Source organism: Amphiura filiformis, chromosome 15, assembly GCF_039555335.1.
Source record: "Amphiura filiformis chromosome 15, Afil_fr2py, whole genome shotgun sequence".
NCBI lineage: Eukaryota > Metazoa > Echinodermata > Ophiuroidea > Amphilepidida > Amphiuridae > Amphiura > Amphiura filiformis.
Genome location: NC_092642.1, coordinates 52,058,565 through 52,119,512, shown reverse-complemented (window position 1 = coordinate 52,119,512; position 60,948 = coordinate 52,058,565). Strand labels below are relative to the sequence as shown.

Sequence of the window (60,948 nt, the reverse complement as noted above, 5' to 3'; positions counted from 1 at the left end):
TTAATTTTGAGTTTCTGTGATGAATGCATTTTTTTGAGGCGAATTTGAAATACTCGATCACCCGAAAGTGTCAGCGAAAACAACTTGAAACCCTAGACTTTCTTGCTATACATTGATGCAATTTCATATAATCATTATTTTAAAGACCAAATGGTTTTCCGGATCGTTTTAATGCCTAAATCCGCCCAATTTTGTCAACTTTAATCAGAGTTAGTGGCTGTGCGGGAATTTGACCAGTTTTACCAGTTATTGGACCGGCAGTGTGAGAAATGTACGCGCCAGCTACCGCGAACACCACGTTGGGTAAACGCAATCACTACGCGTGCGTTCCTCCTGACATTACGCACTCATCTGAGCTGGGTACTTTTTGGTACCCAGCTGCCACGGACGTTTTTATGTCAACAGGGCGTAACTGACAGTTTGACCAAAATTTTGTTTCTTGCCAATTTTATGTTAAAACCATAACGATGTGCCTAAAAATACGTCATATCTGTAAGAATAATATCCCACCACCGAGGAAATGCCTTTGGAGTTTGGATTGAGACACAAAAACCTATGAAAAACCGTCATAAATGTGGAGAAAACAATTGAAAATCGACGGCACTTTGGACCCTTTTCAGGGAGAGAGATATCACGACGCGCAGTAGTGCGCCTGACTTCATTCGAAACTGCGAGTTTCTCATCTACGCTTACGCTTTATATCATTGGGCCTAAGCAGTGAATCGCGCGGGTCAAGTTAATCACGCAAAGTGTACACTCACGCGCACAAGAGTGATTTAACGGCACGCTTGCGGCGCAATCGCGAAAAAGCATTGACGTCACTACCGAACTTGAAGCGAACCAAATTATAGATGTAATTGGCTATTCCATTTAAAATCAACAGCCCCTCTGCAAAATTTGACAGTGCTATCTTAATTCCAGGCAATCCAGATTGAATTTGTTTTGTTTCTAGTTTCTAGGAAATTTCAAAACCTTCCATGCCTTTTTTCACTGCTTTTGGGTGAAACCAGTTAAGGTTTTACCGTCGTTACTAAACCTATCGACCAAATTTTTTTAAATTGACATATTTTGTACATTGATATGTGTAGATAATAAATCTGTAAAAAAAACAGGGGGTGCCGGACCTCACTTTTGAGCTACGGCCGTTTTAAAAGAGGTGTACATTTCCAAAAATCTCTGTACACTTCAATGGCAAAATCAGCAATTTGTCCAAAATATTCCACCTTTTGCGTTGTATAAAAAAATTGTCGAGACAAAATTTTTTTAATTTTATATATGTTATGAAAAACAAGAAGCTCTTTAAAATCGCGCAAAAAAAATTGGGGGTACCGGACCTCGTTTTCGCGTAAATTGACCAAAATAGGTCAAAAATGCACTTTTTCTGCGACACCATGCGTATTTAATTGCGTACATGGATATTTTGGTGCGTACCAACGCTCTGGTATACACGCGCGATCTGATGCCGGATCAGCGTTCGTTTACGCATATGGCCACAAAAAAGGAATTGTCTGTTTACGCAGGAAAATTTTCACTGTAAAAAAAAAGTTACCTAAGAAGTGTCCAGAATAGGAACAATTATAATAATATCGACTATAAAAGACTTAAATGAAGCCTTAAAATTCTTAGCCTAATCCTAATTTGGTGTATTTTGGTCATAAACGGGTGTAAGAAAGACTCCTATTCTGCAAAGATATTAACCAAAGAGTTATCAAGTTTCACAAAGTGAGAAATTTTCAGCTTTCACCATGTTCACCTGACTCGAATGATCAAAAGAGGACTTATTAAACATGTTAAAGCGAAGCGTTTGACACCATGGGCGGAAGTGTTTGACTATAAGAGGCCTACAATTATTATAGGCATATGCCTACTTAGTATGCTTAGTGCCGTTTGCCGAGAGGAAATTTTTTGGTCACAAACACTATAATACGGAATTATCTCGAGGTGGATTCATGTCATCAATAGCAGTTCAATTAAAGCAAAGTTAAACAATGGGTTGCCTATAGCTGTAGAAAAACGTTTGGCCAATTATGATATCATGTCATTTTTGTAAATGTAGGCCTATGACACATGTTGAAACTGAATAGTTTTGATGGTGTTGTCTATCGCATGCATTTTGAATTCAGTGCATGTAGCTTAGTAGGCTTAGGTCTTTACCCAATATAAACCATGATTAAACACAAATGCTTTAAACATTTAGCCTAAATGTTGGATTATAAACTTTTAAAAGTTACTGTGTAGTGCGTTTCATTATGAAACGTTCTACAAACGTATAACCTTTAATATGCCTATAGGCCTAGTGGTTAGCCAACATTTAGGCCAAAATATGATTATTAAAACGAATTAACCAATTTAACCAACACTCGTTTAGGCCTTAATGTGTTTTTTTTTTAACCTGATTCTGTGTTTGTTGGGTAGGCCTATAACTGTGATTGGACCCTACTGTCGTAGGCCTACTTTGGGGGAGGACAGGTTCGTTATCAGTGGAAGCGCGCTGGCAAGATTTGGTTTGTGTACATATTGTATTTAATAAAACAGCAAACATTGTTTTCTTTATTTTGTGGCCCTATTTATCGCCGGTGCGCAAAAATAGCATTGACACGCACAACACGCATCGTTCTCTGCGATGTCTGCAACGCAACGCCGAGCACGACGCAGCCTACGCACGCGTTGAAAACAGGCGCAATAGTCAAGTCGAATCGGGTGACGACGGTAAAACCTTAAGATCAGAAATGCAAAATCTGTTGAATTTGGATGGAATCTTACTCCAGGCTCAACATGGGGTATGGTGTTCGAATGAAATAGCCCAATGTCACAAGGTGATGATAAGATTGCGTAATCATGCAACATGAGTCAATTGGTGCCGTTGTAAAACCCCAGAAGAAGTGTCCGAGTCATATTTCTCATGTGTTTTAATTGTGACGCGATCTGTTCCATTGGTCTTTTGGAAGCATGGCGTACACAATAGGAGGGCAGTATTCAATTTGGGTAAAACCCGCCAAGCCTTTAGCCATTTCGTGCAGCGCCATCCTATTGTGTTTCCTTCACTCTCACATATTGTATTTTTTAAATTTATATTATGTATTCTATTATTGTTATTTTGATGAGTAAAAATAAAAATGAATGAATGAACGAATGAATGAATGAATGAATGAATGAATGAATGAATGAATGAATGAATGAATGAATGAATGAATGAATGAATGAATGAACGAACGAACGAATGAATGAATGTGTCTGCCATACCTTTTTGAAAATTGAGTTGCTATAACTATTTCCTTATACAAACCATTATATGCTATCATTATTGAAACCATTGGCGTAGCGTGGGTCATCACAGGGGGCGACCATGATGGCGGGGGGGCACCGGATCTGATTGGGGGCACAAGCCGTTTTTCGGCGATTTTCCTCTTTGATTTTTTAAAATTTCAGATCGATTGGGGGAACGTGCCCCGTGCCCCTATGACGCTACGCCACTGATTGAAAAGATCTAGCATGCTTGGTTCTAAGGTTCTGAACATGTGTGATGTGTATTTTCTTATGTATTACTCCATAATTATCTCAATTTCTCAATTTCAAATTGGCCGGGCCCCCATGGACCAGCTTGTGTCACAATTAGATATTAAAGGTTTCGGTATTCTATCCAAATTGGTTATATAGGTCTTGGGGTCGCCCATATAGTCAAGCCCATAGAGACCATTGAAGATCCAATATAACCATGACGTTGCGTACTAATGGCATTTTTGCTTCAAGTATTAGAGGTGGGTATCCAGAATCTCCCGGGTGCCAAAAGGGCACCCTTGAGCAAATTGAGTTATTGAGGTCAAAGGTCACATGGGCGATAAAAGTTGAAAATGCTTCGATCGAGTTATAAAATATCACAATTTGTTCGACTGGTCCCAAGGAATAAAAACGTCAATGGTCATGTATCTCCAGGATGCATAATTAATGAGGTATAGGTCAAAGGGTACAATAACAATGTCATAGGTCAAATTTTCAAAATGCTCCAAATTGAATGAAAATAGTGTCAAATTATTCGTCTGTACGAATGATTATGATGAATACAAAAAACGTATAATTTGCTTTGTGATAAGTCTTCTTAATTCTAGAATCCACAGCCCAAGTTCAGCAACCCTATAGAGTATATGTAACCTTGACAGTTTATAGGTCATGACATTAAATCTAAACCCCGTAGCAAAATGATATATTTTTTGTTTTCTCTTATCAAAACGAATAGTTTGCGACTATTTTAATTGCAATTGGGTCATTTTGAAAATTGTCCCCCTGTACAATTGAATACAAAAGCCACCTAAGTCCATAGGAAGTGATTTTGAGAGAAAACCCTGTGTACCATTTTAATTCCTTCAGTTAGATTTACCTGGTCAATATGGTAAGTTTTACGTGCAAATTAGTGGATTAACCTGTATTAGGTATGACGATTAGCATTTCAGGGACTTCGTGGGGTTCATTTTAAATTTTGGACTTTTTTTTAATCATATACAAAGACAACAATGTTAGAATGAGATTACCACTAGTAAGATAATACAAAATAAAGCACACAGGTATGTATAATGTTGATAAGCATTCTGCCATGTAATATAAACCACACACTTTCCTTTATTAAACCCATTTTTTGTTCAAAAGTCACTCTCTAGCAATGAATGTGTTACAAGTGGACTTTTTATACATAACTAGGGACACCCGCGCTTCGCGCGGGTCCCCGCTAGATGAGTAAATGGGAGCGTTCACTAAAACAGGATGAATTAATGATCAGGAATAGAATAATTGAAAAGGTAAAAATTGCTGCTATAAAGCTTGCGATTTTCCGTTTTCATGTTTTTTACCAATTCAATCCCGTTCCCGTTATTTTCTAAATCTGTCCTTTCTTACATTTCCCTTTTAGCTTCTTTTTTTATTTGCTGCTTAGCTTGTCATTTCCCGTTTTCATGTTATTTATTTAATTCTGTACTCAGTTTAATAGCTTTTTTATTTAAATTTCCTGATCTTATTTCAGCTTTTTTTCCGTACATGATCAGTTTTTTTCTTTCCTTCTTTAGCCTATTTTATTCCCGTTTTCATTTTCTTACTGTGACTAACTATAACCCACATATCGTACTTTTTTGTCCTCATTTTATTTTATTTTATATTTATAGTAGGCCTAGGCCTTCCCATTCATGTTGTTTGTACTTTTTAACACACATCTTTTTCCCGTATTTATTACTCCCTCCTCTCATAGCGTGTCTACGGTCGTTCACCCGTAATATCATTCATTACCCTGCGTGGTTTACGCGCGCGCCGGCGTAGTGCTGCGTTACCCGCGCGGTACGCTGCGCTACGCGAGCGGCTTGGCATTAGATAAGCCCGTGCGACGCGTATGGCTAGCTTAGTAACTGATTACTTTTTTTGTTTACCTGGGATAGCAACGGACCACATTTTTACTGATTTTGAGGCCAGTTCTTGACCATTTTCAACCAAACTTTCGCATTACCGTCTCGGTAGATTCTTCGATCTCCCGTATGAATTTGGTGACATTTGGATCGAAACTGACGGAGCCTTTATATACATGCAAGATGCAAGATACATAGATACAACATTCCCCTATTTATAGTAAGATGGATGGATTTCAATCAATGTGTTACAAGACTCAAATCATGGAATTGGGTGATTCTTTCATACATGCTATTTTTCACATGCTTAATAGACACAGAGAATGAATTTGAGTTGTTCTTTCATACATATGACAGGCCTATGTATAGCAACAATTTCCCATGCTTAACTCAATTTGGCCAAAGTATGGACTTAGGTGGCTTTTGTATTCATATATTCAATTGTGATTTTACCCTTTGACCTATTTTGACCTATACTTCATTAATCAGGCATTCTAGAGATAAATGACCATTGACTTTTTTTACTCCTTGTGACTAAGGGAAGAACTTGTGGTATTTCATAACTTGATTAAAGCATTTTTAAAATGTAACCCCCTTGTGTGACCTTTGACCTCAATAACTCAACTTGCTCAAGGGTGCCTTTTTGGCACCAGTCGGATTCTGAATCTACATACTCCTGGTTGTTACTTAAAAGAAAAAATACGGGAAGTATTTTTACTACCTAGAATGCTTCGTTACCATGTAAACACATCAATATAATAATGTTGCCCATTGAGACATATATCGGGTGTCCCAAAAAAAGTTACATGTAGATTTTTGAAAATAATCTAAGTTAATGTTAACAAATCATAATATCTTTTTCATGACATAATCTATGTATACCCTCTACTAGTACCCCTGTGAATGTCAAGTTCACAACCTACGTACTTAGCCCGCATTCCAGGCATTCCTGACCAAGCTCTTTAGTGACATAATGAAACACAAGGTTCATTATACCATCACAGCCACCTTGCATTTGGCGGAGGCACTTGAGTAGGCCCAGCCATAGCATGGCAGATGCAGTTTTTTATTCTGATAAACAAAGAATAAAACTTATTCAGTTTCATTTCAAGAGTTCAGTCAGAAATGTACAAACAAACAGCAGCGATTTCGAGTCAACAAAATCCAAGCAAGCCCTAAATGCAAAAGATTGTTATTCACCTCACTATGTTGATAACAGGAGATACAGCGTGCAGAACTGCTTTCACCCAAAAAACCTGTTCTTCTGTAATGACCATCTTCCTTTATTTGTTACCATCAAGAGTCAAGAAGCTCTAAAACCGATTCATTTTCAGTGTACAATATTTAGGTTTTCATATGTTTCTTTTGTGCAATAAGTTCAACAATGAAAATAGAGAAACATAAAAAGTAAAACAGAAACAAATTGTGATTGTGTTCAACTTTCATTGTGATAGTTAGCCACTCTTGACACCAATGTCATCTTGCGCACATAAGTTAAGTTGCTTTTACATAAGATACGGAATTGAAACTTAGCAGACAAAAGGATGAATCAATTATCTGAAAAAATGACATTGTTTTGTTGAACCATCACAAAATGCGGTTCATTTTCTACATGTAACCTTTTTATGGGACACCTTGTAGATGTTGACCTAAATGTAGACAGCAACCCGTTTTAGAAAATGCAATTTGAGACCATTTCATAACTATCAGATCATTCTTTCTGATTAACCCCTGTAGAAACTTCTGGCTAGCAAAAATATCGTGAAATTTGAATTACGTTTTGGTACACCAGAACGAAATTACAACACATTGTCTATGGAACAGTGTAATACACATAATCATGCATACCTCGCAAACGAAGAATTAACTGAAATTTTGTGAATAAGCTTTTTTCGTAGATATCTACTGAAATCTATATAAATAAAAGGAAGTCGCTAAATCTTGTGCGCGAATAGACTCAGAGATGATTTCACTTTCATCTGAGGTTCATTTTTGCAAAAATTGGTGGTAACTAAGAGAATAACATAAAAAACTGTCGTGTTGCTATGCAAAATCGATCGCAGTGGCATTGTGGGTAATAAGGACAGTGTGAACCGCGTAATAATATTTCCATTAAAAAACCATACGCAGAGCAACATTGCCCCGTTTTCTGCCAACTGCGAGGTGGCCAAGAAATGATTCAGGCTATCTAGTTAATTTAATAATGATCTTACGAGCTTTTCGTCCCTACGCAGATCTACGCGCCCCATTTACCGCCACTGCATCAAGGTTGGCAGCCAAGAAATTAAGGCTACGACGCGTGAATCAGGTCTTTGCGTCATCACTAAGGTAACGTAGGAAACAGTGGTCTGGTAGTCTAGAGTGGTAATAGTGCCTGCGTGGAGACCCGGGGTGCAGACAGTCAGTGTACAATTTCATAATTTATTCTAGGCCTATGAATCGTCCGAAGATTGAGGAATATATACGGGAAATGCATTGCACTTTATTTGGTTGAAAACGGTCAACAAATATGGTTAAAACCGGGATTTTTTTACGGGCCTTTTTATTGTCAAAACTCAGTGGTAGCGCGTACCGTAACTAACTGGCAGCGCGTTGGTGTTAGTGCGTTGGCGTACAAGGGATGTGACTCGCACGCACGGGGCGCATATGCATAGGCCAACTTTCCGCGCCAGAGAAATAGAAAAGAAAAAAAAGTAGGACAAAACTGAAAAGGTAGGCCTACTATGGATGGGTTATGGGTACAGGGTTGTGGATTAGAGTAAATAAATAAATAAATCTATATAAATAAAAGGAAGACGCATATGCATAGGCCAACTTTCCGTGCCAGAAAAGAAAAGAAAGTAGGACAAAAAGGGGTACTGGGTTTGGTTAAGAGATTACCAAAATGATAAAAATCGTAAGGATACGGGAGGAAGGAAGGAACCTAAAAATGAAAGAATAAATAAATAAATAAATAATTCATGAAAAAAGGAAGCTAAAATAATGAGAACAGAATTAAATACAAACGGGAAATCACAAGCTATAACTTAATAAGCAGGAAATATGAAAAATGGGAACAAAATAATAGAAAAAAAAACCCTAAAGCTAAAAGGACAAATGTAAGTAAGGGTAGATTTATAAAATAATGCATGGGAACGGGGTTCAATAAATAAATAACATGGGAACGGAAAATCACAAGCTAAGCAGCATATATCTATTGGAACAAAATAGATTTATGTAGAAGAAACTGAAAAGAAAGAAAGAATAAAATGAATAAAAAAGAAAAGAAAGGGAAGACAAAAAAGATACGGGTATTATACGGGTTACTAAATGAAACAGGAGCAAAATAAAGAAGGAAAGAAAGAAACTAATCAGGAAACGTAAGAAAAAAAAGCTAAAATTAAAAACTAATCAGAAAATATAAGAAAAATGAAGCAAAAATAATGAAAACAGAATTAAATAAATAACATGGAAACGGGAAATCACAAGCTAAGCAGCATAAAAAAGAAGCTAAAAGGGAAACGTAAGAAAGGGCAGATTTAGAAAATAATGGGAATGCAGTTAGGCCTAAATAAATAAATAACATGGAAACGGAAAATCCCAAGCTAAATAGCAATTTTTTAATGGGAACAAACTAGACCCATGTAGAAGAAACTGAAAAGAAAGAAAGAAAGAAGCTAAATGGAAATGCAAAAAGGAACAGGTTTAGAAAAATAAAATTTACCTTTTCAATGATTCTACCTTTTCAGTAATTCCTCCTGTTTTAGTGATCGCTCCCATTTACTCATCTAGCGGGGACCCGCGCGAAGCGCGGGTATCCCGCTAGTTTGTCATAAAACAAGGATGCTAGGGTCACGAAATACTCCTTATTAAATGATTATATGTTAATATTGAATTTTATTTTAGATTGTAGGTCAGAAATTGTTAGCCCTATATCTTGACTTATTTGTTTCATCTAGGATCGATATTCACAATCGTTATCAAATATAATTTCCCTGAAAATATATACAACTATTAACAAAATACGTTTAGCCAATGAAGGTGGGTTCGAACCCTGGCGGTGCCTAGTATGCTCTCGTGAAAAAAAATTGAGTTAGCTTGAAATTCCCCTGGACAAGGAACTAACTGCTAATTGTCTCGTTGTAACCCGTACGAAATTCGGGGAGCTGATCCTGGTTGCGATGGTTATTTATGGAATGTCTAGGGTGTGCGCTCTTGAAGCAGCAAAGTCCCTGATTTGTTGTTAAATGGTTTGTGGAATGATGTGGGCCGAAGTGGTCAGCGACAACCTGTAAAGTGTGCTGAGGCTTGTGGATCAACGTCTAGGCGTTGTGCCTGTGCGTAGCGCACTATAAATCATTGCGCTTTTTTTTTTTTTTTTTTTTTTTAATAGAATACGGTTAAACAATCTTCCTACTGACTGCACAAGGCATGCATTATTCCGAGAAAAAATATAAAAGTGAAGAGCTTTCAGCTAATCAGAATACATTATTTCTTCAAATTCCGATCTAATTGGATTGTTTAAAACTCAACTTATTGATATTTCCCTCGCCATTCTAAAGCAATGTCTAACTGTAAGCTCTCAGCCAATGGCAACAGGGTATTAATATTTTGCCACAATGCGTTTCGACCACAGAGGTCCACTATAACAAGAGAAGAAATACTCTACATGTTCACGTAACCTCCTTCAACTCATTTGCATAGTTTTGGAGGTAGCGGATCGTATTCTGATTCGTTGAACTTCAAATTAGCATACTTTTGGGGGTTTCCATATATTTGGTATTACCTAATTAATTATTAATACCGCTACGTTGTTTACATAGTGACGTCATTAGAACTGGTCGTTTCGTCAAAGATTCGACAAACAAACATTTCCACTTTTCTTTCCATTACTGTTATACAGGTAACACAACTTCTAAGTTCCCCCCTAATACTTTTTTAAAATAAGTCTAAAAATATTTTACAAAATGTAAAAATGTAAAAAGATATGTATAGCCCTGTTTGTTTTACCCTGTGGACCAATTTATAGCGTCACACATTATTGCGTTCAGTCACAATGGTTAATTATGTAAGAAAAGAGACCGTTTTAAAAGTGGCACCTGAGCCCATAGCACAAGTTCTAAGTTCCCTCTAAATACTTTTAAAAATAAATCGAAAAATATTTGACAAAAAGCAAACTTGTAAAAAGACATGTGTAGCCTTATTTGTTTTACACCTATGGAACAAATTATAGCGTCACACGTCATTGCGTTCAGTCACAATGGTTCATTATGTAAAAAAGAGACCGCTTTAAACTGTGTTAAAAGTTGCATCTGAGTCCATAGGAGTCAACTCTCAAACAATTGAGCAGGCCAGGCCTATTCATGTGTTTGTTCAACAACTTTGCCTATACCTTTGTACAGGCGCCAATCGTTGTTAATCCGTGATGAATCCACAATTTGCCAGTAGCGTATACGCGAACGCAAGTTAATGGAAGCGCGTATACGCGATACGCGTCAGAAATTTGCCATACCTGGAACTTGTGTGCGCTACATGTTGTTTTCATTATTTTGGAGGAAGCGGCTAAATACTGCTCTTTTATTATGTAGTTCTTTTGCTGCTATCAACAGGAAAGCATCGATCTTCTTGTGTTTAGTGGCTATGACTAAACTGGTCATTCCTCATGAAATAATCGGGTGAATTAGAAGATCTTTAGCTTTGTTTTCATTGTTGAAAGGGATTCGATCATGTTTCGCCGTTGTTCATCATCAATTAACAACGATGCGTCTGCGTCATCTGCGTGGTTTACTTCGCGAGGGCATCAGCTAAAACTAAAGCTGCCCTTGCGAAGTAAACCACGCAGACGACGCAAACGCATCGTTGTTAATCAGTGATGAACAACGGTGAAACACGATTGAATCCCTAATTACAGAAAACCTGACTGCTATGGGCTCAGGTGCAACTTTTAAAACGGCCTCTTTTCTTACATAATTAACCATTGTGACTGAACGCAATGATGTGTGACGCTATAAATTGGTCCACAGGGGTAAAACAAACAGGGCTATACATATCTTTTTATAATTTTACATTTCGTAAAATATTTTTCGACTTATTTTAAAAAGTATTAGGGGGAACTTAGAAGTTGTGTTACCTGTATTGTGAAATACCATATACCTGACGTGTTAGTCCAATATGATAGGAAAATATTTCTGGCGAATGACCCCATGTTCACATTGGCTAAATAAGCTGTATTTTCGCTGGAAAGGGGCCGGGGCATGTCGGCCATTTTGTTTGCAAAAGGCATGTTCTTCCTCCTGCGTTACCCGGAAGTGCAGCACCAGAACAAATGACGTCATTTCTGGATTTCAGCCAGGACGGTTACGTTCAAGGCCATGCATCAGTATACGCATAAGCGTATCTAGGTTTTACTAAAGTAAAACATCTTTGGTTTCGACCCACTGTATCATTATGACTTTTACCCCATTTGGAAAGACATAATTGATAACCAGATGCGTAGGCATACGTACTCGCCTAGTTTACAAAAGAACGAATTTTTTCTCGGTTGATAAAGACCTTCCGTTAAGGTTATTAATTATTTTAAACTGTTGTGATTGGTAGTTCACAGCATCTTACGAATGGTATTGAGCTTTGGCAAAACTCATAGGCGTAGATCCCGGGGGGGATGGGGGGGATTTATCCCCCCCAATATTTTGCCAGGGGGGGATGGTCCATACAATCATCCCCCCAATGTTGACGCCTGATAATGGGTTTCTGACCAAATTAACCTCATATTTGCCCATTTTAGCCCCAAAAGTGCAAATTTTCGCGCGCTTCGCGCGCATTTAATCTACTTTTACACCATATTTCATCAGTTTAGCTTCAAAATAGCAAAAATTTTCGCGCGCTTCGCGCGCAATTTATATTATAAACTAATTCTGTCGCCAAAGGGTGCTGGATTGACTATACTTCAAGATTTGTTTCCAACTTCATACCCCCAATGTCAAAAAGAAATCTACGCCACTGCAAAAACTGCATCGCTCAATTCATAGCGAGCGTGTAGAAGAATTAAAATATCACAGATATACTTTTATAGGTGCTGCGGTTCTTGAGTTACGTTGAAAAGAGGGCTAAAACAACAACACTTGTGTAAAACGTACATAACTCATTAACAACAATAAATTAAGCAAGTTTGCAAAGTATACGATTTGTAGAATGAACTTTTTCAAAACATCAAGGTGTTAATTTTAGGTTGCTTCGACCAACAATACCTCGTCTACCCTTAAAAGTTCTTACGACGTTTATTTGGATTATAGGGCTTAACATCACTACAAAGAGGAGGCGCTTTCGGTTCTGCGGGAGAATACTCGTCACACTCGTCCTCCAGAAGACATCCAATGACTGCCTCTGCCGCCGCTGCACCGTCTCTGACAGATCCTAGAGGAATACCAATGTTCTCAACATCACCGGCGCCTGTTGAGGGTTAAATTAATTTCGTTAAACATTGTTATAATACTTTGTCTTTATTAATTGACTGTAAATGAAGAGAAAATGTGGACGCAAAATATTGTTTTAATCAATTAGTTAAATCTTTTGGTTTATCTTAACAAAATGCTTTGAAGGTTTCATATATTAGTAAGTCGTAATTAATGACCGCTTATTCGAATTCACTTCAAATGAATGATGATACAAGTCATCATTGGAATTACGACTTTTGAATTACGATTAATTACGACTGTACCTGTTTACACTTATGATACGAATTAAGTCGATTACGACTATAATAGTGAATTCGATTACGACTTTCGCCCAATGTAAACGGGGTACAAGTAAAATCGGAACAAAATATGCTCGTCTCCTTTTAAATTGTAATGCTTCCGCCGCCACTGTATTGATCTTTTTTCCTCTATCCCACAAGCACTATTCCAGGGGAGTATGACGTAGTTCATCAACCTCATAGATCGTGTGCATCATGTTTTAATATGGGCATACTGATTCCATATATGCGGATTATTGTAAAGCCCATCGATGTTACTAATTATGCAATTATTGAATACACGAGTGATGCAGTTACGGAGCATATATTCCCCTTGTATCAAGGATGCCACCTACCAAGTTTGGGCCTGATCGGACAAAGTTGACCTTTGACCTTGACCTCCGATGACCTTTCAAACCACCCCATAAACGTGGAATGCCCGATACCTATCTTTATCTGAAATATTGGATCGATGCGTCTAAGTGCGGCGAAACGCATTGCCGGACAGACACACAGAGCTCATTATTATTAGTATATAGATAGCATGAATATAAGTATGAATACAGAAAATATTACCGACCTTCAGGGGCGAAGTAGACTCTGCCAACGTTGGCTCTCAAACGCATCTGGGCATCTTCTGGAATGATACCTATCGGCCAAGTAGGGAATGTACCGTAGAGATCTGGGTCCGTAGCAAACCGGGACATATAGAATTCCACGGGGTCTGATACATTGTCTTCGCCGTATAGGTTTCTCAGTACGTTAAGAATCTGCAAGTATACAGCATTGTAGTCGTAAAAGGTTTCTTGGCACAAGTCTCCATATAGAAAAATGGTGGATTTTTTTGATGAGATAACCAAAACTTATTTTCGGCATTTTATTTGAAAAATGAAAAGGAAAGGTACAGCTTTATGAATAGTATCATGGGAGATGATTTTACCTTTGCAGCATTGGGTAGAGTCAAAGAGTTCACTCCTACATATTCTTTATAAATTATGCCATGTCGAGTGGGGTTACTTTAATAATCTACAAATACACCACTTAAATACTAAAGCATTATCATGCAACAATCGTTTTAATGACGACGAATCAAATGTGCAGACGTATCCTACTTCGGTTCAAAGGTCTAAATACTTCCAAGGACGGAATTCAACGATATATAGTGGACTTGGAAGCCAAGATATAAATGCACAACTATATTATAATTCTCACCTCAGCTTTTACTTCATCGTCTGTCAATAATTCTGCTCGATATGCCTCGTCTCCCGTCAGGAATCCAATCAAAATGTTCGTTCCAGGTGGGTGAAGACCTTCTGCTTCTAAATTCAAGAATGCTGGATAATATCCGTGTCTGTCACTGGCATGCAAAATGAACTCGGTGTCATCCCAAAACTTGGTTTCAAATTTGAGGAAGATTGGATCAATAGTACCCATTTGAAATCGACAAAACTCTTCGGACTTCCACGGTGGTAAAGGAGGGTCAAAGGTTATGCCGCCATTTTGAATAACCCCAACGGTGCTGGTTACAATTGCATAGTTGCCTGTGTATTCGATACCATCCTCTGTGACTGCCCTGACGAATCCTTCAGTTTGGTTCACGACACGAACACGCTAAAAGAGCATGAACATAATGCAAAGTGGTGAAAAGATGTAAAGGTAAAAGGTCAATTATGTTAAGAAACTTATTTAAACGTGGATCGAAAAATATTTAGGCAACTCCAATAAGCAGCATGAAATGTATGGGGATCGTTGTAAGTCGCCAATTGATAATCAGGATTATGGATTATCACCTATGTCACCGATATATTGAATTCACATAATGGAAAAATACTTTCTAAACCAGAATTGGATCATCAAACATGTGTCTATTTCATTCAATTTATAAGGAAACTACGCTCAATAGCTATAATTTGGCCTTCTCGGTGTAGGATGTAACATGTAGGAGGAGAAACATTCTGAAGTTTGATGCCAGACAGAAAGAAAGATAGAAAAATAACAAATCAAGACCTTGCCGCCTCATATCTTTAATCTCATTAATAAAAATCAATTTAAATCAATCAAGATAAAAGTAACCAACTTACCTGGTTCAAGCGAACTTGCTCTTCCGTTAGTATAGATTCTTGAAGATCAAGTATAGCTCTTTTTCCAAGAATGAAATATTCTTCGGGACCGATAAATACACCTTGGCGAATGGCTTGAATTGTTGATATATCTCGAGCCGATCTCCCCTCCGCAAAGTCGAAGTTAAACCATTCCATAACTTTATCAACCGCCGAATTAGCTAGCCATCCACCTCGAGCTAACGTTGCCTTTTGTGACAAATCAGGACGCGCTCCTTCCTCGATGTCTTCTATGATAGCATCGGTAGCGTTATCAAAGGCTTCAAAGAGATTGTTTTCTCTTTTGATGGCAACACGTGTGATATCATCACCTTCATCAGTGTAGACTGTATACGATGAATAATTGGATTCACGAATAGGAATACCCGCATCCCCTGCTGCATCTATACCAGGTGTATATCCCCATAAGCTTCCAGGAGCAAATTCTAATCCCGCAAAGTTGAGTTTCTTCAGATAACCACGTACTTGATTGGTACCTTCTAGTATGATAAAGTCCGTGATGTTGTTTTCATATAGAGTCAAAGCAGCATTAAGAGCATCTGGGCCTCCTCCTATGATCAGGACTTGGGCGTCAACAGAGACACCCTCGGGTTGGGCAAAAGCGCCGTAGAGTAAAAATTGGAAGGTAAACAAGGCAAGGAGAAAGAAGTTACACGACATCTTGGTTGGAATCAAGTAATTATTTGTAAACCGGTATGTAAAGCATACCACACGCGTACACGGTAGTGTCTGTGTACAACCATTACAAATATGACTCTGCGAATGCTGCTCGGTCGTTCGTGTATACTATTGTTCGTAAATTGTATGGACCTGATCACCTGATATGCAAGTTCAATTTGTCAAGGTTCTTCCATTCATTACCCAGCAAACACAAAAACGTTTTTAAAACGTTTTAAATAAGTTATATTTTGGCTTTTGGTTTAGATAAAAACGTTTTAATAACATTAAAATGTTGGGTTATATATAGGTCATGAAAACGTTTTAAAACGGTTTATATGAAAACACACTACAACAATATTTTTACGATGTTTTCAAAATGCTATTGTAAACTATTTTTTCAAACATTTTTTGCCAAATATTTTGTCAACATTATGTTAATTTATTTGCACTCAACAAACACAGAAATGTTCTTAAAATGTTTTATTCATAACGTTTTAAATAACATTTAAATGTCGGGTTATATAAAGATCATGAAAACGTTTTTAAAACGTTATTGCAAATATTTTGGGCAAACGTTTGTCGCAAAATATTTTTTCAACCCCAAAATAACATTCTGTTTAGAATGTTTTGTACCAAGTTTTCAAAAATGGTTTTGGAATGTTATTAAAACGTTTTTATACCCTTTATATAACCCGACATTTAAACGTTTTATGTAAAACATTTTGTGTTTGTTAGGCAGTAGATTATCAAAAAATGTTTTTTATGTTATGAAAAGGTTTTATACCCTTTATATAACCCGACATTTAAACATTTTCTGTCAACCTTTTGCGAATGATGTCGAAAACGTTTTGTCTTTGCTGGGTAGGTAGCCCAACAATAATTAGAGAATAAATGATAGGATTTTGTCTTTTGTCTATCCAATATCGTGTCATAATGGATGGGCTGGCCAATATTTTGAGTAGTGGATGCCGGCACTACGATAAAAATATTGGCCAGCCTATCCATTATGACACGATATTGGATAGGCAAAAGACAAAATCCTATCTTTTATTCTCATTCTTATTCAGTTTTAATGTGATTTTTGCGAGAAAAACTGCCTTTTTTCAGAAAAAAATAAAGTTACTTTTGTGAGGACACCCCGTTGTTTTAAATGAACGAAACCATCACGAACATCTAAGCCGCCGAATCGCGTTCTTAGTTCTCGCACGTGTATTACGCGAACGCATTATCGCGAGATCATTGAGGAGCAACAAGCGTGCCGCCGTTGCGTGGCGGCGCGCGCCCTGACTAATATCACTATCAACTATTGTGAGATAATATAGACCAGAAAACCAATCAAATTACGTGAATTCTTTACAAGACGCACCCATTGAATAAGAATAAATAATAATAAAATTTGCTGTGAAAGAAATATTGAAATGGTTGTGACCTCTACAAGCATTTATCTGTACTTTTTGAAGTGAAACAGTGCGTTTCAAGAAGGTTGCATCAGAGAAAATAAAGGTAGAGAAGCGACACTCCGTACAATTAACGTGCAGACGGCCTATACCGATGTGAGGACAGAAAATGTGACTCTCCTGCTAGTCTCGGGCGCGGGCCAGACTGTATGCGGTATGAACAAAAACATAATTAACTGGTTGTGTAGGAGACTAGCAGGAGAGTCACATTTTTCTGTCCTCTGCTGTCCTCCGGAGTGTCGCGGTCCTGGTTGCATTTCACTGGAAGATAAGGGTATTCTTCACCATTTTATCAATCTATAGCAGAATTCAATACACATTTCCTGTTACGCAGCATACATTTGTGTGATTTCTTAAATTTAACACAATATCGTGCAGGGTTAGCGGTGACCTGCCGAGGCCAGGGGTCCAAATTGGCAAATAAAGGGGTCCAGGCATCTAATTCTACACAGACGCACAAAATTAAGGGGTCCAAATCACAGGGACCTGCCAAATCAAGGAGTCCTGGACCCCAAGACCCCTTAAAACGCTACCCCTGATATCGTGTACGGTACTAATTGTTCTGATGTTGCTGTTTTAATTTATATAGATCTGTAAGGGAATGGTTAGTGCTGGCTTTATTCGTGCCTATATAAGTTCTTGACCTGTATCACTCCTCATGGCATTTTGTTCCACTCTAGCATTTCATGAAAAAAATGTCTCCTGTGAAACATTACAACTATAGGAGAATATGCCTTGTCAGCAACTGACTTGTGTCCGCCCACACCCCTACCAATAAACAAGCACACACCCCTACACGTATTTGCCGGCAAATGGGGACTCAAATTATATACATATAAGGCCAAAAATAATAGCAAGTTTGTTTCCCGCATCTCTCGTCCCTAAATTGACCGTCGTAAGTTCATCGTAGTTATGATGCCTGTTACACATTGGAACTTCGCATTGTACAATGATGCTGAAGAGGTACTTTTATGCGAGTGCTGAAGAGGTACTTTTATGCGCGTGCGATAGGGGAAATTATTTCAAGCTTCGGGTTTTATCGGAATTACTCAGTATGAAAATGGTTTAGTCCTATCATCGCTAACCTGTTCGTGGAACACTTAGAAACATTGGCTTTGTCATCTTTTCTTTCACCGCCCACATGTCACATTTAATGGCCGTATGTTGATGACACCATCATGATCATGGTAATCCTAAAGCGTTCAGTGGTCGAGGATTTTACCAATCACCTCAATTCGGTTCACCTGGCTATTAAGATCACCGTCGAATTTAAGCAAGACAATCAGATTGCCATGTTAGACACTCTCATCAGCAGCAATACTGACGACAGCTTAGCTTTCAGTTTGTACCGAAAAAGCACCCACACTGACCAATAATTGCACTTCGACAGCCATCAACACTTGTAACACAAGTTGGTTGTCATACGAACATTGAAACATCGCGCATACAACATCTCCTCCACCAACGGTTCTCTCAAACAAAAGAGATTGATCACATTCAGCGTGCTCTGTCGAACTGCGGTTATACCAAATGGGACTGCTCCGGCAGCAACAAAATCACTCCCAAACCCAAAACGCAGAATCCCCTTCTCCCCAAGCCTAACATTCAGGGAGTTACTGAAGGACTTAGCCGCAAGATACGTAAAGCGGGAGTTTTGGTACATCCCAAGCCTACCAACACCCCGGGCCAACACCATCAAGAGCATGCTCGTATCACCTAAGGACAAACCACAAAAATGTGATCGTTGTGTTATTTACGGGAGAAAGTGCAGCAATTGTTTATCCCAATACATTGGTGAAACCGACCGCTCTTTACGCAAATGGCTCGCTGAACACAAGAGGGAACCCTTTCCAGTTGGAACTCACCGTAGGCAGAAGGACACAAATTTGATGAGTCTAATGTCAAGATTTTGAACACTGATTCCAAATGGCTACAACGGGGTATTAAGGAGGCATATTACACTGCAGTTATTGAGCCTGACCTCAACCAAGATAAGGGACGACACTACCTGTTTTTTGGCATATTTGTAATACTTACACATGAGCAAACTGTCAAATTCGCTCTATTTGTAGTAAAACGGGATGATTTTCTGTTGGTCCGACATATTATCATAATTTTTAGATTATGATAATATGTCGGAACGATCGTAAATTATAGTCTCCTACGAAACCAATTTGGTTACGATCCCTCCACATGTGTGGAGGGAGCGTAACCAAACTGACTGCGTAGGAGACTAACTCTGAGGTCGCACTCGCCGTTCTAATCCAAAAAGTGCGAGATATTCGAGTGACAGAGGTGAAGTTTATGATGTTGTTTCTGTGTACATTTCCAATGTTTTTCGCGTCCAAATGTACAAAATGATGTATTGGGAACTTTCATAATTATTGCATATTTCATTTTGGAAGAAGAAAATATCCAAAAATTTGAAAAGATCTGCTTTAAATCACTGACTCCTTGAGTCACGTGATTAGCTTTACCGCTCCTGTCAGGTGGTATGCGCCGTGCATTCTCTAAATTCAGTAAATTTCCATCGTCAACCGTGTAATTGAATGGAATTATTTTGAAATTTTAAAACGCTTGAAATATCACAAACAAATAGGCCTATGTTAATAAATAGTATAAATACAAGCTAAAACCGTTGGGGTTCGATAATGAACCCCACAAAACTAACCGAGAGTATGGAAAATGCCATACGGCCGAGCGGATTTGCCATCTCCGACCATCATGCCACTCGCCGTGGGACTTCATCAGAATTGTGACAGGAAGACAGGAGTCACAAGTCTGATGAAGTCCCACGGCTATGGTGATGAAATATAAAGTAAGTCACTATTTTGTTGAGAAAACTGTTTTAAACATTCATTTTACCACAAACAAATACTATTGCAAGACCAATCAATTGGCATATTTACGGCTGTTTAGTATTAATTTAGCTCATCAAAAGCACTCTACATGCTTGTAGACGAGATGTTACGGTATATAAGGAGTATATCTTTAGCAAGAAAATCAATAATAAAAAATGCCACCTATCAACATAAACACGAATTCTGCTTGGTTACACTTCGAGCTTTTCTTGAATCAAGACAAAATCAACAACACCACATTGTTTTGTCTTGTAACTGGTCGAATAAACGTTTGTTATTTTGTTATATTTATTTTGTTAGGTGTGCCCACAAAAAAAGTGGGCACTATTTCTGCATTACGTATAAGGTGTGGGAAACAGTCCGAAAATGCTTCCAACGCTCGCATCACATGATTATTTATGATTCAGAACCCGCACAGGGGAAATGCTTTCCCCCCAAATTATGACGATGATAGATATATAGAAATTATGACTCAGTAAAATGTGACGATTGATCTTTCTTAGTATATGACCTTTTCAGTTTTCACGAAATAAATCCAATTATAGATGATACTTATTTTGATTGAATTTTCCCAAATTATGACGATAATAGCTATATAGAAATTATGGCAAATCAGTAAATAGTGACACTCAATCTTTCTTAGTATATTGATCTTTTCAGTTTTGACAAAAATAAATCCAATAATGGATGGTTCTTATTTTGATTGAAAAGAACCATTCAACCTTGTATGTCCCTGGTCATACACTTGGGGTTATTACAAGTTTAAGTTGAAAGCCATCTTGCCATAATTTCACACAGAAATGTTAAACGTGCAAATAATAACGGGAAAATAAAGCCCTTTGTTATTTCCTTCACCTCGCAGTATTGCTAAATGAAGATATCAACTTTTTTACCTATGGGACGTACAGCTATTGAAAACGGTAACTCGTGCTACGAGTAGATAACTCGTGCTACGAGTAGAGAACTCGTGCTACGAGTAGAGAACTCGTGCTACGAGTAGAGAACTCGTGCTACGAGTAGAGAACTCGTGCTACGAGTAGAGGATGTGCTAAAACATCACTCAGGTTTATTTGGATGGTGTCCTAAAACAAATAATGCAAAGCCTAATTAATTATATGATAAGTAACTAAACGCATCCCAAAAAGAAAGTATCCAGTTTGATTTTGGTCCATAAATCAAAGATGGGGTCTTAAATCAAGACCTACCATAAGTATGTTACAGATGAATTTATTCCGCACAGTTTGTTACCTCATTTGTCCAAATCGATGCAGAATTGATGACACAATGACTTTTTGAATGCAATCACCTCAATTTTAAAAGTTGCAGTAAATTCCTATTGACTTGGTCCTGCTACTCAACATGTGTAGCGATAGATCAAGAGCATGCGCCGCAGATGTCTGGCAGTCATTGATGCAGCAGGAGGACATACCAGATATTGACTGTTAATTGTGAAGGGTAAAACATTGAGGAAGGAGTAAAAAAAGTATCTGTTTTACATAAAACACATGAAGTGAAGTCAAACAGTCTTAGACCATCTCTGTTATTGTGTACCTTTATGAAGAATCTTGAGAAGCAGGAAAACCACAGGTATCAAACTGTGCGGAATAAATTCATCTGTAACATACTTTTGGTAGGTCTTGATTTAAGACCCCATCTTTGATTTATGGACCAAAATCAAGCTGGATACTTTCTTTTGGGATGCGTTTACTATGTTTACTCTAAATACTCCTTTAAATGATTATGTGTGAATATTTAATTTTATTTTAGGCTGTAGGTCAAAAATATTTGGTCCTATATCTTTACTTATTTGCTTCATCAAGGATTGATATTCACAATCGTTATCAAAAGTAATTTCCCTGAAAATATATACAACTATCATATGAACTAAATAACTCTAGTAAGTTTCGCTAATGAAGGTACACCACTAAGGCCCCGTATCCATAGGCTGTTCCCTTGTGGCGTGTGCCCTTGTTCCTTGTTCACTTGTTCCCATGTGACCTGCCACACAGACAACGAACCTTTAGTGGCCGTATCCATAGGTTGTCTGTGTGGCCTATGGATACGGGGCCTATAGTCAAATGCAGCAAACCTTTGACGAGCGCGACTACCGTGATGTTGCAAATTCGGCGCTAACAACGCGTACGGCGCACAGTTCATTCATAAATTTCCACTCAGCAACAGCATATCGCCTTAGCAGCCAATCAGAGACAAGTGCGTGTAACGCAGTAAATACGCGATATATCCTTACAATACGCGCTCGTCAAAGGTTTACTGCATTTTAGTATAATATACGGTTTATAAACAATCGTCCTACTGACTGCACAAGGCATGTACTAATCCGAGTATCGCAAGGCTTAAGGTCATAACGTATTGGAAAAGGTTAACTTATCGAGAAAAAATGGAGAGCTTTTCAGCTAAGTAAAAAAAAACAAGTTTGTTTCCTGTAGCGCGCATTTCGTTTTTGACGGCTTTTTTGCGCATTTAGATTTTTTTTTTTTTTCACTTTTGAAAAATAAAAAAAAATGGAAAAAAAATCTCAAAAATAATATAAAACACTACTGGAGTAAACAGCACACATTTTGTAATACTTTTTTTAATCTGCAGGTTGAAAGGGGGTCATAAATATTCTTCAATATGAAGAAATATTTTTAATTTTTTGTGTCGGAGACACCCACTGTAAATTTCCATTCCAATCTGCAGCAAAAAAGGTGTGGTTTTTTTTTCATTTGAAGACATGGATTATAAAAAAAATAAAAATAAAAAACCGCATTTCGCATTTGACTTTTTGACCTGCTACAGGAAACAAACATGTTTTATTTTGGCCTTAAATCAGAATACATTATTTCTTCAAATTCCGATCTATTTGGATGGTTTAAAAGCTCAACTTATAGATTTTTTCCTCGACGCGTTAAGTTCTAAAATAATGTCTAAGTGTAAGCTTTCAACCATTGGCAACATATTGCTTTTTGCCACAAAGCGTTACTACCAATGTATCATTATAGGACTTTTGCCCCATTTGGAAAGACCAAATTTATAACCAGATGCGTAGGCCTACATATTACAAAATAACGATTTTTTTTCTCGGTTGATAATGACCTCACGTTAAATTAAAAGTTCTTACGACGTTTATTTGGATTATAGGGCTTAACATCACTACAAAGAGGAGGCGCTTTCGGTTCTGCGGGAGAATACTCGTCACACTCGTCCTCCAGAAGACATCCAATGACTGCCTCTGCCGCCGCTGCACCGTCATTGATAGATCCTCGAGGAATACCAATGTATTCAACATCACCGGCGCCTGTTGAGAACAAGATTTATTATTTTAATACTTCCCCTTAATTTGATTGTAAATGAAGAGAAAATGACGAGAAAATGTATAATTATTAAGAAAGAGAATTAGGGCCGGATATACCACTGGCCCGGATAGGCCTGGGCCCAGGGCCCCATAATTTGGGGGCTCCGAAATTGCCATGTGCGTGTCCCTTTTTAGCCCCCAAACACCATGTTTGTAACCAAAATATAGTTTTTGCGCGCGCTGGCCTTTTACCACGGTTGTTTGATGTATATAGAATTGGCTTTATTATTATCTAAATGCAAACTATAGGTGGCGCTATTTATCCTAAATCATATTTCTTTATTTGCAATGGGTAGATGATTAATACTGCCATTAAAACAGCTGGAATAGGTAAAATAAACAAGGAAATTTTATACACATATTTTATCAAACAATAAAAAGAATTATTTGTATTAAAAGCTTGAAAGAGTAATTTCCAGTAACTAAATAGCGCCACCAATTTTGTCATTAATAGATACATTTTATATCCGAACAAGCTTTAAAAATGCTATAAAAGTAAATCATTTTGTAAAAGAGATGAAATTAAAGTTGAGAATGACTCGAAAGCATGCATCTGTATACATTAGCATGATATCACGTTTAGCTGTTTAAACCTAAAATTTGGTTGTACGTGTTTTGTTAGAAAACTAATAAATGATCCCATCAAACAACCGTGTTACATAGCAAAATTCACCTTCATGTTGGACTAAAATAGTCTTCGCACGCAAATGTCCTAATAAAATTGGAACGAAATATGCTCGTCTTCTTCTAAATTGTAATGCTTCTGTCTTCACTATCGCATTAGTCGGAGGCATCAGATTTAGCGTTAGCTTTGATATTTATTTATTTTCTTTATTGTCCACCCGACTTTCACGGGTAAAAATAAATAAAATAATCAAATGTCCAAAGCTAACGTTAAATGGGCAAAATTCACCTTCACTTCGGGCTATTAAAAATAGTCTGAAATTGAAATATTTTCGCGGGCTCCGCAAGCAAACGTCCTAGTACAATCGGAACAAAATATGCTCGTCTCCTTTTAAATTGAAATGCTTCCGCCGCCACTGTATAGTAGCCCCCCCATGTATATCCGGTCCGGAAAAGAACCACTGGAATATTTTTAGAACAGGAGTATGAATATGAGTATGAATACAGAAAATATTACCGACCTTCAGGGGCGAAGTAGACTCTGCCAACGTTGGCTCTCAAACGCATCTGGGCATCCTCTGGAATAATACCTATCGGCCAAGTAGGGAAGGTACCATAGAGATCTGGGTCCGTAGCAAAACGGGACATATAGAATTCCACGGGGTCTGGCACATTGTCTTCGCCGTATAGGTTTCTCAGTACGTTAAGAATCTACAAGTATACAAAAATGATGGGTTTTTTTTTGATGAGATAACCATAACTTATTTTCGGCATTTTATTTGAAAAGGAAAGCTTTTTGAAGAGTATCATGGGAAATGATTTTACCATTTCAGCATTGGGTCAAGTCAAAGAGTTATACATACTTTTTATAATTATGACTTGTCGAGTGGGGTTTCTTTAATAGTCTGCAAATCCACCACTTAAATACTAAAGCATTATCATGCAACAATCGTTTTAATGACGACGAAACAAATGCGCAGACGTATCCTACTCGGTTCAAAATACTTCAACGATATATAGTGGACTTGGAAGCCAAGAAAAAATGCACAACTATATTATAATAATCACCTCAGCTTTTACTTCATCATCTGTCAATAATTCTGCTCGATATGCCTCGTCTCCCGTGAGGAATCCAATCAAGACATTCGTTCCAGGTGGGTGAAGACCTTCGGCTTCTAAATTCAAGAATGCTGGATAGTATCCGTGTCTGTCACTGGCATGCAAAATGAACTCTGTATCATCCCAAAACTTGGCTCCAAATTTGAGGAAGATTGGATCAATAGTACCCATTTGAAATCGACAAAACTCTTCGGACTTCCACGGTGGTAAAGGAGGGTCAAAGGTTATGCCGCCATTTTGAATAACCCCAACGGTGCTGGTTACAATTGCATAGTTGCCTGTGTATTCGATACCATCCTCTGTGACTGCCCTGACGAATCCTTCAGTTTGGTTCACGACACGAACACGCTAAAAGAGCGTGAACACAATGCAAAGTGGTGAAAAGATGTAAAGGTAAAAGGTCAATTATGTAAAGAAACTTATTTAAACGTGGATAGAAAATTAACTGCAATAAGCAGCATGGAATGTATGGGGATAGCGGTAAGTCGCCAATCAAAAATCAGGATTTGGGATTATCACCGATGTCACCGATATATTGAATTCACATAATGGAAAGATACTTCTCTAAACCAGAATTGGATCATCAAACATGTGTCTATTTCATTCAATTTATAAGGAAACTACGCTCAATAGCTATAATTTGGCCTTCTCGGTGTAGGATGTAACATGTAGGAGGAGAAACATTCTGAAGTTTGATGCCAGACAGAAAGAACGATAGCCGCCTCTTATCTTTAATCTCATTAATAAAAATCAATTTAAATCAATCAAGACAAAAGTAACCAATTTACCTGGTTCAAGCGAACTTGCTCTTCCGTTAGTATAGATTCTTGACGATCAAGTATAGATCTGTTTCCAAGAATGAAATATTCTTCGGGACCAATAAATACACCTTGGCGTATGGCTTGAATTGTTGATATATCTCGAGCCGATCTCCCCTCCGCAAAGTCGAAGTTAAACCATTCCATAACTTTATCAACTGCCGAATTAGCTATCCATCCACCACGAGCTAATGTTGCCTTTTGTGACAAATCAGGACGCGTTGCTTCCTCGATGTCTTCTATGATGGTATCAGTAGCGTTATCAAAGGCTTCCAAGAGATTGTTTTCTCTTTTAATAGCAACACGTGTGATATCATCACCTTCATCAGTGTAAACTGTATACGACGAATAATTGGATTCATGAAAAGGAATACCTGTATTTTCCAGTAAATCCATACCAGGTGCATACCCCCATAAGCTTCCAGGAGCAAATTCCAATCCCGCAAAGTCGAGTTTCATAAGATAACTACGTAAATGATCGGACCCTTCTAGTATGATAAAGTCAGTGATGTTGTTTTCATGCAGAGTCAAAGCAGCATTAAGAGCATCTCCTCCTGCTCCAATGATCAGAACTTGGGCGCCGACAGAAACATCCACGGGTTGTGCAAAAGTACCGTCGAGTAAAAATTGGAAGGCGAACAGGGCAAGGGGAAAGAAGTTGTAAGACATGATGGGAATCGCGTTATCAATTGCAAACCGGCAAGTAAAACAGCTTAAAACATATCACACGGGGTAACGAGAAGTGTTGACTGTGTACAACACACTATTACGAATATGACTCGGCGAATACTGTGCGGTTGTACGTTTATATCTTGAGTTTAACTTGAATTAAGATAAAATCAACGAGCTTTGTATTGTCTTGTAAATAGTCGAATAAACGTTCTATTTTCTACTATTGTTCGTAAGTTGTATGGACCTGGTCACGGGCTTTCAATTTGTCACGGTTCTTCCATTCATTAGATAGCCCAACAATTCAATAACAAATTTGATGTAAAAGAACTATCGAAATGGTACTGACCTCTCCAAGCAGTTATCTGTACTTTTTGAAGTGAAACAGTGCGTTTCAAGAAGGTCACATTTCACTGGAAGATAAGGGGAAATTGCAAGTATTCTGCACCATTTTAGCAATCTATGGCAGAATTCAATACACATTTGCTGTTACGCAGCATACATTTGTGTGATTTCTTAGATTAAAATAAAGAAATGGAGCTCAGACAAACTGGCATTATAATAAAGGAGAGAAAAATTCAGAACCGTTTGGATTCGAACCAGCGCGCACTGACGATTACATGTTGTTCAGCTCACCACCACACGCCACAGCAGCTCATGGCGGATTTGCCGGCGAATTGAACATGTAATGATTTTATTCTCTCGTAAATGTGTCATTGGTCGAGTACGGCACTAATTCTTGCGATGTTGCTGTTTTAATTTAGACCTGTAAGGGGATGGTTAGTGCTGGCTTTATTCGTGCATATATAAGTTCTTGACCTGTATCACTCTTCATGGGCTGTTGTTCCACTCTAGCATTTCATGCAAAAATATCTCATGTGAAACACTGGTACTATAGGAGAATATGCCTTGTCAGCAACTGACTTGAGTGCCCGCCCACACCCCTACCAGTAAACAAGCACCCCCTACACGCATTTGCCGGCAAATGAGGACTCTGTGAGTAACTTTGCCCGTTTTACACAAATTATATACACATAAGACCAAAAACAATAGCAAGTTTGTTTCCCGTAGCGCGCATTTCGGTTTTTTTTCACTCTTTCAAAGAAAATAAAACCCCGGAAAAATGGCAAAAAGCCTTGGATGAAAGGAACACTTGGGGTTTCGACAAAAAACAATCAAAGAGGCCCATTTTTCAGCTAGAAGCTCCACAGCTCTTGCATTGCTATGCACTCAACCGTGTAGTGTAATCAAAGAATGTGCGGAGACAATTCACTGCTTGCTTGAGAACTCTTGGACGAAAATGTGTGCTCAGGTGTATCGAGGTGGAAACTGTTCGCATGATGGTTTATAATAGAATCGTTTTTGTATAAAAACTTTTCCATGTGTGTCCCCCTGTCCCCAACCCGGATTGACGCACATGCCTGTATGATTCGCCATAAGGCAGTTTAATAAAAAAAATTATGATACTCTTCAAATTCAACATTTCCATCTTTGTGGTATTAACAGTATCAGCAGCAAGAAGCCCTTAGTATGTCGCAAAATATATAAAAATAGCGATGCCATGCTCAAAATAATTAAAGAAAAAACGATTTAATAAATTTCCTTCATCAGGCGTAGTACTATCGACAGAATCTATGAAGGTTTTGAGGGGCCTAAAGTATTCAAGTTTTGTTGTTGTTGTTGTTGTTGTGTGGTGTTTTTTGGTTTTTTTGTGTTTTTGTTTTGTTTTGTTATTTGTCATTCTTGTTATTGTCATGACTGCGTAATAAAGACAAATGTATAGTAATCTTGGTGATGTTGTGGCGATATATTTTATATCCCGTGCCCTTCTATTTTTATTTATTTATTTAACCAAAATTATGGTGTCATTCACCCCGAGTGAGAAATCACTCTCTCGTATCATTTCGATTAGACTATCGTAAAACGTCTTTTTTAAACGGAGGTCTTGTGGACGACGCAAACTGAGGTTTATTTGTAGCTTGTAGCAGTCACTCAGAGAGGTAACACCTCTCTATAAAATCTCCGTGTGCGTCAAGATTTGGACACAACTTCTTAGTTTAGAGCGAGAACAATTCTCGCTAGTTATTACTTTGATAATGGAGTTTGTTCTACTCCCAGTTCACTTGTTAGTTTTAATAAAGTTTCATACGGAATGAAGAAGATGTAGTAAGGTAATAAATAACTTAAATATCAGTAAATTGTGGTTTTGATTGTCTTGATGTTGGTGTGATAATATTCGTGCTTGGCTGAGTCTGAAAGCCTAAATAAGACCCTGATCGAACCTCTAGTTCTATGGAGAGCTTTTTATTAGCGCCCATACCAATACCAAATCTACGATGAAGAGCCGATGAACAGAGCTACCAATCTGAGGGACTAGCCGAGACGAGTGAACCAAGACGTATCTACCAAGCCGTGTGATTTATCCTGGTACCTACCTCGCCGCCTAAAATATTTAGTGAGTCCTAATCCCAAAGCTCTTTATTAGAGTGTGTAGAAAATTGAAGCTGATATTTTGCAATATTTGTAATGTTTACACACGTCAGTCCCAACTTACACGTAATTGGATTCAACCAAATGCATTGTGTTTTGAGGAAAACAGAGCAAGTTCGAATTTAAGTCATATTATGAGCAAAGAATTTGGCAAAGAATAATCCAATTAAAATTTAACCGAAATCGTGTATTAACACTACTATTATTAAAATGCAAAAGTGTATGGTAAAAGGAGAAAGCACTGTACGTACGAGTTTACGTGTAAACGCATTTTTCCTCATTTCAATGTCAAATATTTTCAATTAATAATTTTTGACAGGGAATGATTAATATGACTGGAATGTATGCATACAATGTTTTTTCAAAGGTTTCCATGACTACTTGATTCAAGAAAAGAAACATGAATAATTTCCATTGTATTTTGCAATTGTCCAATGGACCATGAATTCTGTATAGCGAAGAATTAAGTTCATTAAAGGTAGACATGAGATTATTAAATTTATATAATTATGATGATAAAAATATGGAATGTCTTCCTCTTCCAGTTCTTTGCAGTTATTAAACTTTCAAAATTCATAACATAAATTTGGGCCAAGGATTAGAGACCTGAGCAACCTTGCAAACATATAGATTAATTTTCATAGTTTGCAAAATTAATTCAGACAAAATAGGTACATGTTGAAAATTAAATCATTGGAAATAGATTTTAATAATGATTTTAAAATAACATGCAACCCATGCAGTTTTTCATTGGTTATTTCTAGTCCGGCGTAAAAAGGTGGCATACCCCTGCTTTAGATAGATGAGGATGCCACTGTTATTATCAATGACAGGTGAATAAATACGTTCACATCATTTCCAGTCAAATAAAAACCAACAACAACAGCAAGGATTCAAAATGAACAAATTTCAATCTTTCCCCAGAGGAAAGATTGAAAATGTTTGCTTCTTGTTTCCAGTGTATTACGTAATGTATAGTGTGACTGGCTGTAAAATGTTAATCTATTTAACAGCGGTATTAAAATCCATGTATATTGAAGATAGAATATAGAAAAGTGAGTCAAAAATAGCGTGTTTCTATTAAAGGAGTGTTTCGTGATCCTAGCATCCTCTTTTTATGACATTTTTCAGTACATATCCACGAAAAAAGCCTATTCCCAAAATTTCAGTTGATTCCGATTTTGCATTTGTGAGTTATGCATTATTATGTGTATTACACTGCTCCATAGACAATGCGTTGTAATTTCGTTCTGGTGCACCAGAACGAAATTCAAATTTCACGATATCTTTGCAAAACGAATTAATCTGCAAGAAATATTTTGTACATAAACATTATGTAGCCAGAGGTTTCCAGTGATATACAAATCTCAACTTTTTTGAGAAAAGTGGGGGGATGAGGCTGTGGATCACGAAATGCCCATTTAAGCTAGTCCGGAATTTTTCGAGTGAAATTGTTCACCGGGTAATAGCGGAGAATGACGACTAACAGTACATTTCTATTGAGGGATGTTATCCGGAAAATACTTGGATATTTGATATTTTACACTTAGGTTAGAGGGAGGCGGAGGGGTTTAGTCTCCTATTACGAAAGGACTTTCGTTTTTAGGACTTTATCGAACTTTCGGGTTGTTCCCATGGAGATTAGGCTAATAAAGGCAATGTTAAAAGGGCTCGTATTGCTCCTTGTCCGCCCTGAGGCTCTTGCTACGCCCCTGGGTTTCCCTCAACGCGTTGAGTTCGAAAACAATGTCTACGTGTAAGGTTTCAGCCAATGACAACAAAAAATTGAGTTTTTGCCACAATGCGTTATGACCCATGTATCATTTTAGGGCTTTTACTCCACTGGAATGACCAAATTGAAATATAAAGCATAAGTCTACTCCCATAGTTATTTGTTATTATAGTTATTAGTTATTCAAATTTTTTTTCGGTTGATAATAACCTCACGTTAAAGTTCTTACGACGCTTATTTGGATTATAGGGCTTAACATCCTGACAAAGAGGAGGAGCTCCTGGTTCCACAGGAGAATATTCGTCACACTCGTCCTCCAGAAGACATCCAATGACTGCCTCTGCCGCCGCTGCACCGTCTCTGAAAGATCCTCGAGGAATGCCAATGTACTCAACATTACCGGCGCCTATTGAGGGCAAGATTAATTTCGTTAAAAGATTATATTAATAATTTTGCTTTATCTTAACAATATGCTTTGATGGCTTCATATGATAAGAAACAGAATCACTGCATATTTCTAGAACATAAAATATTATGAACCGACCTTCAGGAGCGAAGTAAACTCTGCCAACGTTGGCTCTCAGGCGCGTTTGGGCATCTTCTGGAATGATACCTATTGGCCAGGTAGGGAAGGTACCATAGAGATCTGGGTCCGTAGCAAAACGGGACATATAGAATTCCACGGGATCTGGTACATTGTCTTCGCCGTATATGTTTCTCAGTACGTTAAGAATCTGCAAGTATTATGTACATCATTAAAACTTGTCATAAAGTAGTCGTAACAAGTTTCATGGTGTTCGCTAATGAGCTTATTTTCAGCATTTTATTTGAAAAAGCTTTTGAGTAATATCATGGGAAATGATTTTACAATTTCAACCCGGGGTCAAGTAAAAGAGCTCACTACTGCATATTACTTTATGAATGATGTCATGTAGCGTGAAGTTACTCTAGTAGCTGGATACACACCACTTAAATACTAAAACATTATCTTGCAAAATCGTTTTAATGACGACGAAGCAAATGCATGTTGGCGAATCCACGGTAACAAGCGTTACGTTTTAGCGCACCCTTCTTTATTCTCCACACTCTGACTGTTAGACTATTATTTGAATTTGGAGTTTATCTTTTGTATTTGAACACCCAATAGTAATCACTGCGAAAATCGCTAACTAACGTTTCATTAAAGCAATATTATAACATTTTCAAACAAAATAGATTAGCATTTCTTTGCCATAAAATGTTAGCTTTTACTGTCAGATATATCCCTTTAATTTTTGAGTCGAACAACTACGGCAAAGCAAAGAAAATTGGAATTTACCATTAGCGCACGTGTCGCCAATACATACCACTCCTTCGGTCATGTTGTGGTACGACCCTTTGTTGTGTATATCACCGTCGCCCACGCCGCGTACATACTGTGTGTTATGAACATCGTGTATGCGTTCGACTAACGATTCCATCGTAATAATAAATGGCTGAATCAGCCTTTTATTCAAAATCTCTGATTTTGACAAAACTACAGCACCTAGAGTCTTGATTTTTGCAGGATATATTGGTTTAATAAAGTACAATTTAATCGTGTAAAAAAATGAATTAAAAAAATTCAGTGAGGGCGTCCTCCTCAGCAAATGTTATAATATGGCTTTAAGTGGAACAGCCAAAAAATTACAAAACTTTATCTCAACTTTGACCTAAAAATAATCAATTTACAACATATTAGTTTTTATTTTAATCAGGTATATATGCCAAGGTTTATAATACAGGAAAAGTAGCAAGGTTTACTTTTGGTAAGCTTTAAAAAAGTTGGTAACACGTGTTACGGTAACACGCGTTACACTTTTTGCGGCCATAAACATAAATAACAAGTCAATGTTGATAGAATAGAAACAAAGTTCATAAAAAGCAATATTATATAACAAAGTTTCATCCCTCAATGTCACTGTGAAACAAAAACAAACAATTATTGAAGGTGTGCAAATGAGATCTAAAGTTTAACATTGTCAAAGTTTTTATACCAAACTTATCATGGCAGTATTGTTATATCATAAGTTACATGCCTTTTTTTTATATTTTTTTCCTTTTTCCTTTTTTTTTTTCGATCCTACTTCGGTTCAAAGGTCGAAATACTTTCAAGGTCGGAATTCAATCCAAAATAGTGGGCTTGGAAGCCAAGATAAAAATACACAACCATATAATACTCACCTCAGCTTTTACTTCATCGTCTGTCAATAATTCTGCTCGATATGCCTCCTCTCCCGTCAGGAATCCAATCAAGATGTTAGTTCCAGGTGGGTAAAGGCCTTCTGCTTCTAAATTCAAGAACGCTGGATAGTATCCGTGTCTGTCGTTGGCATGCAAAATGAACTCTGTGTCATCCCAAAACTTGGTGTCAAATTTGAGGAAGATTGGATCAATAGTACCCATTTGAAACCGACAAAACTCTTCGGACTTCCACGGTGGTAAAGGGGGGTCAAAGGTTATGCCGCCATTTTGAATAACCCCAACGGTGCTGGTTACAATTGTATAGTTGCCTGTGTATTCGATACCATCCTCTGTGACTGCCCTGACGAATCCTTCAGTTTGGTTCACGACACGAACACGCTAAAAGAACATGTACATGTACATAATGCAAAATGGTGAAAATATGTAAAAGGTGAAAGGTCAATTCTGTAAAGTAACTTGTTTAAACGTGGATAGTAAGATTATTAAAACAACTCCAATGTTAAGCAGTCTGGAATGTATGGCGATCGTTGTAAGTCGCGAATTGATAATCAAGATTATGGATTATCACCGATGTCACCGATAATGGAAGCCACGTAATGGAAAAATACTTCCCTATACCAGAGTTGGATCATCCACCATGTATCTCTATTTCATTAACTTTATAAGGAAATTAGTCTCAATAGCTATAATTCCCGCATTTTGTAGGCATTTGGTTAAATACCAGAAATGGCACCTTGAAGACCTTTGACCCCAATTATGTGTTCCCCTATAGGCAATAGCACACGATACATGTGCAAGTGACGCCAGTGTAGGATGTGACATGTAGATAGAGCAATATTTTGAAGTTTGTTGCCAAAAAGAAAGATAGACAATCAAGACATAGTACCTAGCCGACCTAGGTAATTACGGAAAAAGTAACATTAGATGAGTAACCATAGGCTTTAGGAACCGAGGGGCTCACCTATTTTTCGCAAAATTTCCTCAAGTTACATCGAGGGGGAAACTCCCCCCGGCCCCCCCATGATGGGTCACCAACATTTTTGTTGGGTTGCTCAGCCACCCCCCCCATGTTATAAAGCTTCATAAGCCAATGGTTACTGTACAAGTATTGTTATACGACTTGATTATGTTTTATTTTCAGGTATCTCATTTCTTTAATCCAACCATAAAATTTGTACTTTAATAAAAAGTTGTTTGACTTAGTAAGACCAACCTGGTTCAAGCGAACTTGCTCTTCCGTTAGTATAGATGCTAGACGATCAAGCGCAGTCCTGTTACCGAGAAGGAAATATTTTTCGGGACCGATTAGTACATTTTGGCGAAAGGCTTGAATTGTTGATATATCTCGAGCCGATCTCCCCTCATCAAAATCAAAGTTGAACCATTCCATAACTTTATCAACTGCCGAAGTAGCTATCCATCCACCGCGAGCTAACGTTGCCTTTTGTGACAAATCAGGACGCGCCCCTTCCTCGATGTCTCCTATGATAGCTTCAGTAGAGAAATTGAAAGCTGCAACTAGATCGGTTTCTCTTTTGATGGCAACACGTGTGATATCATCACCTTCATCAGTGTAAACTGTGTACGATGAATAATTGGATTCATGAAAATTCTGAATGGTAGCCTTAGCAGGTGAGTTCCCCCATAAGTTTCCAGGAGCAAATTCCAATCCCGCAAAGGTGATTTTCTTCAGATGACTATGTAAATGATCGCTACCTTCTAGTATGATAAAGTCTGTAATGTTGTTTTCATTTAGAGTCGAAGCAGCAATAATAGCATCTACTCCTCCTCCAATGATCAGGACTTGGGCGTCGACAGAGACATCCACGGGTTGCGCAAAAGTACTGCAGAGTAAAGATTGGAAGGTGAACACAGCTAGGAGAAAGAAAGTGTACGACATACTGGTTGGAATCAAGTAATCGATTGTAAACCAGTGAGTAAAGCATGCATATCACAAGGGGTACAACACACTATTACGAATGTCTCTGCGAATGCTGCTCGGTTGGGCGCTTATACATTGAGTTTGACATATCTTAATGGTTGAATACACTTTATTGTTGGTAAGTTGTATGGAACTGATCACCTGATATTCAAGTTCAATTTGTCAAGGTTCTACCATTCATTAGGTAACACAACAATTCAATAACAAATCAAATTTGCTGTGAAAGAAATGTTGAAATAGTATGACCTCTCCAAGCATAGCGAAAAGAAACTGTGCGAATTATTAGCTTGCTGAATTAAGTCTTCAGTCTAAGAAAACTTTATGTTTTAGCGTTTCAAAAAGGTAACATTTCACAGGAATATAAGTGGTAAGCGCAAAAATTTTGCACCATTTTTTCCATTATATGGCAGAATTCAACACCTATTTGCTGTAACGTAGCAGACTCCTGTGCAATATACCACAATAACACAATTGTTGTGTAATGTCCTTTTTCACAATATCTCATTTTTATAACTAATTCTTGGAGGCCCGTTTTTATTCTTGTGTGATATGCTTGTGCGATGTTGCTATTTTAATTAGTTATGTAAGGGGATGGTCAATGCTGGCCTTACAATTTGGTCTTTCGTCTGTCTCCTCCAAAATTTTACTATCAAAATAAAGATTCATTCATTCACAACGGCAATGATGATTATTTATTTTACACAAGTTGATTATTTTTTATTGCAAACACTCACGCCCTACACAACACACATTCATCCACCCACACTGAACCAAACAAAACACACGGTTACCAACTTTTGAGAAAAATATTTTGTGTTATACTATTCCAATAACAAATATTTATACAGTAGCTACAGATACTCGTATATATATGAGATACAGCATTTTATTATGTAGCAAAAGGTAAATGTTAGAAATTTAAAATAATGAGATTCACTAATCTTACATTACCGAATTTACCAACAAGCACCATGGTCACACATTGTCAAAGTCATTAGAGCTCATGTGACTCGTAGTGGGTATTGTTATATTTTGATGTGTTACCAAGGCAATTAAACATCCTACATAGTGCAAACTATTCCGACTTATCATGGAAAGATAAATAATTTGAAATAAGCAAATAGTATATTTTGTTAAACCAAACGCAAAAGCCTACTCGCCTAGTTTACAAAATAATGACCTCCCGTTAAAAGTTCTTACGACGTTTATTTGGATTGACATCACTACAAAGAGGAGGAGGTTTTGGTTTTACAGGAGAAAACTCGTCACACTCGTCCTCCAAAAGACATCCAATGACTGCCTCTGCCACTGCTATACCAGCTCTGAAAGAGCCTCGAGGAATACCAATGTACTCAACATCACCGGCGCCTGTTGAGAGCAAGATTTATTATTTTAATATATTCCCTTGATTTGACTGTAAATGAAGAGAAAATGTGGACGCAGCACAAAATATTTAAATAAGTTGTTAACTTGGTTTTTAAATATTTTAAAGGTTTCAAAGATTTTGCCAATGTTCTCAACATCGTCAGCGCCTATTGAGGGCAAGATTAATTTCGTTAAACATTATTATAATACTTGATTGTTAATCAAGAGAAAATGTTGTCGCATAATATTTGAAACCAATTAATCAAATCCTTTCCTTTATCTTAACAATATGCTTTGAAGGTTTCATATAATAAGAAACAGAATCACTGGAATATTTCTAGAACATAAAATATTATAAACCGACCTTCAAGAGCGAAGTAGATCCTCTCAACGTTTGCACTCAAACGCATCTGGGCATCCTCTGGAATGATACCTATCGGCCAAGTAGGGAATGTACCATAGAGATCTGGGTCCGTAGCAAACCGGGACATGTAGAATTCCACGGGGTCTGGTACATTGTCTTCGCCGTATATGTTTCTCAGTACGTTAAGAATCTGCAAGTATTATGTATACAGTAGGGAAACAGTGGGTTTTTTTTCGACGGGAGTAAGCAAACTATGATGCAATTTTATCAGTTTCGCCGTCGAGCAATGATTAAAGGAGGAAATAGGAAAAGTGATTGCCGGGAATTGAACCCATGACATCTGATTTACTAACCAGATGTCATGGGTTCAATTCCCGGGCGGGATCACTTTTCCTATTTCCTCCTTTAATCATTGCTCGACGGCGAAACTGATAAAATTGCATCATATCATGTACAGTATTAATCATAAAGCTGTCGTAACAAGTGTCATGGTGTTCCCTAACAAATCTTTTATGAGCTTATTTTCAGCATTTTATTTGAAAAGAAAAAGCAGCTTTGTAAATAATATCATGGGGAATCTGGATACAATTTCATCCCTGGGTCAAGTAAAAGAGTTCACTACTGCATATTACTTTATGAATGATGTCATGTAGCGTGAAGTTACTCTAATGAAGTTTTTTGACCAAATTTGCCATGACAGTATTGTTATTTCATAAATTACAGGACTTTTTTCGATTTTTTTTCTTTTTCATTTTTTTTTCGATCCTACTTCGATTCAAATGTCGAAATATTTCCAAGGTCGGAATTGAATGCTATATATTGGGCTTGGAAGCCAAGCTAAAAATTCACATCCATATAATACTCACCTCAGCTTTGACTTCATCGTCTGTCAATAATTTTGCTCGATATGCCTCCTCTCCCGTCAGGAATCCAATCAAGATGTTAGTTCCAGGTGGGTGAAGTCCTTCAGCTTCTAAATTCAAGAATGCTGGATAATATCCGTGTCTGTCACTGGCATGCAAAATGAACTCTGTGTCATCCCAAAACTTGGTTTCAAATTTGAGGAAGATTGGATCAATAGTACCCATTTGAAATCGACAAAACTCTTCGGACTTCCACGGCGGTAAAGGAGGGTCAAAGGTTATGCCGCCATTTTGAATAACCCCAACGGTGCTGGTTACAATTGCATAGTTGCCTGTGTATTCGATACCATCCTCTGTGACTACCGTGACGAATCCTTCAGTTTGGTTCACGACACGAACACGCTAAAAGAGCATGTACATAATGCAAAATGTTGTAAAGATGTAAAGGTAAAAGGTCAATTATGTAAAGTAACTTATTTAAACGTGGATAGTAAAATTATTTAGACAACTCCAATGTTCAGCAGTCTGGAATATATGGCGATCGTTGTAAGTCGTGAATTGCTAATCGGGATTATGGACTATCACCGTTGTCACCGGTGAATGGAAGTCACAACTTCCCCTGTGACATGTGGCCTTACATTAGATGAGTTACCATAGGCTTAGGAACCGCTGAACCTGCGGGGACTCAGCACCCTCAATAATTTTGGTGTGGAGGCTCAGCCCCCCCCCCAAATGTTGAAAAGCTTCCTAAAAAGCTATTGTTATACGACATGATTATGTTTTATTTCTGGTATCTCATTTCTTTAATCACATTTTTCATGTGGTGTGCTCCAGGGTAGCATACTGGGGCCACTCTTATTTTTATGTTACATTAATGATATGATCATTAGTATAGACCCAGACTGTAAATTGATGTTGTATGCAGACAACAGTACAATCCTATTTTCTCATACAGATCCTAGTGTCATATCACAAAAATTAGGCCAAGTTCTTGAGTCTTGCAGCAATTGGCTGGTAGACAACAAATTGTCTTTACATCTCGGCAAGACTGAAAGTATTATCTTCGGATCCAAAAGGAAAATAAAAATTGTTGACAATTTTTCTGTTGAATGCTCTGGCCAGATTATCAAAGGCCAGGAGTCTGTGAAATATCTGGGTATTAACATTGACCAATCTGTGTCTGGGGAAGCAATTGCAAACAATATTATTCAAAAGGCAAATTCCAGGATAAAGTTTATGTATCGCAATGGCAGCTGTCTCAACCAAAACTGTCGCAAAATTCTGTGTTCGGCTTTAATTCAATGCCACTTTGATTATTCATCTTCTTCATGGTATTCCGGACTCAGTCAACGGCTGAATTTTTTAAATGTAGAGTGTCGAGTAAAATTTTTAAAATTATGTCATGTGCACAAAATTTATTATGGGTCAAGTGCCCCTACCTGTGCCAGTTTTTTACCAAAACCTCAGAAATTCACAACTATAATACTAGAAGGCGGCTTTTTAATTTCCATGTGCCTAAAATCAAAAGTTCAGCTGGCACTACTTTTTATTACAGTGCAATTCGGGATTGGAACATGCTTCCAAATGACATCAAAAATATCCCCAATCTTAATCATTTCAAGAGTGCAATCAGGAAACTTTTCAGTAATGGCTAATTTCCAGTGGGGTCTGTTGTCCATTGTGTGCTTTCTTTCTTCTTTTGTTTATACTCTTGCCTTTTTTGCCAAAATCTTTCTTTCAAGGACCCCATTGGAAATAAGCCTGAAACATTGGCTTTATGGGTTATCCCGGTTCCTAGTGTATTTTTATCTTCACATTGTATATCTTTTAATTTCTTACTTTGTCAAGTGTTATATTTATGTAATGTATTTTAAACTGTGCAATATAATATTTTTATGTATTTTGTATTATGGAACCAAATAAAATCAATCAATCAATCAATCAACCATAAACTTGTACTTTAATAAAAGTCGTTTGTTTTAGTAAGCATCTACATCTACAACAATACTTAATAAAGTTGCCATAAAGGCAATATCTGACAAAGAACATGATTGCCGACATCGGTCGTCAAAAGACACGGCTCAGAAAAGGTAATTAAAACAACAAATGTAATATTACAGAGTCCTGCCAGGAATAATAGACAAAGGGATAGGCATCCTAGACTGCTGCCCTCTGTTGAAATATGTATCCTAGGTCTAGACAATAGGCGGATTAGCGGCCATTTTGTCTTCGACATGATTTTATTCACGTGTCCTTATACTTTAGTACACAAATATACAAGTTAACAGGTTTACAATATTAAAATTATATTTTGAATAATCAATTATATTCTGTAGTAAATCGATCAAATGACGGTGATTGTTCAGGTATTATTATGCTTGATAAAATTAAACTGTCTGACCAGCTAGTATTCTCCTCCGCCGTCAGTGTGATTCCAGACATTCCACGTACCGTGTTGCGAAGGTGGAGGAGACTAAAGCTGTATTAACGAACACGCACGTGTTAAAATGATGTAGTCTAAGTCGAACAATAGCGTGACGTAGTTTCCGGCATTGTTCCTATGCACTTTCACCCTCCTGATCCTGCTTCGAAGAAGCTCAACTTTGTGCAATCAAGTTATGAAGAGGGCAGATCATTCTATTCCTGTATTGTGCGAGGGAAAAAGCTGAATTTGTAGGTGTTGGAGGATGTACCCATGACTCGAAATTTAGCAGGATGAAACTGACGAGTTTGAGTGGCAGATTGTCTTTGTATGTAGTTTGGGATTGGAACAGATATTTCTTGCTGCTGAATCGTGTGCATTGTGACGAGTCGTGACGTTTTTCTTCTGTGCTGTAGTGTTGGCCAGTTCAATTTGTTGAGGATATCTGTGACAGTGCCCGGGGTGTTCCTGTAGTTGTTGGTGCATAACCGCGCGCGCGCTGCTCTTCTTTGTATCATTTCCAGTTTCTGTATTATTATCTGTTGCGGTATGAGGATCCCACACTACGCTACTATAGTCTAGGATAGATATACATTTGTTGCTTGATTGATGAAGGGCATCGCCAGAGGTTACGTCTTACAAACCAGACAGCTTTGTTGGCCTTAGTTGCAATATTATTTATGTGTTCAGCCCATTTGAGATTATGAGTCAGTTCGATTCCAAGATATGGGTGGTGTTTTACAGTTTCAAAATAATCTGTAGCCATCGAGTATGTATGAATTACCGGGTTTTTTTGGTGGTGATGCGAAGTGTTTGCATTTATTAGTGTTAAATGACATTTGCCAGTAATACCTAAAGTAAGACCAACTTACCTGGTTCAAGCGAACTTGCTCTTCCGTTAGTGTAGATGCTAGACGATCAAGTACAGATCTGTTACTGAGAAGGAAATATTCTTCAGGACCGAGTAGTTCATCTTGGCGAAAGGCTTGAATTGTTGATGTATCTCGAGCCGATCTCCCCTCCGCAAAGTCAAAGTTAAACCACTCCATAACTTTATCAACTGCCGAATTAGCTATCCATCCACCACGAGCTAACGTTGCCTTGTGTGACAAATCAGGACGCGCTCCTTCCTCGATGTCTTCTATGATAGCATCAGTAGAGAAATTGAAAGCTGCAACTAGATCGGTTTCTCTTTTGATGGCAACACGTGTGATATCATCACCTTCATCAGTGTAAACTGTATACGACGAATAATTGGATTCATGAAAATTCTCAAGTACATCCGTAGCAGGCGAGTAAGCCCATAGGCCTCCAGGAGCAAATTCCAACCCTGCAAAGGTTAGTTTCTTCATAAAACCACGTAAATGATTGGCACCTTCTAGTGTGATAAAGTCAGTAATGTTGTTTTCATGCAGAGTCAAAGCAGCATTAAGAGCATCTCCTCCTGCTCCAATGATCAGAACTTGGGTGTCGACAGAGACATCCACGGGTTGTGCAAAGGTACCGTAGAGTAAACATTGGCAGGTGAACACGGCTACGGGAAAGAGGTTGTACGACATACTGGTTGGAATCAAGTAATCGCTTGTACACCAGTAAAGCATGCATATCACACGGGGTACAACACACTATTACGAATGTCTCTGCGAATGCTGCTCGGGTGGGCGTTAATACATTGAGTTTGACTTGTCTTGTAAATGGTTGAATACACCTCATTGTTGGTAAGTTATATTAAACTGATCACCTGATATTCAAGTTCAATGTCAAGGTTCTACCATTCATTAGGTAACACAACAATGCAATAACAAATCAAATTTGCTGTGAAAGAAATGTTGAAATATTATGCTCTCCAAGCATAGCGAAAAGAAACAGTGCGAATTATTAGCTTGCTGAATCAAGTCTTAGCTTAAAGAACACTTAATATTTTAGCGATTCTAATTTCACAGGAAAATAAGGGGAAATCGCAAGTATTTTGCACCATTTTCATCATTATATGGCGGAATTCAATACACCCTACACAACACACTCGGATATATGAAATACATCCTTTTAATGTAGCAAAAGGTTAATGTTAGAAATTTAAAATAATGAGATTCACTAATCTTACATTACCGAATTTACCAATAGGCACCATGGTCAGACATTGTCAAGGTCAGTAGAACTCATGCGACTCAATGGGTATTGTCATATTTTGATGGGTTACTAGGCTAACTATATATCCTACATAGTGCAAACTATTCTTTTTCTGATTTATCAAGGAAAGATAAATAATTTGAGATAATTTTCAAAACAAAATCTGAGCCTTTTTCTTAATTTGCCCTTGTTGAACAAAAATTAGACATATGACGTAACAGGTAGATAGTTCAAACTATACATTTGCTGAATCTTTGTGACTACCAGATCTGACGACACTGCTACCAAAGCCATTTGTAGTCAGAAGAGCTACCCGCTCCAGCTTGTCCATGGCTTGCCATGCTCTCACAGTACTAGTTTCTAGAACCATATCTACTGGCAGGACATGATGCAGTCATGTCTACAGTAGAATTCATCTCGACCTTTGCAGGACTTAACCCCATTAAAAGCTATTAAACCAAGATAACACTCATTGAAACAGCTCAACTGATTAAATCGGATCTTCTCTGGCTGTGCACATGTGACTGTTTTCATGTGCGATATCGCAATAAAGTTTGTATTATAGCTTCAGTTGGGTAACCGATTATAAAGGAAACGAAAGGAAACAATGGTATGTGTACTTTTGTTCACGAAATGAGACAATGGCGTGCTTTTTGTAAACCAGCATTCTTGAAAATGAGCAACATAATGATTGTTGACTTAACACGGTTTGGAAATAATTTCTTCATATTTTTGGTGTTATCTGTCGTTTACATATCCTTCCTAAAACACAAAAGTACGACCCTCTCCAAACACCTAAATTAGCTAAAAATTTAGGACATGTTACAAAACTATATTGTCTAGAATTTTAGAAGAGTACTTTTAATATTGGCCGGTTATTTTTCACACAGCGACGTTAACTAGGCAATGTACTATTACCTATAACATTAACTAAAACACCAAAGTACGAATAAATTAGCTAAAAATAGCGGTTATTTTTCACACAGCGACGTTAACTAGTCATATCCCCATACTTATAACGTAGGGCTATTTGTAGAGGTCACGCGTCAATGGGAAAGAGCACTGTGTATTGTGTATAGGAAAACGGACAGTAACTGCAGTATGACCTTCATCCACACAACAGTTCACGTTTGGAATAGCCTACCAGATAGAGTAGTTGGAGACATATCTGACAACGGGGCATCATCTTTCAAGAGCAGAGTACATAAGCATCTTATTTCATGTGTTTCAAGCTTTACTGTACCCCCTTCACTCTTGTTGTTCCTAAGCCGATTGTGAACCACTGATTGGCCTATTTGTTTTTCTTTTTTAATAGAGCAGCTGACTTAAGTATCCGCCCACACCCTACAAATAAAAACATTTGCTGGAAATATCTGTGTACTCGGGTGTATCGAGGTGGAAACTGTGCGCAGATGCATTAGAAAATCGTTTTAGTAGTCAAACCTTTTCATATGCATATGCTAAAACAGTAAACAAGTTTCGTTCATTTCAGAAAAAGGGGAGTTTTCATGACGGTAAATTATGTTTTATTAAATAAAACAATGTTAAAAATAATATTTAACTGACTAAGAATGAGAATAAGCAATAGGAATTTTTGTTTTTACTATCCTCTACCGTCTACGAAAGACGACAGGCAGGTCCAATATTTTTATCGTAGCTACTCAAAATATTGGACCTGCCTGTCGTCTATCACACGGTAGAGGATAGAAAACAAAAAATTCCTATCGTTTATTCTCTAAACATTCCATACTTTTTTCAAGTCTGACGGTAGACACAGTCTGGTTTAACTAACATGACTAATTGACAGAACAGTCTTAGCTAGCTGCTCTATTGTAGGCAAATTATAATAACAGTTCGCTTATAACGCAAAACGAATGTGATGAAAAAGGACGATACTGTTGCAAATTGTGATGCGATCAAGCAAAATCAGTCGGAACTCGGAAATGTTAAATCTTCCGTTTCTTATAGGATTGTAAAAAGCATTTACAAATCTAGATTTTGCAGAAAATACCATTGAAATTGAACAACCAGTTCCAACAATATGAGCAATCAAAGAGTTTCCAAAACAATAGGAAACAAAAGGAAATATTTCCTTTGTATGGCTATATCTCAAAATCAATATTTCCGAGTTCCGAGTGATTTTGCTTGATCGTATCACATATAACGAATGTGATGAAAAAGGACGATATTGTTGCAAATTGTTGCATAACATGAAAAACCTGACGAACCTCGGTGAACGAACTAGTCCGTTTTGTGCAAAATGTCTATAGATAAACAAGCAAAGCTTTGTTATCGTTATTGCATTTTAAGGGCGGTTTTGTACTGTCATTTCTGAAAGGAATTTGAATGCTGTAAATCAATCATCCATAATAATTAAATTTAGAATTTTATAAAGAATTATAATAGCATAAAAATTACAAAACACGTCTTTAAGGGCTGGGGTATGAACGTTTGGACAGTATTTATTTTGGGACATCAGAGCACATCAGACATATCGAATTGCATTCTGAATACGAAGAATGTCATTCTGATATCAAATAATTTTGATTTTTGAAATTCGCAATTTAATACACATTTTATGGCAAATCATTAAAATTGATATTTTGATATTTAACAGTACTTGAAGTAAACTTTATAAATCTGATGATTTATACTTAAAGTGTATGTAGGTGGGATGAAAAGCCGACGATCAATTGAAAATTTTGACCTTTCGTATTGAAGATATGGATTTTTTTCCCAAAACACCAAAAAAAATAGGTCTTTTTGGGAAAAAATCCATATCTTCAATATGAAAGGTCAAAATTTTCAATTGACCGTCGGCTTTTCCTCCCTGCTACATACACTTTAAGAATATATCATTAGATTTATATAATTTACTTCGAGGACTGTTATATATCAAAATTTGAAAAATATCAAATTTTTATAATTTGTCATAAAATTTGTATTATATTGTGATTTTCAAAAAACTAAAATTATTTGATATCAGAAAGACATGCTTCGTATTCAGAATGCAATTCGATAGGTCCGAGGTGCTCTCATGTCCCACAAAAAATACTGTCGAAACGCAATAAACGCTCATTCTAGATCCCTTAATATTACATTGTATTTTCCTCAATTCTGTGAATACGCCAGATGAGCAATTTATATCAACATGGTCATTGACGCCCAATTCGTGTCGTATCCATTGGTTTCTGCAGGAAAGACTATACATAACTCGCGACTAAAATAAACGTCAGAAACAATGCGCCCACATTGCATTTTGGATCTCACGCAGCAGAGTCAATTGGATTGGTTCCATCATACCTATCAAGCTTGCATGAGAGTCGATAATTTTCACGTTGCAGTAGCTTGCATAGTTGACAATTTTGATACTTTTTAGCCACACGAAATAATAGTATTTTTTACATTATTTTCTTTGTTTGTATTTGGACATCTTGCAGTCTGTACTGAATCTTAGCACCATCTGAACCTACAAAGGCGAATCATGTTTTATAGACGAATGTTTTCTACTGTTGTTACCATAATCGGTATGTTCATAATTTCATTTATATGTAACAGAGGTTTACATGATATAACATTGTGTTGTAGACTAAAAAGTAATACTTGAATTGTTCGTAAGACGTCAACAGCATAATATTTCACCTTTTAGTTCATTCTGCAGTTGGTAGGATTGGTAAAGTTGGTAAAGATTCACCCAATTGCGAATATGGGATCCCTTGACATTTGAAATTTCAGGCAAAAAACTAAAAGTGCCCTCCCGAACAAATCCCAGCCGGAAATAATTGCACATACCCTTAATTGTGTTGGGATTTTCAGAGAGCTCATTGAACGTAAAATTTATTTTACTTAAGGCAAAGCAGCTCTTGTGCGCCATTAGGCAAACCTTTAAGGTATATGTTTTTAAGGAAGTCTCCGGAAATCACAACATTATGCCTTATATGTTAGAGTAATAATTATTAAGCAGGAATCACGTGGTTTTTATTTAAAACAAACTCATAATTTTATTGAACATAAAACCGAATAAAAACACCCGGATCTCAACACGCGATATTCAAAATTTCCGTACCGAAATTGTCTAGTGCAATGACGTCGTGGTTATCTCTGCTCAATTGTCGTCAGCCTACATTATATTACTTGCGCCAGACAATTTTGGCGCCCGGGTATTTCGAATATCGTGTGTTGACAGACGTCTGTTTTTATTCGTTTTATGGTCACTATGAGTTTGTTTTATATAAATCCATCAAATTCGTGCTTGATAATTCTAACATATAAGGCATAATGTTGTGATTGCCGGAGACTTCCTGTAACGCATGTGCTTAAAAGCATCTGTCGTGGGTGTGGTTTGTAGGTTTTAAATGGACTCAATCGTGTGTTCTTAAAACCAACCTGGAGCAATAAAGTAATGTCAGGAATAAGAATACTTTGATTGGTCCTGTTCCTCCAAGCGTCATTCCTTTAAGGTTGGTCTGAACCCTGGAATTATGAAAACTTTCGGGCCTCATAACTGCTAAAATATTAGTCTAAAGAATATAAAAGTATACATTTTTAGAATGGAAATGACTTGATAAATTCATCTGTGAGGTCCAATTTGGGCCAAAATGCTCATTTTTGGAGAAAATCCCAAAAAACGGGTTTTTTGGCCCAAATTTTTTCGTGCAACGTAACAAAAAAATTGTTTGGCCAAAATTTTTTTTTTTATTAATTTTTAAAAACTAGATAAAAATATCTAGGGACTGTTTTTTCATTTTTTTGAATTTTGACCAACTTCACCAAAAATATTTGAAATTTGGGCGAAAATCAGGCTTTTTATGATTTTTTGACAATTTTGCATTTTTGACCATTTTGGTGCAAATTTCTCAAAGTTGGTCAAAATTCAAAAAAATAAAAAAACGGTCCCCAGATATTTTTATCTAGTTTTTAAAAATTAATAAAAAAAATTTTTTGGCCAAACAATATCTTTGTTACGTTGCACGAAAAATTTGGGCCAAAAAACCCGTTTTTTAGGATTTTCTCCAAAAGTGAGCATTTTGGCCCAAATTGGACCTCATAGATGAATTTAGCAAGTCATTTCCAGTCTAAAAATGTATACTTTTATATTCTTTAGACTAATAATTTAGCAGTTATGAAGCCCGAAAGTTTCCATAATTCCAGGGTTAAGACCACCCTTAATAACAAGATATAATGAAAACTAATATTTAAACAAAATCGTCGCAGTCAGTCGTGAGCACGCTCAAACGCTGCTCTGTGTGAAAGTAAATATGCATAACAACCAGTGCGCGTAATGCTCCGTGGCCAATTATGCATACTAATTAGCTCATGACATTCCCCTGTTTGAAGAGCTCTCATTTCTTTGTTTTAACACGAAAAATTACGAAACTTTCAAATTATCATGCCAACCCAATGAACTTGCACGTTGCCAAAAAAGAAGTAGATCCAAGTTTATTTGGATGAATAAATAGCGTGTGATTTGAACTAGCACATTTCAGTACAAATGTCGGAAAAAAACACAGTATTAAAGTCCATTTTTCTGTGGTAATTGAAATAACACATTCGTATAATTCAAAAATCTGACCAATACAAAGGTTTTGAATACAAATACCTCGAAAAATCCGTACGAATTGGCGTAAATCGACCAGGAGGTAGACACTTTTTGGGAAGGTAAAATGAGGTTCGAGAACAATCAGCCCATGACATTTCCCTGTTTGAAGAGCTCTAATTTCTTTATTTTAACACGAAAAATTATCACTCTCTCAAATTAGCATTCCAAACTAGTAAACTTGCATGTCACAAAAAAGAAGGAAATCAAAGATTATTTAGATGAAAAATAAACGTAAGTTTTGAACTAAACAATTTCAGTAAAAGTTGGGAAAAAAGCATCATACTTAAACTTAATTTTGTATTTGTAATTTAAATAACACAATCGTAAAAATCACAAATATGAAAGATAAAACGGTTTTGTACACAAATGCCACGAAAATGTTGTACAAATTGACGTAAATCACCCGGGAGGTAGACAGTTATCGGCGAAGATGAACTGAGCTTTGAAAATATTCAGGTATTTTAAAACTTTTTGTTTACTTATTTATGCTGTGGCGAATTTAAACGCGTATCACACTGTACACCACTTGCATAGCGCGAGCGTCACGCAAAGTCAACCGCGCGCCGGCGCGGTATTTGTGTTAGGGCGCGTACAACCCGAATGTTGATTGATAGGTGACGCAAAAAATACCACGAGAAAGGCCTGCAATTCGGTAAAATTCGCATTTTTCCATCATTTTTGAAGAACAATTTAGACACTTAATCTAAATAACACATACCTATAAATATACCAAACGAAGCGGAATTATGTGAACTACGTGAAAATGAAGTAAAAAAAGTTCATGATTAGGTAAATCGGATGGGAGGTAGACGAATGTCGCCTAAGGTTTTCAATTTGGAAAAATTGAACAAAAAGTTAGTGTCATTTAAATGATCAAAAAAACAACCAAAATAAAGCAAACTTGGTCTCGTTTTTTGTCACAGAATTAAATGTACATGCCTCCTTAGCAATTTGGAAGCAATTTTGAAATGTTTTCATAAAACAGATGACAGTATATACCTATCCTTTCAGGTCAGCCAGTGCTGAGCGTGTTTTTGTCTAAATTATTGTACACGGATTGCGAGCGAGAAACCATGAGATTCTTCGAGATCCTCATTTCACAACTAGCCGATTCAGCTCATTAGCGACCGTGCTCACGACTGACTGGTCGATGGAGCCCGGATCAAACTGATTACGAATACTCTCTCTTTTTATCCAGCATTTAGTCTGGTGATTTACACATGCAACGCATTTGACTGCTATTTAGGCCAGCAACCAGATCCTAACCATGACAACAAACTACGATGGGTGTTTCCTCATGACAGGTGTAGCTGTACTGCGGTAGGCCTGCTGTTTGGAGGAATTAATGCGAAACCAATGGGGCGAATGGAAGAGTATTTTTATACTGATGAACCATTGCTATATGTCAACAACGATGATCCAGATAGTTTGAAACAATTAATGGGCTGTAATGAGGAAAGCGGTAAGTTGTTGGTGCGGATGTGCTTTTTCTTTACAGTGTACAGTTATACAGTGCACAAAAGAATATCAGGTACCACTTATGTTCACCCCTGTATATCGTAAATAAAGACAAATAATGTAAAAATTAAAACAACTTTTACTCTTTAGCTCTGATTTAAGACTAAGGGGCTGTCATTTTCTTCGGAATGGTGAGGGTCATGAATATACTGGGGGGTCATAGAATTTTTAGACCAAAAGGGCTAATGGCTCAAAAATTTTGCCTGGTGTGTGGGCATTCTTTTAACTTTTTATCAAAATGTGCTCTTAAGTTATAAAATTCTCCGCGCGCATTCTTTACAATTGCGATCAAAATTATAATCCGTTTTACACACTTTCTTCACATATTCATTGCACGTCTTAGTTCCGGCAATGAATAAATCTGTCTTCTGTCTGTTTAAGCGGTAGGGGCGTCTTAAAACTTTTCGACCCCAGATAGGGGGTCATAATAAAATTACCCCAGAAAGGAAATTATATTTTAGCTGCCCTGCATAGTATATAGATATTTCATTAGTAAACAATTTACTACGCATGGGGGTTTCTCGGGACTTAAAATTTGTGTAGAGTAACACGTCATTGTGCATTGACCCAGCAAACACAAAACGTTTTCGACATTATTTGCAAAAGGTTATGAAAAGGTTGTCAGAAAACGTTTAAATGTCGGGTTATATAAAGGGTATAAAACGTTTTCATAACATCGAAAAACATTTTTTTGATAATCTACTGTCCAGCACACACAAAATGTTTTACAGAAAACGTTTAAATGTCGGGTTATATTTGGGTATAAAAACGTTTTAATAACATTCCAAAAACATTTTTGAAAACTAAATACAAAACATTATAAACAGAATGTTATTATGAAATTACAAAAAAATATAACAAAAAATGTTTGCCCAAAATATTTGCAATAACGTTTTAAAAACGTTTTCATGACCTTTATATAACCCGACATTTAAATGTTATTAAAACGTTTTGAAAAAAACATTTTAAGAACATTTTTGTGTTTGCTGGGTGCAAATATTTTAACATAATGTTATTTAAGTGTTGACAAAATATTTGGCAAAACATGTTTACCCAAATAGTTTACAATAACATTTTGAAAACATTTTAAAAATATTGTTGTAGTGTGTTTTCATACAAAACGTTTTAAATCGTTTTCATGACCTTTATATAACCCGACATTTTAATGTTATTAAAACGTTTTTACCTAAACCCAAACCCAACATATAACTTATTTATAACGTTTTAAAAACGTTTTTGTGTTTGCTGGGGATTTATACAAAATGAACGTGTTATTGTTTTAGACGCAACTAGCCCAATGATTACAGAGGAGACATTCGACTCTGTACAAACTGAAGAAACAACTGATATAGAGAACTATACAACCACAGAGGGTGTCGGTGAGTAAATAACACCACGTTTATCATTACTGACAATTAAGTTGCTTTTTATTGTAGAGCTATGAGCTCGAATTCAAAAATTCAAAATTACTGACATAATTTTGTATGATTTGCATTTTGTCAATATATCATGTATTTTTGAAGCTGTGAAATAAATGTTTCTTGAAATTAATTGAATTGAATTGAATTGAATTGAATTGAATTGAATTGAATTGAATGGAATGGAATGGAATGGAATGGAATTGACGGACGCATGAAACGTTGATCAAAACGTCTTTTCTACTATGCTTGAAGATAAGATAGTTGTCGACGTATTGTTACGTGACTGGTGTAGCGTAATATACCATTTTGAATTTATTGTGATAAAATTCCGATTTATTGTTTTAGACGCAACTAGCCCAATGATAACAACGGAGACATTCGACTCTGTACAAACTGAAGAAACAACTGATATAAAGAACTATATAACTATTGGTGAGTATAGATAACACTAGATTTCTCATTACACACAAATTGATTTTTATCAAGAGAGTGAAGAGGTTCGGGGATCGACTCATCTTAAAGTAGACACTTGGCATGACAGGTGAAAGAACGTAGACCCGTTATATAGCCCTACATAACATTACATATTATAGATTTCATCAGTATATAAACATTTTACTACGCATGGGGTTTTCTTGGAACTCCTGGTTAGTGTTGTGTAACACATCATTTTGCATTGATTGTGATAAAATGACGGTTTATTGTTTTAGACGTAACTAGCCCTATGATTACAAAGGAGACAATCGACTCTGTGAAAACTCAAGAAACAACCGATACCGAGAACTATACAAGCACAGAGGGTGTCGGTGAGTAAATAACACCAGATTTATTATTAGGTACAAATTGGTTTTTATTGTAAAGCTCTGAGCTCCAGTTCAAAGAGGACCAGGTGAGTTTATAGGTTCGGGGATTGACTTCTCTTAAAGTATGCACTTGCAATAAAACAGTTGAGAGAGCGTAGTCCTTTTATATAGCCCTGCATTTTACTACATTTCTACGAGGGCGCAGTTCAAATGAATAATTTAGATGTTGGTTTCGAGATTTTACTTCAGGTCGAAGTCAGCCCCGAAACAAACGCATTGTTGAAATAAAAATTCCCTCTAAAAGGGAAAGCCAGCCTCAATGTAGAAGAGGTCTTGTAACATGATGCAAAAATTCCTATCGTTTATTCTCTAAACATTCCATACTTTTTTCAAGTCTGACGGTAGACACAGTCTGGTTTAACTAACATGACTAATTGACAGAACAGTCTTAGCTAGCTGCTCTATTGTACATGTAGGCAAATTATAATAACAGTTCGCTTATAACGCAAAACGAATGTGATGAAAAAGGACGATACTGTTGCAAATTGTGATGCGATCAAGCAAAATCAGTCGGAACTCGAAAATGTTAAATTTACCGTTTCTTATAGGATAGTAAAAAGCATTTACAAATCTAGATTTTGCAGAAAATACCATTGAAATTGAACAACCAGTTCCAACAATATGAGCAATCAAAGAGTTTCCAAAACAATAGGAAACAAAAGGAAATATTTCCTTTGTATGGTTATATCTCAAAATCAATATTTCCGAGTTCCGAGTGATTTTGCTTGATCGTATCACATATATAACGAATGTGATGAAAAAGGACGATATTGTTGCAAATTGTTGCATAACATGAAAAACCTGACGAACCTCGGTGAACGAACTAGTCCGTTTTGTGCAAAATGTCTATAGATAAACAAGCAAAGCTTTGTTATCGTTATTGCATTTTAAGGGCGGTTTTGTACTGTCATTTCTGAAAGGAATTTGAATGCTGTAAATCAATCATCCATAATAATTAAATTTAGAATTTTATAAAGAATTATAATAGCATAAAAATTACAAAACACGTCTTTAATATTACATTGTATTTTCCTCAATTCTATGAATACGCTAGATGAGCAATTTATATCAACATGGTCATTGACGCCCAATTCGTGTCGTATCCATTGGTTTCTGCAGGAAAGACTATACATAACTCGCGGCTAAAATAAACGTCAGAAACAATGCGCCCACATTGCATTTTGGATCTCACGCAGCAGAGTCAATTGGATTGGTTCTTCATCATACCTATTAAGCTTGCATGAGAGTCGATAATTTTCACGTTGCAGTAGCTTGCATAGTTGACAATTTTGATACTTTTTAGCCACAAGAAATAATAGTATTTTTTACATTATCTTCTTGGTTTGTATTTGGACTTTTTGGAGTCTGTACTGAATCTTAGTACCATCTGAACCTACAAAGGCGAATCATGTTTTATAGACGAATGTTTTCTACTGTTGTTACCATAATCGGTATGTTCATAATTTCATTTATATGTAACAGAGGTTTACATGATATAACATTGTGTTGTAGACTAAAAAGTAATACTTGAATTGTTCGTAAGACGTCAACAGCATAATATTTCACCTTTTAGTTCATTCTGCAGTTGGTAGGATTGGTAAAGTTGGTAAAGATTCACCCAATTGCGAATATGGGATCCCTTGACATTTGAAATTTCAGGCAAAAAACTAAAAGTGCCCTCCCGAACAAATCCCAGCCGGAAATAATTCCACATACCCTTAATTGTGTTGGGATTTTCAGAGGAGGGAGCTCATTGAACGTGAAATTTATTTTACTTAAGGCAAAGCAGCTCTTGTGCGCCATTAGGCGAACCTTTAAGGTATATGTTTTTAAGGAAGTCTCCGGCAATCGCAACATTATGCCTTATATGTTAGAATAATAATTATTAAGCAGGAATCACGTGGTTTTTATTTAACACAAACTCATAATTTTATTGAACATAAAAGCGAATAAAAACACCCGCTCTCAACACGCGATATTCAAAATTTCCGTACCGAAATTGTCTAGTGCAATGACGTCGTGGTTATTTCTGTTCAATTGTCGTCAGCCTACATTATATTACTTGCGCAAGACAATTTTGGCGCCCGGGAATTTTGAATATCGTGTGTTGACAGACGGCTGTTTTTATTCGTTTTTATGGTCACTATGAATTTGTTTTATATAAATCCACCAAATTCGTGCTTGATAATTCTAACATATAAGGCATAATGTTGTGATTGCCGGAGACTTCCTGTAACGCATGTGCTCATCTGTCGTGGGTGTGGCTTGTAGATTTTAAATAGACTCAATCGTGTGTTCTTATAACCAACCTGAAGCAATAAAGTTATGTCAGAAATAAGAAAACTTAAATTGGTCCTGTTCCTCCAAGCGTCATTCCTTTAATACAAAGATATGATGGAAACTCAAACCTGATATAACTGATTACGAATACTCTCTCTTTTTATCTAGCATTTAGTCTGGTGATTTACACATGCAACGCATTTGACTGCTATTTAGGCCAGCAACCAGATCCTAACCATGACAACAAACTACGATGGGTGTTTCCTCATGATAGGTGTAGCTGTACTGCGGTAGGCCTGCTGTTTGGAGGAATTAATGCGAAACCAATGGGGCGAATGGAAGAGTATTTTTATACTGATGAACCGTTGCTATATGTCAACAACGATGACCCAGATAGTGTGAAACATTTACTGGGCTGTAATGGGGAAAACGGTAAGTTGTTTGTGCGAATGTACTTGTATTTGTAACGAAAGACAGATTTAACTAGTTTGCCTCTGACGTTATCTGTCAATCAAACTCGGGCAGTTTGTTTACAAAATGTGTCCTGATGATGAGTTGCTGAACGCGGCGGTAAAACAGTGCGCCTTATGGTTAAAGCCATATTATTACATTTCCATAAGAAATAGAATTGTATAATATTTTTTTGGTATAAAATGTTAGGTTTCACTGTCAGATATGTCCTCTTTTAATTTGGGCCCAAACACACTATGTAGTACATAGAAAATCGCTATTTATACCAGCGAATCCCGCAGGCCATGTAGTGTGTTATGCACATCGTGTACGCGTTCGACTAAAATTTCCATCGTAATAATAAAACGACGGTTCCTGCAGTTTATTTAAAATCTCGAATTTCGACAAAACTAGAGCACCCAAAGTTTAATTTTGCAGGGTATGTTAGTTTACTTAAGTACATAACAATCGTGTAAAAAACAAAAACAAAACCCGGGTAAAATATCAATGTAAGATGTTATTGGAAAATGTTGAAATTTAAAAATAATTCAAAATTTCAAAATTACTGACGGACGCATGCAACGTTGTTCAAAACGTCTATTTCTACTATGCTTGAAGATAAGATAGCTGTCAACGGATTATTGCGTGATTGGTGTAGCGTAAGGCCTTAAAAAATTGTTTGATTGGCGTAACATGAAAAAAAAATCAGGGTAGGTCGGTAGGCAATTTTTTTTTCTTTTTTTGATTTTAATCTTTTTTTGATTTTTTTTTTTTTTTTTGAAAAAAATATAAAAAAAAGTCTAGGGTCGGGCCTATTTTTAGGGTCGGGTTAATTTTTAATTTATCGTGATAAGATGCCGGTTTGTTGTTTTAGACGCAACTAGCCCTATGATAACAACGGAGACACTCGACTCTGTACAAACTGAAGAAACAACTGATATAGAGAAGAATACAACTACAGAGGGTGTCGGTGAGTAAATAACACCAAATCTATCATTACCCATAGATTGGTTTTTATTGCAGAACTAGAGCTCTAGTTCAAAGAGGACCAACAGAAGAGTTAACGGGTTCCGGGATCGACTTCTCTCGAAGTATGCACACTACAATTAGATCTTTATCATCTTACTACAATTGCATAAAGCTCTGGGTTGCAGTTCAAATGAGGAATTGAGGTGTCGGTTTCTAGAGTTACTTCAGCTCGAAGACCGCCCCAAACGGAACACCAGATGTACCAGTAATTATGCATTCAACATTGTAGAAGCTCTTTATAAGGCATATTTGGTCAAGCAAACTAATTTATGCCTGCGCATTATATTTATAGTAGATGCTATAGTATAGTATAGCAAGCTTGTTTTTGAGATTAGCAATACTTATTTGAGTGTAAACATTATAAATTCAGAGGGACATTTTAGATATTTCATTAGTAAACACTTTACTACACACGTGGGTTTCTTGGGACTCCTGATTAGTTTATTATAACACATCATTTACATCTACTATGCTTGAAGGTGAACTAGTTGTCGACGGATTGTTACGTGATTGGTGTAGCGTAAAATACCATTTTGAATTTATTGTGATAAAATGCCGGTTTATTGTTTCAGAAGCAACTAGCCTAATGATTACAGAGGAGACATTCGACTTGGTTTTTATTGTAGAGCTAGAGCTCTAGTTCAAAGAGGACCAACAGGAGAGTTAACGGGTTCCGGGATCGAGATCTTTACCATCTTACTACATTTCTATAAAGCCCTGGGTTGCAGTTTAAATGAGGAATTGAGTTGTCGGTATCGAGATTTACTTCAGCTCGAAGTCCGCCCCAAAACAAACGCAACTATGCAATAGAACACCAGGTGTACCAGTAATTATGCATTCAACTAATTTATGCTTGCAAATCATATAGAGGCCTTGCATGTGACATATCATCCCGTAAATATGGCGGACTGCTCAAATGCATTCAACAAAAGCATGATTGCAATCTACCGTGACAGTTCGTCTCACACACATAACCTTGCACTACGATCAAATAGGTTGATGACAACATTTGATTGAATGGACTGCTCTCCGCCATAACTACGGTGAAGGACACCGGCTCAAATTGGAACTCCTGATTTGCAGTCCAAGAGAGTGCCAAATATGGATCAGGAGTATTACATAATAATACCCTGCTATGACAATAGCTGCACTAGGTTAATCGTATAATCTCCTTATGTGGTTAGCATGGCTGGGCCAGGAAATCCACAAGGTCAGCCAATGTATGTACATGTATTCGGTACATGTGCCATATCTTTTACAATGGGTGATAAATTTCTAGTTTGTTTTATTTCAAAACGCAACAGTCGATATTCTAAAGCTTGGTCCAAATCCAAGAGAAGAACCAACTCTAGTAATTTATGTGGTTTCAAATTATATCGGCCGTTGCCTTTTTGATAGAAATGGTGTTTGTTGATGTGCACAGTTTCCCATTAGATCATAACATGCTGTTGTACATCCAAGGTCAAAGGTCTTTTAATCCATATTTGGCGTTGTTCTGGGACTGATTTGTGTAGAGTACATGTAACACATCATTTTGTATTGATTGTGATAAAATGCCGGTTTATTGTTTCAGACGCAACAAGCCCAATGATTACAATGGAGACATTCAACTCTGTACAAACTGAAGAAACAACTGATGTAGAGAACTATACAACTACAGAGGGTGTCGGTGAGTAAATAATACCACGTTTATTATTACTGACAAGTTCTAGTTCGAGCCCTAGTTCAAGGAGGACCAGGAGAGTTAACGGGTCCGGGAATCCACTTCTCTCAACGTATGCACTTGCAATTAGATAACAGGTGAAAGAGCGCAGACCTGTAGCCCTATATCTTACTACATTTCTATAAAGCTCTGTATTACAGTTCAAATGACGAATCGAGTTGCCGGTTTCGAGATTTACTTCAGCTCGAAGTCTGCCCCAAAACAAACACATTGTTAAAATACCGTAAGGCTACAATTTAACGGAACACCAGATGTACCAGTAATTATGCATTCAACATTGCAGAAGCTCTTAATAAGGCATATTTAGCACAGAAAACGTATTTATGCCCGCACATTATATTTATAATAGATGTATTAAGCAATCTTGTTTTTGAGATTAGCAATACTTATTTAAGTGTAAACATTATAAATTCAGAGGGACATTTTAGATATTTCATTAGTAAACACTTTACTACACATGTGGGTTTCTTGGGACTCCTGATTAGTGTAGTGTAACACGTCATTTACATCTACTATGCTTGAAAGTGTCGACGGATTGTTACGTGATTGGTGTAGCGTAATATACCATTTTGAATTTATCGTGATAAAATGACGGTTTATTGTTTTAGACGCAACAAGCCCAATGATTACAATGGAGACATTCAACTCTGTACAAACTGAAGAAACGACCGATATAGAGAAGTATACAACTACAGAGGGTGTCGGTGAGTAAATAATACCACGTTTATTATTACTGACAAGTTCTAGTTCGAGCTCTAGTTCAAGGAGGACCAGGAGAGTTAACGGGTTCGGGGATCCACTTCTCTCAACGTATGCACTTCAATTAGATAACAGGTGAAAGAACGCAGACCTGTAGCCCTATATCTTACTACATTTCTATAAAGCTCTGGATTACAGTTCAAATGAGGAATCGAATTGTCGGTTTCGAGAATTACTTCAGCTCGAAGCCCACCACAAAACAAACACATTGTTAAACTAAGGGTATTATTTAACGGAACGTACCAGTAACTATGGATTCAACATTGTAGAAGCTCTTAATAAGGCATATTTTAGGAAACTAATTTATGCCGTCCAAAACAAACGTAACTATGCAATAGAACACTAGATGTACCAGTAATTATGCATTCAACTACGGTAATTTATGTTTGCAAATCATATTAGTAGATGTATTGAGAAAACTTATATTTGAGATTAGCAATAGAGGGACATAGTATACAAATATTGACTGCTATGAGGGGCATGGTTAATATTATAGGCCCAAGGTGATCTCAAAACCATGCTATGACCCGAGGCGCAGCCGAGGGTCATAGCATGGTTTTGAGATCACCGCGGGCCTATAATATTAAACATGTCCCGAATAAAGCAGTCAATATTTGTTTTATATACCGAATTAATATAGATTTTTGTCATCTGATTGGTTAAAAGGCCTATTTTATTGTTCATAGGCCATGGTAAAATTTACAAAGAAAGTTTTTCGTTATGAACCGATCGCGTCACCGCAACTGGCAGGCATCGCGTTGGCACCGCGTGCGTAATGCGAACACGCCATCGCGCGAGTAATGCGAACACGCCATCGCGCTCGCCGATGATGTGAAAATGACTATTCCCGGGGAATAGTCTTTTTAAAAGACTATTGCCCGGGGAATAGTTCAGTTTTTACGTAATTCTTAAAAAGGAGGGCATAGCTAATTCAATGACTGCACTTTTAACCAATCAGATGACAGGAATCTATATATGAGGTATATAATAATAGATATTTCATAAGTAAACACTTTACTACGCATGGAGGTGTCTTGGGACTCGTGATTAGTGTAGTGTAACACATCATTTTGCATCTACTATGCTTGAAGGTGAATTAGTTGTTACGTGATTGGTGTAGCGTAATATACCATTTTGAATTTATTGCGATAAAATGCCGATTTGTTGTTTCAGACGCAACAAGCCCAATGATTACAATGGAGACGTTCGAATCGGTACAAACTGAAGAAACAACTGATATAGAGAACTATACAACTACAGAGAGTGTTGGTGAGTATAGATAACACTAGATTTATTATTACACACAAATTGGTTTTTATTTTAAAGCTCTGAGGACCAAGAGAGTGAACAGGTTCGGGGATCGACTCCTCTTAAAGTAGACACTTGGAAGGACAGGTGAAAGAACGCAGACCTCATAGCCCTATATCGCATTACAGATTAGAGATTTCATTAATAGTATGAAACGTTTTTCTAGGCATGGGGTTTTCTAGGAACTCCTGATTAGTGTAGTGTAACACATCATTTTGCATTGATTGTGATAAAATGACGGTTTATTGTTTTAGACGCAACTAGCCCAACGATTACAAAGGCGACAATCGACTCTGTGAAAACTGACGAAACAACTGGTACCGACATATATGCAAGCGGAGAGGGTGCCGGTGAGTAAATAACACCAGACTTATCATTACCTACAAATTGGTTTTTATTGTAAAGCTCTGAGCTCCAGTTCAAAGAGGGCCAACATGACCAAGAAAGATTAAGAATGCCAGTTTCAAGATTTCAATTCAATTCAATTCAAATTTTATTTGGTTTCATCTCATTTCAAAGAGCACGTAAAAATATATTACATACACACAATTTGACGCTAGGCTTAAGGCTGATGGCACCCATTTCCCTCAGCTCGAAGTCCGCCCAAAACAAGCGCATTGTTGATATAAGACAACTATACAACGGAACCCCAAATAATTATCCATTTAAAGTTGTAGAAGTTCGTATTAAAAAAATTATGACTGTGTTAGTATATTGAGCAATAAATATTTTTATGACCAGCAATACCTGGTATAAATTTAGATACAAGGATTAGAGATTAGTAAAGGTTAGTAAACACTCTAAAGTTAAAACTACGAATGCATTGTTTGTGATTAATTGTTATTGTTATAACTCTCTGCTGTGGACCTTGAAATACCAAAACACTTTGGTGGCAAAAATGCACCTTGCTCCAAAACCAAAAAGAGTTATGTCAACGAAAGGCCATACAGGGGTTAAATTTCAAAAATGATCAGATTTTGTACAAAACCACGCCAAATTATTCATTTGGTCAAAACGATTATAACAAAAGTATCGTTTATTCTACCTGAAACGTATTTCTCAAGTTATAAGCAAAAAGGTCAAATGTTGCATTTGGGCTCACATGGGATCAAAACCTGCTCCGATTTTAACCAAAATGGTCTCAAATTGTTTGCGGGATTCTCCATGATTCGTGACTGCTAACACAAGTAACTGCGAGTTATATTTTTTTCTCAGAATCAAGAGCTACTGAAGCACCAAACACCTGTATTTCACCGCCGTTTGACTTACAGTTCACACCATCATCTCCCCTGGTATCCGACGGTGGTAAGTTTTAACTTTTTTTAAAAACCCACCTGACCTTCGGGGATGAAGGTTGGAGAAATCATTCTAAAAATTGTGTATCATTTTAAAATCGTGATTGCTCCCGAGCCAAGCAATTTAATCACAAATTACTCATATCAATATCATCCCTAGATAGTGTTTTTTAAAATATAAAAAATCACCGTTGGCTTTTTATCCGTAAGTGTAGTTATGCGCCGTTAAAGTTGCGCATGTTTGTACTACTTACATGCATCATTCATCATTACAATGTGATTATAAAATATGCCGTGTGTACGATTTCAATATTAGTAAATGAGTCTCTGATTAGTTTTAAATGAGTTTTTAAACTCAGAAAGCCCCTTTGGGTTGTCATTTCAATGTAAGGTG

The 60,948-nt window shown here is 37.0% G+C and overlaps 4 protein-coding genes across 4 annotated transcripts; all 4 read right to left on the bottom strand.

Moving 5' to 3' along the window:
* Window positions 1-12,621: 12,621 nt before the first annotated feature.
* LOC140171820 (uncharacterized) lies at window positions 12,622-15,989 on the bottom strand. Its single transcript, XM_072195151.1, has 4 exons — window positions 15,177-15,989; window positions 14,308-14,706; window positions 13,676-13,865; window positions 12,622-12,812 (listed from the first exon to the last, which is right to left on the bottom strand). The coding sequence occupies exons 1-4, from the start codon at window positions 15,873-15,875 to the stop codon at window positions 12,622-12,624; spliced, it is 1,479 nt and encodes a 492-aa protein (XP_072051252.1). The 5' UTR covers window positions 15,876-15,989.
* A 6,902-nt stretch (window positions 15,990-22,891) lies between these two features.
* LOC140171026 (uncharacterized) lies at window positions 22,892-26,778 on the bottom strand. The gene is made up of 4 exons (XM_072194208.1): window positions 26,080-26,778; window positions 25,241-25,639; window positions 24,694-24,883; window positions 22,892-23,491 (listed from the first exon to the last, which is right to left on the bottom strand). Exons 1-4 carry the CDS (start codon window positions 26,776-26,778, stop codon window positions 23,301-23,303), a joined length of 1,479 nt encoding a protein of 492 aa, XP_072050309.1. The 3' UTR covers window positions 22,892-23,300.
* Window positions 26,779-29,946: 3,168 nt separating this feature from the next.
* On the bottom strand, window positions 29,947-35,264 carry LOC140171819 (uncharacterized). The gene is made up of 4 exons (XM_072195150.1): window positions 34,437-35,264; window positions 33,203-33,601; window positions 31,545-31,734; window positions 29,947-31,406 (listed from the first exon to the last, which is right to left on the bottom strand). The coding sequence occupies exons 1-4, from the start codon at window positions 35,121-35,123 to the stop codon at window positions 31,180-31,182; spliced, it is 1,503 nt and encodes a 500-aa protein (XP_072051251.1). The 5' UTR covers window positions 35,124-35,264; the 3' UTR covers window positions 29,947-31,179.
* Window positions 35,265-35,905: 641 nt separating this feature from the next.
* LOC140171818 (uncharacterized) lies at window positions 35,906-41,839 on the bottom strand. The gene is made up of 4 exons (XM_072195149.1): window positions 41,052-41,839; window positions 37,761-38,159; window positions 36,895-37,084; window positions 35,906-36,533 (listed from the first exon to the last, which is right to left on the bottom strand). Exons 1-4 carry the CDS (start codon window positions 41,778-41,780, stop codon window positions 36,352-36,354), a joined length of 1,500 nt encoding a protein of 499 aa, XP_072051250.1. The 5' UTR covers window positions 41,781-41,839; the 3' UTR covers window positions 35,906-36,351.
* Window positions 41,840-60,948: the final 19,109 nt, after the last annotated feature.

Excerpts from the sequence above, each read along its gene's own strand:
- LOC140171819 (XM_072195150.1), bottom strand. The coding sequence starts at position 35,123 with ATGTCGTACACTTTCTTTCTCCTAGCTGTGTTCACCTTCCAATCTTTA. Across the intron at positions 33,602-34,436 it reads AGCAAGTTCGCTTGAACCAG|CGTGTTCGTGTCGTGAACCA; the intron begins GTTGGTCTTACT and ends ATGTTCTTTTAG. Across the intron at positions 31,407-31,544 it reads AGTTTACTTCGCTCCTGAAG|GCGCCGGTAATGTTGAGTAC; the intron begins GTCGGTTCATAA and ends TGCCCTCAATAG.
- LOC140171820 (XM_072195151.1), bottom strand. The coding sequence starts at position 15,875 with ATGTCGTGTAACTTCTTTCTCCTTGCCTTGTTTACCTTCCAATTTTTA. Across the intron at positions 14,707-15,176 it reads AGCAAGTTCGCTTGAACCAG|CGTGTTCGTGTCGTGAACCA; the intron begins GTAAGTTGGTTA and ends ATGCTCTTTTAG. Across the intron at positions 13,866-14,307 it reads ACGATGAAGTAAAAGCTGAG|ATTCTTAACGTACTGAGAAA; the intron begins GTGAGAATTATA and ends GTATACTTGCAG.
- LOC140171026 (XM_072194208.1), bottom strand. The coding sequence starts at position 26,778 with ATGTCTTACAACTTCTTTCCCCTTGCCCTGTTCGCCTTCCAATTTTTA. Across the intron at positions 25,640-26,079 it reads AGCAAGTTCGCTTGAACCAG|CGTGTTCGTGTCGTGAACCA; the intron begins GTAAATTGGTTA and ends ACGCTCTTTTAG. Across the intron at positions 24,884-25,240 it reads ATGATGAAGTAAAAGCTGAG|ATTCTTAACGTACTGAGAAA; the intron begins GTGATTATTATA and ends GTATACTTGTAG.
- LOC140171818 (XM_072195149.1), bottom strand. The coding sequence starts at position 41,780 with ATGCTTTACTGGTGTACAAGCGATTACTTGATTCCAACCAGTATGTCG. Across the intron at positions 38,160-41,051 it reads AGCAAGTTCGCTTGAACCAG|CGTGTTCGTGTCGTGAACCA; the intron begins GTAAGTTGGTCT and ends ATGCTCTTTTAG. Across the intron at positions 37,085-37,760 it reads ACGATGAAGTCAAAGCTGAG|ATTCTTAACGTACTGAGAAA; the intron begins GTGAGTATTATA and ends TAATACTTGCAG.